Source organism: Chiloscyllium punctatum, unplaced genomic scaffold (assembly GCF_047496795.1).
Source record: "Chiloscyllium punctatum isolate Juve2018m unplaced genomic scaffold, sChiPun1.3 scaffold_101, whole genome shotgun sequence".
Lineage (NCBI taxonomy): Eukaryota > Metazoa > Chordata > Chondrichthyes > Orectolobiformes > Hemiscylliidae > Chiloscyllium > Chiloscyllium punctatum.
This window is the reverse complement of record NW_027309835.1, coordinates 930,534-1,002,622: the sequence shown is the minus strand read 5'-3', so window position 1 is coordinate 1,002,622 and position 72,089 is coordinate 930,534. Positions and strand designations below refer to the sequence as shown.

At 46.1% G+C, this 72,089-nt stretch overlaps 1 long non-coding RNA gene across 2 annotated transcripts; it reads left to right on the top strand.

Annotated features, from left to right (window-relative positions):
• The first annotated feature begins 23,967 nt into the window (after nucleotides 1-23,967).
• On the top strand, nucleotides 23,968-45,906 carry LOC140471538 (uncharacterized). Of its 2 annotated transcripts, none has more exons than XR_011957077.1 (4): nucleotides 23,968-24,023; nucleotides 27,490-28,060; nucleotides 33,104-33,210; nucleotides 45,565-45,906. It is a non-coding gene; the product is annotated as an uncharacterized lncRNA (long non-coding RNA). The 2 variants fall into 2 exon arrangements; XR_011957076.1 differs by lacking the exon at nucleotides 45,565-45,906 and adding an exon at nucleotides 39,068-39,436.
• The last annotated feature ends 26,183 nt before the right edge of the window (nucleotides 45,907-72,089 follow it).

Below are 72,089 nucleotides of genomic sequence, written 5' to 3'. Positions count from 1 at the left end.
GAGAGAGAGGGAAGGGGCGAGAGAGAGAGAGGGGGAGGGGGCAAGAGAGAGAGATGGAGGGGGCGAGAGAGAGAGATTGAGGGGGCGAGAGAGAGGGGGAGGGGGGCGAGAGAGAGAGAGGGGAGGGGGCGAGAGAGAGAGTGAAGAGGGCGAGAGAGGGAGGGAAGGAGAGGGCGAGAGAGGGAGGGAGGGAGGGAGGGGGCGAGAGAGGGAGGAAGGAGGGGGCAAGAGAGTGGGACGGGGCGAGAGAGAGAGGGAGTGAGGCGAGAGAGAGAGAGGGAGGGTGCGAGAGAGAGAGAGTGGGAGGGGTGAGAGAGAGAGAGGGAGAAGGGATGAGAGAGAGAGGGAGGTGTTGAGAGAAAGAGAAAGGGGGCGAGAGAGAGAGAGGGAGAGGGGCGAGAGAGAGGGAAGGGAGGGGTTGAAAGAGAGAGGGGAGTGGGTGAGATAGAGAGAGGGGAGGGGGCAAGAGGGAGGGGACGAGAGAGGGTAGGGGGGGGGCGAGAGAGAGGGAAATAGCTGAGAGAGGGGGAAGGAGGGGACAAGAGCGAGGGAGGGTGCGTGAAAGAGAGAGAGGGAGGGTGCGTGAGAGAGAGAGAGAGAGGGAGCGTGTGTGAGTGTGAGAGAGAAGGAGGGTGTGTGAGAGAGACAGGGGGAGGGTGCATGAGAGAGAGAGGGAGGGTGCGTTAGAGAGAGAGAGAGGGAGGGTGCATGAGAGAGAGAGGGAGGGCGCGACAAAGAGTGGGAGTGAGGCAAGAGAGAGAGAGGGATGAGGCGAGAGAAAGACGGAGGCGTTGAGAGAAAGAGGGAGGGTGCAAGTGAGAGAGGGAGGGGTGAGAGAGAGAGAGAGAGAGAGAGAGGGATGGGGGTGTGAGAGAGAGGGAGAGGGGGTCGAGAGAGAGTGGAGGTGAGAAAGAGTTCGAGGGAGGTTTGCGAGAGAGAGAGGGAGGGGTGTGTGAGAGAGAGAGAGAGGGATGCGAGAGAGAGAGAGACAGAGAGATAGAAAAAGAGAGAGAGAAAGAGAGAAAGAAAGAAAGAAAGAGAGAGCGAGAGAGAGAGAGACAGAGAGAGAGAGATAGAGAGAGCGCGAGAGAGATAGGGAGGGGTGTGAGAGGGAGAGAGTCTGGACGAGAGACAGAGAAGGGAGGGATTGAGAGAGACAGTGTAAGGGGGCGCGAGAGAGAGAGGGTGAGGGGGTGAGAGAGAGAGAGTGTGAGGGAGTGAGAGATAGAGAAGGGAGGGATTGAGAGAGATAAGGAGTGGGTGAGAGAGAGAGGGGGGAGGGGGCGAGAGAGAGAGAGTGTGAGGGAGTGAGAGATAGAGGGTGAGGGGGCTAGAGAGAGAGAGGGAGGTGGCAAGAGAGAGGGGCGGGGGGCGAGAGAGAGAGGAAGGGGGCGAGAGAGAGAGAGGGAGGGAGCGAGAGAGATAAGGGGCGAGAGAGGGGTGCAGGGGGGTCGAGAGAGAGAGGGAGGTGGCTGAGAGAGAGGAGAGAGAGAGGGAGGGGACGAGAGACCAAGAGAGGGAGGGGGGCATGAGAGAAAGGGAGGGGGTGGTGAGAAAGAGAGCGAGAGAGAGGGTGAGGGCGAGAGAGAAAGGGAGGGGTGGTGAGAAAGAGAGCGAGAGAGAGGGAGGGGGCGAGAGAGAAAGGGAGGGGTGGTGAGAAAGAGAGAGAGAGAGAGGGAGGGGGGCGAGAGAGGGAGAGGGAGGCGGGCGAGAGAGAGAGAGGGAGGTGGCTGAGAGAGAGGGAGAGAGAGAGGGGGAGGGGACGAGAGACCGAGAGAGGGAGGGGTGCAAGAGAGAAAGGGAGGGGGTGGTGAGAAAGAGAGCGAGAGAGAGAGAGAGGGCGAGAGAGAAAGGGAGGGGTGGTGAGAAAGAGAGAGAGAGAGAGGAAGGGGGCGAGAGAGAAAGGGAGGGGTGGTGAGAAAGAGAGAGAGAGAGAGGGAGGGGCGAGAGAGAAAGGGAGGGGTGGTGAGAAAGAGAGAGAGAGAGGGAGGGGGCGAGAGAGGGAGAGTGAGGGGGCTAGAGAGAGAGGGAGGTGTCAAGAGAGATGGGCGGGGGGACTAGAGAGAGAGGGAGGTGGCAAGAGAGAGGGGCAGGGGGCGAGAGAGAGAGGGACGTGGCAAGAGAGAGAGAGATGAAGGGGGCGAGAGAGAGAGAGAGAGATGGAGGGGCGAGAGAGAGGGAAGGCAGCAAGAGAGAGAGTTGGTGCAGGCGAGGGAGACGGGGAGGTCGGCCAGAGAGAGGGTGGGCGAGAGAGAGAGAGAGGGAGTGGGGCGAGAGAGAGGGAGTGGGCGAGAGAGAGGCGGCGGGGGCGAGAGAGAGAGAAGGAGGGGGCGGGAGCGCAAGAGGGAGGGGGTCAGAGATGGGGAGAGTGAGAGGAAGGGGGTGAGAGAGAGAGGGTGAGTGGTCGAGAGAGAGAGAGGGAGAGGGTGCGAGAGAGAGAAAGGGAAGCGAGACAGAGAGGAGGGGTGGGGGTGGTGAGAGATAGAGACAGAGAGAGAGGGCGAGAGACAGAGGGAGGGGGTGGAGAGGGAGGCAGGATGCGAGAGAGAGGGAGGGAGGGGCCGAGAGAGGGAGGGGGACGCCAGAGAGAGAGAGAGAGGGAAGGGGTGAGAGAGAGATGGAGGGGGCAAGAGAGAGAGATGGATGGGGCGAGAGAGAGAAGGGAGGGGGTGAGAGAGAGAGGGGGGATGGGGCGAGAGAGAGAGAGGGGGAGGGGGCGAGAGAGAGAGTGAAGAGGGCGAGAGAGGGAGGGAAGGAGAGGGCGAGAGAGGGAGGGAGGGAGGGTGCGAGAGAGAGAGAGTGGGAGGGGTGAGAGAGAGAAAGTGAGGGAGGGTACGAGAGAGAGAGAGATGTTGAGTGAAAGAGAAAGGGGGCGAGGAAGAGTGAGTGGGGGGGCGAAAGAGAGATGAGGGGAGGGGGGGCGAGAGAGAGACACAGAGAGAGGGGTGTGAGAGAGAGGTAGGGGGCGAGAGAGCGTGAGAGAGGGGGTGAGAGAGAGAGGGGGGTGAAAGACAGAGAGGGGGAGGTGTTGAGAGAAAGAGAAAGGGGGCGAGGGAGAGTGAGTGTGGGGCAAGAGAGAGATGAGGGGTGGGGGACCGAGAGACAGACAGAGAGAGAGGGGCGTGAGAGAGGGTGTGAGAGAGAGAGAGGGAGGGTACGAGAGAGAGAGAGAGAGGGAGGGTGCGTGAGAGAGAGAGAGGGAGGGTGTGTGAGTGAGAGAGAAAAGGAGGGTGTGTGAGAGAGACAGGGGGAGGGTGCATGAGAGAGAGAGGGAGGGTGCGTTAGAGAGATAGGGAGGGAGGGTGCATGAGAGAGAGGGAGGGCGCGACAAAGAGTGGGAGTGAGGCGAGAGAGAGAGAGGGATGAGGCGAGAGAAAGAGGGAGGCGGTGAGAGAAAGAGGAAGGGTGCAAGTGAGAGAGGGAGGGGTGAGAGAGAGAGAGAGAGAGAAGAGGGGGATGGGGGTGTGAGAGAGAGAGGAGATGGGGTCGAGAGAGAGTGTAGGTGAGAAGAGTTCGAGGGAGGTGTGCGAGAGAGAGAGGGAAGGGTGTGAGAGAGAGAGAGGTAGGGGATGCGAGAGAGAGAGAGACAGAGAGAGAGAGAGACAGAGAGCGCTAGAGAGAGAGGGAGGGGTGCGAGACGGAGAGAGACGGGACGAGAGACAGAGAAGGGAGGGATTGAGAGAGAGAGTGTGAGGGGGCGAGAGAGAGAGAGTGTGAGGGAGCGAGAGAGAGAGAGGGTGAGGGGGTGAGAGAGAGAGGGGGATGCAAGAGGGAGAGAGAGAGAGAGGGAAGGGGCGAGAGAGAGAGAGAGGGAGGGGGAGAGAGAGAGAGAGCGGGAGGGGGCGAGAGAGAGAGTGAAGAGGGCGAGAGAGGGAGGGAAGGAGAGGGCGAGAGAGGGAGGGCGGGAGGGAGGGAGGGGCGAGAGAGGGAGGAAGGAGGGGGCAAGAGAATGGGACGGGGTGAGAGAGAGAGGGAGTGAGGCGAGAGAGAGAGAGGGAGGGTGCGAGAGAGAGAGTGGGAGGGGTGAGAGAGAGAGAGAGGGAGAAAGGATGAGAAAGAGAGGGTGGTGTTGAGAGAGAGGGAGGCGTTGAGAGAAAGAGAAAGGGGGGCGACAGAGAGAGAGGGAGAGGGGCGAGAGAGAGAGAAGGAGGGGTTGAGAGAGAGAGGGGGAGGTGGGTGAGAGAGAGAGTGGGGAGGGGGCAAGAGGGAGGGGACGAGAGAGGGTGAGAAGGGGCGAGAGAGAGGGAAATGGCCGAGAGAGGGGGGGAAGGAGGGGACAAGAGCGAGGGAGGGTGCGTGAGACAGAGAGAGTGAGGGTGCGTGAGAGAGAGAGAGGGAGGGTGTGTGAGTGAGAGAGAGAAGGAGGGTGTGTGAGAGAGACAGGGGAGGGTGCATGAGAGAGAGAGGGCGGGTGCGTTCGAGAGAGAGGGAGGGAGGGGTGTGTGTGTGAGAGAGAGAGGTAGGGATGCGAGAGAGAGAGAGAGACTGAGAGAGAGAGAGAGAGAGAGAGCGAGAGAGAGAGGGAGGGGTGCGAGAGGGAGAGTCGGGACGAGAGACAGAGAAGGGAGGGATTGAGAGAGAGAATGTAAGGGGGCGAGAGAGAGAGGGTGAGGGGGCGAGAGAGAGAGGGTGAGGGGGCGAGAGACAGAGGGTGAAGGGGTGAGAGAGAGAGAGGGGGGGGAGAGAGAGAGAGTGTGAGGGGGCGAGAGAGAGAGGGTGGGGGGAGAGAGAGAGAGGGAGAGGGTGGGGGCGAGAGAGAGAAGCTGAGGGGGCGAGAGAGAGAGAGGGAGGGGGGGAGAGAGAGAGAGTGTGAGGGGGGCGAGAGAGAGGGTGAGGGGGCGAGAGAGAGAGGGTGAGGGGGCGAGAGAGAGAGGGTGGGGGGCGAGAGAGAGAGGCTGAGGGGGCGAGAGAGAGAGAGGGAGGGGGGAGAGAGAGAGAGGGTGAGGGGCGAGAGAGAGAGGGTGGGGGGCGAGAGAGAGAGAGGGACACGAGACAGAGAGGAGGGGTGGGGGTGGTGTGCGATAGAGACAGAGAGAGAGGGTGCGTGAGAGAGAGAGAGGGAGGGTGCGTGAGAGAGAGAGAGGTAGGGTGTGTGAGAGAGAGAGAGGTAGGGTGTGTGAGAGAGACAGGGGAGGGTGCATGAGAGAGAGAGGGAGGGTGCGTTAGTGAGAGAGAGGGAGGGAGGGTGCATGAGAGAGAGGGGGGGCGCGACAAAGAGTGGGAGTGAGGCGAGAGAGAGAGAGGGATGAGGCGAGAGAAAGAGGGAGGCGGTGAGAGAAAGAGGGAGGGTGCAAGTGAGAGAGGGAGGGGTGAGAGAGAGAGAGGGAGGGATGGGGGTGTGAGAGAGAGGCAGAGGGGGTCGAGAGAGAGTGTAGGTGAGAAAGAGTTCGAGGGAGGTGTGCGAGAGAGAGAAGGAGGGGTGCGTGTGTGAGAGAGAGGTAGGGATGCGAGAGAGACAGAGAGAGACAGAGAGAGAGAAAAAGAGAGAGAGAAAGAGAGAAAGAAAGAAAGAAAGAGAGAGAGAGAGACACAGAGAGAGAGAGAGAGAGAGAGAGAGTGCTAGAGAGGGAGGGAGGGGTGCGAGAGGGAGAGAGTCAGGACGAGAAACACAGAAGTGAGGGATTGAGAGAGAGAGGGTGAGGGGGCGAGAGAGAGAGTGAGGGGGCGAAAGAGAGAGGGAGGGAACAAGAGAGTGGACGAGAGAGAGGTGGAGGGGACGAGAGACAGAGAAGGAGGGATTGAGAGAATGAGGGTGAGGGGGCGTGAGAGAGAGAGGGTGAGGGGGCGAGAGAGAGAAAGGGAAGCGAGACAGAGAGGAGGGGTGGGGGTGGTGAGAGATAGACACAGAGAGAGAGGGGGCGAGAGACAGAGGGAGGGGGTGAGAGAGCGAGGAAAGATGCGAGAGAGAGAGAGGGAGGGGCCGAGAGAGAGAGGGGGACGCAAGAGAGATAGAGAGAGAGGGAAGGGGCGAGAGAGAGAGATGGAGGGGGCAAGAGAGAGAGATGGATGGGGCGAGAGAGAGAAGGGAGGGGGAGAGAGAGAGGGGGGATGGGGCGAGAGAGAGAGTGAAGAGGGCGAGAGAGGGAGGGAAGGAGAGGGCGGGAGAGGGAGGGAGGGAGGGAGGGGGCGAGAGAGGGAGGAAGTAGGGGGCAAGAGAGTGGGACGGGGCGAGAGAGAGAGGGAGTGAGGCGAGAGAGAGAGAGAGGGAGGGTGCGAGAGAGAGAGTGGGAGGGGTGAGAGAGAGAAAGTGAGGAGGGTACGAGAGAGAGAGAGATGTTGAGTGAAAGAGAAAGGGGGCGAGGAAGAGTGAGTGGGGGGGCGAAAGAGAAATGAGGGGAGGGGGGGCGAGAAAGAGACACAGTGAGAGGGGTGTGAGAGAGAGGTAGGGGGCGAGAGAGCGTGAGAGAGGGGGTGAGAGAGAGAGGGGGTGAAAGACAGAGAGAGGGAGGTGTTGAGAGAAAGAGAAAGGGGGGCGAGGGAGAGTGAGTGTGGGGCGAGAGAGAGATGAGGGGTGGGGGACCGAGAGACAGACAGAGAGAGAGGGGCGTGAGAGAGGGTCTGAGAGAGAGAGAGGGAGGGTACGAGAGAGAGAGAGAGGGAGGGTGCGTGAGAGAGAGAGAGGGAGGGTGTGTGAGTGAGAGAGAAAAGGAGGGTGTGTGAGAGAGACAGGGGAAGGGTGCATGAGAGAGAGAGGGAGGGTGCGTTAGAGAGATAGGGAGGGAGGGTGCATGAGAGAGAGGGAGGGCGCGACAAAGAGTGGGAGGGAGGCGAGAGAGAGAGAGGGAGGCGGTGAGAGAAAGAGGAAGGGTGCAAGTGAGAGAGGGAGGGGTGAGAGAGAGAGAGAGAGAGAAGAGGGGGATGGAGGTGTGAGAGAGAGGGAGATGGGGTCGAGAGAGAGTGGAGGTGAGAAAGAGTTCGAGGGAGGTGTGCGAGAGAGAGAGGGAGGGGTGTGAGAGAGAGAGAGAGGTAGGGATGCGAGAGAGAGAGAGACAGAGAGAGAGAGAGAGACAGAGAGACAGAGAGAGAGAGAGACAGAGAGCGCTAGAGAGAGAGGGAGGGGTGCGAGACGGAGAGAGACGGGACGAGAGACAGAGAAGGGAGGGATTGAGAGAGAGAGTGTGAGGGGGCGAGAGAGAGAGAGTGTGAGGGGGTGAGAGAGAGGGAGGGTGAGGGGGCGAGAGAGAGAGAGGCTGAGGGGGCGAGAGAGAGAGGGTGAGGGGGCGAGAGAGGGAGAGGGACACGAGACAGAGAGGAGGGGTGGGTGTGGTGTGGGATAGACAGAGAGAGAGGGGGCGAGAGAGAGAGGGAGGTGTTGAGAGAGAGGGAGGATGCGAGAGAGAGAGAGGGAGGGGGAGAGAGAGAGAAGGGAGGGGGCGAGAGAGAGAGAGGGGGAGGGGGAGAGAGAGAGGGGGGAGGGGGCGAGAGAGAGAGTGAAGAGGGCGAGAGAGGGAGGGAAGGAGAGGGCGAGAGAGGGAGGGCGGGAGGGAGGGAGGGGGCGAGAGAGGGAGGAAGGAGGGGGCAAGAGAATGGGACGGGGTGAGAGAGAGAGGGAGTGAGGCGAGAGAGAGAGAGGGAGGGTGCGAGAGAGAGAGTGGGAGGGGTGAGAGAGAGAGAGAGGGAGAAGGGATGAGAGAGAGAGGGTGGTGTTGAGAGAGAGGGAGGTGTTGAGAGAAAGAGAAAGGGGACGACAGAGAGAAAGGGAGAGGGGCGAGAGAGAGAGAAGGGAGGGGTTGAGAGAGAGAGGGGGAGTGGGTGTGAGAGAGAGAGTGGGGAGGGGGCAAGAGGGAGGGGACGAGAGAGGGTGGGAAGGGGCGAGAGAGAGGGAAATGGCCGAGAGAGGGGGGAAGGAGGGGACAAGAGCGAGGGAGGGTGCGTGAGAGAGAGAGAGAGGGAGGGTGCGTGAGGGAGAGAGAGGGAGGGTGTGTGAGTGAGAGAGAGAAGGAGGGTGTGTGAGAGAGACAGGGGGAGGGTGCATGAGAGAGAGAGGGCGGGTGCGTTCGAGAGAGAGGGAGGGAGGGTGCATGAGAGAGAGAGGGAGGGCTCGACAAAGAGTGGGAGTGAGGCGAGAGAGAGAGAGGGATGAGGCGAGAGAAAGAGGGAGGCGGTGAGAGAAAGAGGGAGGGTGCAAGTGAGAGAGGGAGGGGTGAGTGAGAGAGAGAGAGGGAGGGATGGGGGTGTGTGAGAGAGAGGGAGAGGGGGTCGAGAGAGAGTGTAGGTGAGAAAGAGTTCGAGGGAGGTGTGCGAGTGAGAGAAGGAGGGGTGTGTGAGAGAGAGAGAGGTAGGGATGAGAGAGAGAGAGACAGAGAGAGAGAAAAAGAGAGAGAGAAAGAGAGAAAGAAAGAAAGAAAGAGAGAGAGAGACAGAGAGAGAGAGAGATAGAGAGAGCGCTAGAGAGAGAGGGAGGGGGGCGAGTGAGAGACGGAGGGTCGAGAGAGAAGGAGGGGCGACAGAGAGAGGGAGGGTGTGCGAGAGAGGGGGGGCGAGAGAGAGAGGGAGGGGTGGGAGACAGAGGGAGTGCGGGGGCGAGAGAGAGAGGAATTGGGTGAGAGAGGGAGGGAGTGTGGCCAGAGAGGGAGGAATGGGGAGAGGGAGGGAGGGAGTGGGGCGACAGTGAGAGGGAGGGATTGAGAGTGAGAGAGAGGGGGCGAGAGAGAGATGCCGGGGCGAGAGAGGGGCACGAGAGAGAGAGACAGGCGGCGAGATAGAGGGGGAGGAGCATGAGAGATGGGGCTGGAGGGGCGAGAGAGGGAGGGAGGGGCCTGAGAAATTGGGATGTGGTGAGAGAGAGAGGGAGGGGAGCGAGAGAGAGGGGGGCAAGAGAGAGGGGAGGTGGTGAGAGAGAGGTGGAGGGGCGAGAGAGAGAGTGATGGGACAAGAGAGAGAGAGGGAGGGGGCGAGAGAGAGAGAGAGGGAGCATGGCGAGAGAGAGAGGGAGGGGGCAAGAGAGTTGGAGGGGAGAGAGAAAGAGGGGAGGGGGGCGAGAATGAGAGTGGATGGGGGCAAGAGAGAGAGAGAGGAATGTGACAAGAGAGAGGGTGTGGGCGAGAGAGAGAGGGTGTGGGTGAGAGAGAAAGGGAGGGGCGAGAGAGCGAGAGGGAGAGGGTGCAAGGGAGAGGGAGGAGGGCGAGAGAGAGAAGGAGGGGTCGAGAGAGAGAGAGGGAGGGGTCGAGAGAGAGGGAGTGAGGGGGCGAGAGAGAGAGGGATGGGGTGAGAGAGGGAGGGTGGGGACAAGAGTGAGAGGGAGGGGGCAAGTGAGAGAGGGAGGGGAGCGAAAGAGAGGGGGGGAAGAGAGAGGGAGGGGGGTGAGAGAGAGAGGGGACGGGTGTTGAGAGAGAGGGAGGGGTTGAGAGAGAGAGCAGGAGGTGGCGAGAGAGAGAGAGAGAGGAGTGGGGCGAGAGAGAGAGAGAGGGAGAGGTTGAGAGTGAAAGAGAGGAGGGCGAGAGAGAGGGGGCGAGAGAGAGAGGGAGGGGGCGAGAGAGAGCGGGGGGCGAGAGAGAGAGGGAGGGAGGGCGAGAGAGAGAGAGATGGAGGGGGGTGAGTGAGAGAGAGAGAGGGGGTAGAGAGAGGGAGGTGGCGAGAGAGAGAGGGAGCGAGGCGGGCGAGAGAGAGAGGAAGGGGGGTGAGAGTGAGAGAAAGTGAGGGGGTGAGAGAGAAGGAGGGGGGGCAAGAGAGAGTGGGAGGGGCCAAGAGAGACAGAGAGAGAGAGGGGCGAGAGGGAGAGGGAGGTGTTGCGAGAGAGCGAGAGGGAATGGGGCGAGAGAGAGAGGGGGAGCGAGAGAGATAGGGAGGGTCGGCGAGAGAGAGGGAGGTTCCGAGAGAGAGAGGGAGGGGGGCGAGGGAGAGGCTGTGAGAGAGGGGGGCAAGAGAGTGAGAGGGAGGGGGTGCGAGAGAGAGAGGAAGGGGGGCGTGAAAGAGAGAGTGAGTGGGCGAGAGAGAGAGAGAGAGGGTGTGGGTGAGAGAGAAAGAGAAAGTGGGCGAGAGAGAGAGGGAGGAGGCGAGACAGAGTGGGAGGGGGCGAGAGAGAGGGGGGGAGGGGGTGGCGAAAGAGAGAGGGGGTGTTGATAGAGAGGAGGGCGAGTGAGAGGAGGGCGATTGAGGGTGCCAGCGAGAGACAGCCAGAACGAGAGCAAGAGACACAGAGAGATGAAAAAAGGGGGCGAGCAAGAGAGAGAGCGAGCGCGAGAGAGACAGTGAGAGAACGAGGCGGCGAGAGAGAGAGAGACAGAGGTGCCAGAGAGACAGAGAGAGGGGGCAAGAGAGAGAGTGAGAGACAGCGAGAGTGCACGCGAGAGAGAGAGAGAGAGGATTGGTAGAGAGAGAGAGAGAGAGAGAAAGGGGCAGGATAGAGAGAGAGAGAGAGGGCTACAAAGAAAGAGAGCGGAGAGTGAGAGTGAGAGAAGAGAAGCTGCGAGAGAGAGCGGGAGCGAGAGAGAAGGGATAGTGAGATGGAGAGACGGGATGAGCGAGAGGTAGAGCAATGAGAGATGGACGAAAGAAAGAGAGAGGAGGCGAGAGACAGAGGGAAGGCCCAGAGGGGCAAAGACAGAGGGGTGAAAGAGGAAGAGAGGATGCGAGAGCAATGAGGCAAGAGCGAATGAGGGAGAGAGGTGGTGAGAGAGAGAGAGAGAGATGTGCCAAGGAAAGAGAGGGGCAAGAGAGAGAGAGGGGCGGGAGAGAGAGGGATAGAGTGGGGAGAGAGAGAAAGGAGCGAGACGGAGAGTGGGAGAGAGAGAGAGATGGGGGGGGGGGGGGGGACGTGATATAGAGAGAGGGAGAGAGTGACCGAAAGTGAGTGAGACAGAGAGAACGAGTGAGAGAGATTGAGAGAAAGAGGGAGAGTTGCAAGAAAGAGGGAAAGAGGGGGCAAATACGAGAGAGAGAGTGAGAGAGCGAGGGAAAGAGAGAAGGAGAGAGGGTGTGGGAGAGAGGGTGGGGGAGAGAGTGATAGAGAAAAAGCAAGGGAGGGGTTAGAGAGGGGCGACAGAGAGAGCGAGAGAGAGTGAAAGGAGCGAGACGGAGAGGTGATAGAGAGAAGGATAGAGAGAGAGCGAGAGAAGTGAGTGATGGTGAAGGGGGAACAAAGAGAGAGATATAGAGAGAGACAGGGGTGAAAGTGAGTGTAAGAGAGAGAGGGTGACAGTGATGGGGTGAGAGAGGAGAGAAAGGGGGTGTGGGGGGGAAGGAGAGTGAGAGAGAGAAGGAATGAGAGAGAGAGATGGGGAGAGCGAGAGGGCAAGAGAAAGAGGGGGCGATTGAGAGACAGAGGGATGAGAGACAGAGGGGTGTGAGAGAGGGAGGGAGGGAGCGAACGGTGGCCCGGGGGGGGGGGGCGAGAGGGGGGGTGAGGGTGGTTGTGGGGGTGTGCGAGAGGGGGGTGGGGGAGCAGTGGGGGCGAGAGGGGTGGGAGAGGGGTGAGGGTTAAGAGGGGTTTGCTGGGGGCGCGCGAGAGGATGCGGGAGGGGGGTGGGAGGGGAGCAGTGAGTGGTAGAGGGGGGAGAGAGGGAAGGAGAGTGCTGGCTGTGTCATTTCATCAGCTGTGAAACACATTAAGACCGGCGAAGGCCCTCATCCTGATGATTTTCTGGTCAGGACTCCAGTCACTAACTTGCTGCCAGGTTCTGATAATAACCAAAAACACAACAGGAGTTGCACTTGCAGAGAATAAAGGAGCCATAGTTACATCAACATCAGAGCACGAGGAGGCTATTTAGCTCCATGAGCCTATTCCACCATTCACCCAAATCATGATAATCTTCCTCATCATAACACATCCCTGTCTTTGTCCCATAATCCTTCAGCATTTTCATTCGAAATCGACCAATCTCAGATTTAAAATTTGCAAATGATTTCCAATCAATCGCTGTTTGTGGAACTTTATCAAACTTTATCCATTTCTGTGTATAAAAATGTTCCCCGATATCACACCTTAATGTTCTGACTCTAAGAGTTTATCTGTTTAATCTTTCTTCTTAAATTAAGCCTTGGAATCCAAGAATCACATCAGTAAATCTACACTGCCCTTCCACTCAGAGTGATCCTCTCCTTAAGCCATGGTGCCCAGCCCTGACAGATCGGTCTAACTCGGTTCGGATTTGCTGAAGCATGACTTCTAATCCGTTGGTATCTCGTCTTCTGTCGAGATCAATGTCAACATTCTACCGGTCCCTTGGTCACGTGTCTGAACCGGTTTGTGACAGATTCATGAACTATACAGCTGGATCAATCCCACCAAGATTCCTTGGAGTCCACTGTCTCTATTTTCAAAATCAAGAAATATCCTATTTTGATCCAACCTCTCATTTGCTGACACAAACTCATCTGCCATTGTTTTTATCATTTACTGAATCTATCAAGATTGCTTCCTAATGCTATGCTTCCATCTACCTACACTTGGAATCACAGTAATCTGCAGAGTGGCCGCAAATTTTGAATGTGGCTTTCATTTCATTATGAATAGTGAATAATTCGGGCTCCAACATCGATCCGTGCAGGATATCACTAAACATATCCTTCCAATGAGAATATCTCTTATTATCTGCACAAATGTCTCCTGTTCAAATCAAATTCCTCTGCAAGGACATCTTTTGCATCTTATTACCTTTAATGGAGAGTAGAAAGATCTAAATTTCAGGACATTCTTCGCAGTCAAATTTGCCTTGTGTTTATCTGATTGGGGGAGCAATGAATCCCATTAAATATTAATCTTTATCTTCACGACATGGGAACTCGATCACAAAGATTAACAATGTTAAATATTTATTCTCCTTCATGATTGATAAACTCTGGGCACATTGTTACCGAGTGGTACTCGCTTTTTTTTTCAAAATCACAGGGTCCGCCCAACTGTTGGTTCACACTCCTTACACCATATGGTCCTCGTCCTCCCCATCTGAATCTCATGGCAAGATACATCAAACATGGAGAGGAGCAAATATTCCAAGCACTGAGATCCCAGTAATTGGTACCACCACGCACCCTAATCCGTAGGAGAAGCCGATTGGTCCCACACTATGTCCTCATCTGAATCATCCTGCTGGCTGCGTTTTGTCCCCATATTAAAGTGGTGATGGCTCTCTGGTGGCAGGAGGGAATGGACGGATTTCTCTTCAATCTCATCTTTCGTCATTGACTTGTCGAACTCATGGGAGTACTCAGTGGCAACAGAAGCAGAGTCTGGAGAGACAATAAATGATTGACATTGTTCTTTGTTATTTTCCATCGCTCACTGAAAGGTTTAGAACTTGAACTTGAAGTTATGGGCTGAGCTAGAATCCTTGGATTAATTATCGGCTCAAAGAGCAGAGTTGGGTTACAATTATTGATTCAACAAAACTTTGATATTGAATCAGACATTGTTTAAGTTTCCTTATGCACAACCACAGATCCAAGGGAAACACAAGGAAGTTGGATTGAATAGCTTACGCACATGACTGAATAAAGGAATCTTGAAATAAATCAGTGCAGGACATGTGCCTATTTGACCCACATATCCTTTGGGTAGGGAAGGAGTGCTAACGTAGCAAACGATTTGATTGATTCAAATCATCTAACTGAAGAGACACATTTCCCTGCTTAAGTCATGAGATCAGTGGAAGGACAAAACATCATTGCTGGTTAAAAAATTCACCTTTCTCACCAGGTAATGAAGGCACACTGTCTCTGCGCATCGAGTCGTTGGCCACTGTTTGAACCACCTCCTCAATCGAGCTATTTCCCTTTTGTGTGGCCAGAGGTTCTGCTTTTCTCCAAGAATGGTAAGGGTGAGCTGCCTTGTTTACTGCTGCCGCTGCTGCTCCTATAGAAATGTCACAGAACAACACAGATGTGTAGTTTCAGGACACTAAAACAGGTTCTCAGTATTTGTGATTTACACAGACTTCCTTCCCAACATAAACCCATCCACATAGTTTTCTTCAATTTCTTATATTCCAAGCTCCTCCTTGAATTCATCTGTTAGTTGCTTCAATTATTCCTGATGAAGTAATTTCTACATTCAAACCCCTTTTTGGGAAAGACTTTGTCGCCCTCTGCAAATTCCCCATTAGATTTAATAGTGATTGCAATTATATCCTCAGATCCAGTGGATTCTGTCATTCACAAGCAGAAACATCTTTTCCATGTCTACTCAATCAAACATAACTGGACCATGTCACTCTTTTTCAATGAGACAACACTGCCCAATCTTACTTGATGAATTCAAACTCAGTTTGGATATAATTCCAGTAACTATTCTTTACCTTCCCCGATCCGAACTGTGTGCAGTGCTCCAAGGGTGACCTGTCCATGGTCCTACACATATCGAACACATTTCCATTCTGTCACCCCAGAAATAAACCCATGACCTACTTCTCCATCTAACCTCACAAACCGGTGCCATTTGCTGCCAGTGACTCATTCCTATCTCCAGATCCCTCTGCCCTATTTAAGGACATATTTCCAAAGAGGAAGTGGTCTCTTTAGTCTTTTTGACCACAGTGTACTACCTCACACATGGGTGGAGGTTAATCTTCCACAGCTTTGACTGCAATATTCCCTTAACCAAATCTTCCCAACAGTAAGTCTTCCTAAAAACAAAACTCCAATATATTAATGTACTTAATCTCATCAACTATTTCTTATTTGAAATGCACTAACTGTCCAGCTCAGTTTTGAACAAACATCCTCTGCCACAGTTATTAAAATTTCACAAGCTGAACTCCAACCACTATTTGCATTCATATTCATTGCAGCCCAAGAATGAGAGATGGTATCATTGAGGGACTATAAAATGGTCAAGGGATTGACCAAGTAGATGCAGAGAAGATGATTCAATCCACAATGAGTTGTCGTAAGTTTACAACACAAAAGGAAAGTTGGAGGAAATACTTCTCTCAGAGGATGGTGAATCTTGGGAATTCACTACCTCAGAACAATGTGGATTCTGGGACATGAAGTAAATTTAAATGAGAGGCACATGGGTTTTTAATTAGTAATGGGTTGAAGAGTTAAGGAGAGCTGGCAGGAAAGTGGTGTTCAGGCCAAGATGAGATTCACCATGTCTGTATCAAATGGCAGAGCAGGTACAAGGGGCTGGATTAATACTCCTGCTCCTAATTCTGATGCTCTTATGTGCTCATTCCAAAAGGAGGAAGAGGAATGGACTAATACAAGGTGTTTAATGGGCCTGGTATTGGAAAGACTATGGTGAGAGGCTGTCTGAATTGGTGAGATGAGGCACAATATCTCTATAGTAGTGTCAGCAGACCAGCTGGGCCCTGCACAGAGAAAAGACCATGATGTCTCCTTTGCAGCATCTTTTCCCACCGATCCGTTTCCAGCCTCTACCTTATTCCCCCCTCGCCAGCTTTCAGCCTGAAGCTCCTTCACCAAAAACTTTGCAGCCTCTTTCTTCAAACCCACCATCACCGAATCCCCCACCATCAACATTCTGGGGGTTTACTATTGACTAGAAATTGAAGTGGACTTTCCATATAACTACGGTGAGTAAACCACCCTCCAAATCTCTGAAGCCTGTCCACCATCTACAAGAATCAACTCAGGAGTGCCATGGGATATTCACTACTTGGCTAGGTTTGGGTGCAGCTCCAAGGACCCTCAAGAAGCTTGGCAGTGTCAGGAAAAAGCAGACTGCTTGATTGGCACCACATTCACTCCCTCCTCCACTGATGCCCAGAGTAGCACTATGTACTATCTACAAGATACATTACATCAATTCATAACACTTCAATAGCATCTTCCAAACCTATGACAAATACCAAATAAAAGGAAAAGGGAAGCAGATTCATGGGATCATCACCTCCTGCAGGTTCCCTTCCAAGCCACTACCATCTGGAGTTGAAAATCTTTCAGCAGTCCTGAATTCTGGAATTCCCTCCCAATAGCACTACCAATAGGTCTACAACCCACACGGACTGCAGTGATTCAAAAAGGGAGCTCACAACCACCTTCTCAAGGGCATTAGAATGAGGGAATAAATGTTCGCACAGCCAGTGACACCCACATTCCATAAATTCATTAATTCCTTCATGCCTTCTCCTTCCTTCCACAACACCCCACCCATAGACAGCTGCGCTGCGCAAACACAAAGCATTGAGCAGCATGTGGTTACCCACAAGGAGGCCCAAGATACATTCAAGCCGTGCTCAGACAGGGGTGGTCCTGAACGAACAATCATCCCCAGTGATTCACACACCGTAGTCAACAGTGAAACTATCAGTTGCCAACGTTTTCACAAAGAGATTGGTTGGGACATGGGATGAACGTGGTAGATGAAAGTACAGTTACAACATTTAAAAGACATTCGGAGAGGTACATGAATAGGAAAGGTTGAGGAATATGAGCCAAATGCAGGCAAACTGCACTGGCATAATTTGGGAAATTTGGTTGACATGGATGAGTTGGACCGAAGGGTTCATTTCCATGTTGGTGACTATGATTCTATTCTTTTCAGCCATAGTGGCATTTTGCAATTGTCCTAAACTATGGTGTAATTGAACAAGTTAATGGAGGCTTTTGACACCAGGGCCATATTACTCTGCAGGTAAGGTGTTGAGTCATAGCTGCAATTTCGTGGACATTTAATAAACAACATAATGAAGAAGTAGAGAAGGAAATTACTACAGATGGTGGAACCTGTACTGAAAACAGCAAATGCTGGAGCTGACAGCAGGTCAGAAAGCATCCCTGGAGACCAAGTAAGCTCACGATGTGTCTCGATGTCTCGATCAGAGATCTGATTAAGTGTCATCCGGACTCAAAATGTTAGCTTGCTCTCTCCATCGATTTTTTAAAAAAAAGAAGTTCATGGGATGAGGGGGTCATTGGCTCAGCAGCATTCATTTTTCATCCCTAATTGCCCAAGGGGCAGGTAAAAGTCAAGCTCATTGCTGTGTGTCTGGAGTCACATGTAGGACAAACTAGGAAAGGATGGTAGCTTCTTACTTCAATCATGTTAGTGAACCAGATGGGTTTTCTGTAACCTGACAAAGGATTCATGGTCATGAGATTCTTAATTCCAGATATTCACGGAATTCAAATTCCACCATTTCCTGTGACATAATTCGAACCTGGTTCTCCAGAATGCAACCTGGATCTTTGGATAAACAGTCCAGCAGTAATACCACTCAGCCATCGGCTCCCTCCTGTGATCTTCAGTATTTGTTGTTTTCAGTTCTCAAGAAATATGTTATGCATTAATTTTGAACTCTGTAAAAGCATCCACAGTGAACACAAAAAGCCCATCTCCAGTCATGATGTTTGAGTCTGGATGACTCAGTCAGACTGGCTAATGAAGCGGAGTTACGCATTTTAATATCTGGCAGTTTCTCCGCAGGTCCGTCTGGCGTTGGTCTGCTCTCATTCCTTCTGCGATGAAACAAACAAAGAAATGACACTCGATACTCCCCACTAAGTGTCGAAATCCAATTGCACCGCAACCAAAGTAATTTATTTTAATTCAAAAATGTTTCAGTGAAAGACATTCCAGCAAGCTCACCACCTCCTGTCTCAGTTTAATGGGAAATGGGATCAATTCTGTAGCGCCTACTGTCCCAGTGGAAAAGGCCACTAGTTTAAGCCCCTGAACAGGTTATCAGCTGATCTGAGTTTTCAATCTTGTTCTTTGACAGATTGCAACATGTTTTGCACAAGGGGGCATGCAGATAGGACAAACTTCAATTATATTCAACACAAGAAAAGGTAATTCCATTTAAATGAGGCAGATTAATTGAGATCAGGCCTCAGGTGAGGATACAAAACAGTCATGTTTGGAATTTCCAGAGACCATCAACATTGTCCATTCAACTACTGAAGTTTGTCTCAGTATTGCTTTCGCGATCAATCGATTTCAATGCATTATGACACCTCTGGAACAGGTGGGACAGTTCCAGGCCTTCTGGCTCAAAGTTGGAGACACTACCACAGCATCACAAGAACACTGTGTTTTAGGCTGAGTAACTGGTGGGTTAATTTGCCCAATTATCTTACGAATCCAGAAGATACTGTTACAATCCTAATGCTGGGAAATAAGCAAGGTATTAATGGGAGCAAAGATGTTACAACAGTCTCTCTGACAAGGGACAAAATATCTTCCATCTGTTGTTTTGTTCATCCTTCGATAGTTTGAAATGTTTAAACCTTCTGGTCTACCATCATCTTTGCAGTTTTATACATCTTTTCTTTCAATTTGATGTCACTCATAATTCCCTCAGCTATGCACCACTGTTCATCGTGCATTTCTTTTACAAGTTAATATATATTGTTGAGAATAATAAAATAACTGAATATATTCTTCTGCTTTAACATTCTAACTATAGTCCCATTCCAGTTTAGGGAATGACTACCTTATCCCCTTGTGACTGCCTTTAAGTTTAGATACTAGTTGAAGAACCAAATTCCTCACCCGAAAGCTAAATTCTATCATGTTGTATTGCATCTGACCAAAAAGGTCTTTTACATTGAGCTCATTAATCAATCATATTATCAGGTCTAAAATAGCTGTTCCATGATTGGTTCCAGAGCATCTGTTCTGTGAAATTGCACAGAGCAGTCTACCTCAAACTGCTTCAGAAGGTAATGTTAGCTGAGTGTAAAATACTATTTTAACTAACAGAGAACCCTCTGAATACCAGGATTCTGTTAGATCCCCAAAATCCCTACGTTGTGGAAACAGGCCCTTCCGCCGAACAAATCCACACCAACCCTCCAAAGAGTATCCCAACCAAACCTATTCCTCAATGTTTACCCCTGATTAATGCACCGAAACTGTGCATCGCTGGATACTCTGGCAATTTAGCATGACCAATTCACCTAACCTGCAGTTCTTCGGATTATGGGTTTGCAGCCCTGGTTCGCAGTTGCTTCATGAAGTCTGAATGTTGTTGCCTCTATTCGTCCAACAGCACTGTCACTGACACAGGAACTGTTCCCCCAGATCGGTTTGTAGCAGTCAGAGATCCTGCTACAACCTGCACACATGCCAACCCAGTCATCTAGATCAGAAAGAATTAGTACAGCGCAGATTAGAAGACAACTTGGATCACATTGTGCTTTTGAAATCAGAGGCCTCTATTCAACCCATCACAACTGTGCCACCTTTTTAAAATAGGTATTTGGCTAGATCCCTGCTCTCACAGTAATACAAACAATTTCTTTTTGCAAGTATTCAAATTAATTTTTGGAAATTAACAGTGAATCAGCTGCCACCTCCTTTCCAGATGATCTCAGATCTTCTTTGAAACACCAAAACCCAATGAGAACATTAAGGCATCCAATGTTTAAAAAAAATCACATGCTCAGTCACTGTAACATGATGAGTTTTGTTTTACATAATTCTTAGCAAAAGTTAATTTGAAGCAAAAAGGAGAACCCGAAGAGAAAGGTGAACCGCCCATGGGTAACAAAAGCAGTCAAAAGCAGTATCCACAAGGAAAAGAATGACATAGCTGCGGATGGCTAAAAAGGGAGAAAACTGATCATGTAATTAAATTGACATGAAACAAAAATGAATGGCAAGAGTTGTACAGGTATATAAAAATTGAGTATCTAAACTCAGAATCGAACCCTTGGATGTTCTGACTGTGGAATTGATAATGGGTACAAGGAAACAACAGATCATTTAAACCGATATTTTACATTGATCTTCATGAAGGAGGATACCGTTATCATCCTAAAGGTAGCAAATAAGCAAGTTAATCATGGGTAGAAAAATGTTATTTCAGTCTTTGTCACAGGGGACAAAGTATTGACCAACTAATAGGACTAATGGCAGACAGGACCTAGTGGTCTGGATCAAACACTTTTAGGGCAACTGACTGCAGAGATATTGAAGGTATCAATTGGAATATTCCAGAATCAGGGGATACAGGAAGCATCCAGTGGATTGATGCACCTGTTCAAGAAGGGAAGGGAGACAGAAATCAGGAAACTATAGACTAGTTAGTTTAATATCTGAATTTGTAATACGGCAGAGTCGAATATTAAAGTAATAAATAGCAGGACATTTGGAAAAGCTTATCCTTTAACATGGTAGACTGGATTTTGTGAAAGAGACACGATGACAAATTTACGACAGTTCATTGAGGAGATAACAAGCAGGGCTGATAAAGGGCAATCCAATGATGTTCTGTATTTGGATTTTAAAAATGCAAATGATAAGGTGCTACAGAAAAGTTAATTGCATAATACAGGAGCTCACTGTGTCAGGGGTAACGTATTTGCATGGAGTGAGGATTGGTTAACCACACTGGCTGTTGCCGAGGCCTCACTTGGAGTACTGTATACAATGTTAGCTGCCATATTTAATAAGGGATAAACCAGGATTGGAGACCATTCAAAAAAAGATTCAGCTAGCTGCTTTGAGAACGAAAAGGTTGACCTATCAAAATAGCTAAACAGGTTTGGTCATTATTCAATAGAATCTCGACAAACAGATTACTTACAGTGTGTAAACAGGCCCTTTGGCCCAACAAGTCCACACCGATCCGCCGAAGCACAACCCACCCAGACCCATTCCACTACATTTACCCCTTCACCTAACACTACAGGCAATTTAGCATTGCCAATTCACCTAACCTGCAGTTTGTTTTGGATTGTGGGAGGATACCAGAGCACCCAGAGGAAACCCACGCACACAATGTGCAAACTCCACACAGAGAGTCACCTGAGGCAGGAATTAAACCCAGGTCTCTGGCACTGTGAGACATCAGTGCTAACCACTGTGTCACCCACATGGTGGGCGGCACGGTGGCACAGTGGTTAGCACTGCTGCCTCACAGCGCCTGAGACCCGGGTTCAATTCCTGCCTCAGGCGACTGACTGTGTGGAGTTTGCACATTCTCCCCGTGTCTGCGTGGGTTTCCTCCGGGTGCTCCGGTTTCCTCCCACAGTCCAAAAGATGTGCAGGTCAGGTGAATTGGCCATGCTAAATTGCCCATAGTGTTAGGTAAGGGGTAAATGTAGATGTAGGGGTATGGGTGGGTTACGCTTCGGCGGGGCGGTGTGGACTTGTTGGGCCGAAGGGCCTGTTTCCACAGTGTAAGTAATCTAATCTAATATAAGAGCTGATCTTATGGAAACAAGATTCTGAAGAGCTTGACAGGGTAGATGTTGACTAGATCTTCTAGCACCAATGAAGTCTCAAACCAGTGGACATTACATAAGGTAAAAACAATGACTGCAGATGCTGAAAATCAAATACTGGATTAGTGGTGCTGGAAGAGCACAGCAGTTCAGGCAGCATCCAACGAGCAGCGAAATCAACGTTTCGGGCAAAAGCCCTTCATCAGGAAGGAACATTCATTTTGTAAAAAATGTGAAGAATTTTTTTCTGTCAGTGAATGGCTAGAATTTTCTCGCCCAAACAATTGTGAAAGTTAAATGTGGTAGGGGAATGGATATGGTTGGGTTACTCTTTAGAGGGTCAGTGTGGCTTGTTGGGCCAAAGGGCCTGTTTTCACACAGTAGGGAATTTATGATTCTATCTCAAATTATTCTAAAAGAGGGCAGATCGATTTTTGAAATATTGAGCAGTTGAGGGCTGTGCGGATCAAGCATAAAGGAGGTGTTGAGGTCTGGGTTGGCCCAGTCATGATCTCATAGAATGGGGGAACAAGCTGGAGGAGATGAATGCCCTCCTCCTGCTCCTTGAGGCTCCATTTCATGTTTTTATGTTTCCAAAGAAGAGTGTGATACAATGTGCTAACGATCTCAGATGTTGTGAAAATGGGGTGTTTATGTACTGGTTCAGATGGGATTGATTCATCAATCACCGCTATGCAGTCATGAGTAGGAAGGCAATTCCGTCCATGAATAAAGGAAATCTACTGCAGAGCTCACGCAAAAGGATCCTTCCTCTCAGTAAACTCTTCCATCATATGACCCAACATATCGGCAAAAGCAGGACGCACTACGCATGCTCTAGCCAACAAAGGGACGCCGGGTGATTGATGTCAGCTCCGGACCAATGAAAGGACAGTGGGAGGATCTGGAAGACCCGTCGGAAAGTTGGTCCTCCAACCAATCAAAGTGAACTAGGGGCAGAACTAGACTGAATCACGTGATCACCCTCGCGCGCAGCGGAGAGTCGCTGTAATGGATGCTCTGGAAGTTATGGAGTGAAAGGATACGGTAAGGAAAGAAATAAATAAACAGAGGGAAACGGGAGAAAAACTGTGTTGCTATGAGGGGAGAGGTTTTATAAACATGTTGTGCACGTCGGAAAACACAAATTTGAACGTCCCAGTCCCGTGTTTGGAGTAAACGGGGAATTGCCTCAGCGCGGCTGCAGGCCTGAGTGAGCGCCGCCATCTTTATTCGGGGCAAGATTCACTGGACACGTGCGCGGCCGCCATCTTTGTAGGGGGCAAGGTGCATCCAGGCGCATGTGCAGCCTTTCTCTGGAACAGAGTCATTGGGCAGAATTAATACAGAGCACATTCAAACTCAGAGAAGTAGATGTTTATTTCTGGATTTGTTTCGTCATTCATTTAAATGACTTGCTGTCGTAACTGACTTTGCAGGTCATTCAAAATTGGAGGTATTGTGCATAGTAAAGAAGGTTACCTCCGGTTACAGTGAGATATTGATCAGATACGGTTTAATTGAGATAAATGTGAGGTGCTGCATTTTGGAAAAGCAAATGAGTGCAGGACTCATACACTAGCGGACAGTGAAGACTGCAGATGCTGGAGATCAGAGCTGAAAAATGTGTTGCTGGAAAATCACAGCAGGTCAGGCAGCATCAGGGGCTCATGTCCAAAACGTCGAATCTCATGATCTTTGGATGCTGCCTGACCAGCTGTGCTTTTCTAGCAACACGTTTTTCAGCCCAGGACTTATACACTGAATGGCAAGGCCCTGGAGATGCTTGCGGAACAAAGAGACCTTGGACTGCAGATTCCTAGTCCTTGCAAGTCAAGTTGCAGGTAGATAGGATGATGAAGAAGGTGTTCAGTGCATTTTCCTTTTATTGGTTAGAGCATTGAGTATAGGATGTGGGAGGTCATGTTGCTGTACAGGACATTCGTTAGGCCACTTTTGGAATATTGTGTGCAATTCTGGCCTGCCTCCTTTCAGAAGGGTGAAATTTGAAAGGTTTCATAAAAGACTTACAAGGATGTTGTTAGGTTTGGAGGATTTGAGCTACAGGATGAGGCATAAAAGGCTGGGGCTGTTTTCCCTGGAGTGCCATAGGCTGAGCAGTGATGTTATGGATACAATCATGACGAGTATGAACAGAGTAAATGAACAAGATGTTTTCCCTTGAGTAGTGGTGTCCAAAAGTAGAGGACATTGCATTAGGGTGAACGGGGCAAAAATTCAAAGGGGCCTAAAGGAAAACTCTTTCATGCAGTGGGTGGAATGAGCTGCCAGAGGAAGTGGTGGAGGCTAGTACAATTAAAACTTGTTGAAGGCATCTAAATAGACACATGATATGATTAGGTAGTGTTTACAGGGACTTGGGCCAAGTGCTGGCAAATGGGAATAGAGAAGGTTCGGATACCTGGTTGGCATGGATGAGTTAAACCGAAGGTTCTGTGTCGGTGCTATACGTCTGTATGACTGTGGGATCATAATAGCTTATGCAGCTCTGCTTCATCTCTGGGCTCCCTTATGAGCACTTTGTCAATATCTAACTTGCTCAGTATCGAACTATGGGTGTACTTTTGGTCTGTTTAGTATTTTACGATTACTTTTACAGACATTTTTGTAAGTTAATTTTTCTCTGCCGCACAGCTCCTGACCATGTGCTGCTTATTAATTTTTTTTTCTGGAAAATCTTTGACAGTCAAGAATTCCTTTTTCCAATAAGCAAGAGTATTTTCCTTCCATTTCTGACGATCAAATTCTGCACTATTTTCATTCCCTGTAATCTGTTTTGCACTCCCTGAAACATCAACTGTGTTTCTCCTTCCACAGAAACCAGTGATTAATGTCAGAGCCCTGTTGTCTGTGGAGAGGATGATGTTAGACTTTCTTGTACAGCTGCAGTTTGTGTGGTGAAGGTACTCCCACAATGTGATTAGGTAAGAGATATTACAGAGTATTCATAACCACAACAGTGATGATTTGAAGGTAATGTCCAAATAAAGAACAGTTTGTAGTTTTATCATCATGCTTATAATTTCACAAAAATATTATTGGGAACTTTAGACATAAGGTCAGAGACTGATGATATTAGGTCAGGTGACCAAAAGCATTGCCAAATAAGCAGGCTTTGAGGAATGTCTTAAAAGGGGAAAGCAGACCTGTGAATTTCAGAAAATGTTGCTTTGGCAACTGTAAAAGCAACTATACAGGTGAAGTAATGAATTAACAGATCATTGGGAGTCTCGAACAGAATGGGTTGTCCAGGTCTTCAAGGATGTGTGATGCGGCGAGCTAGGGATGATCACAACCAGGAATGAAATCAAGGGTGAGAATTTTAAATTGAGGGATATGGGCCGGATGTTGGCAAGTGAGACTAGATTGGGTTGGAATATCTGGTCAGCATGGATGGGTTGGATTGAAGGGTCTGTTTCCATGCTGTACATCTCTGTGGCTCTATGTTGTTGATTATGAATAGGAGCCTTTTGATGGATCAACATGTTTTGGTACGAGGGAGCACTTGGGCGGCAGAGATTTAGTTTTTCTTAAGATTACAGGGAGATTGAATGTGGGAAGCTGACCAGGAGTGTGTTTGGATACTGAAGTCTGGAGATAACACAAGGTGGATGAGAGTATATGAGCTGAGACAAGGGTAGAATCAGCTAGAAATAGTGAACTTGGAGTGGGACTGGGCTGTCACCCTCACCTCACCTCTGGGATTCAGCTGGTGGTCAGGTTGTGAATCAGGGCGGGAACACAATCGGGAGCTGAGTGGCCCTGGTCGAGCCTAAAATGAGTGTCACTCAGCTGACTGTTGCTGAGCAGCTGCTGCTTGGTAGCCCTGTTGATGACTACTTCCATCACTTTACTGCTGATCGAGTGTGGACTGAGAGAGGGAAATTGCCTGTGTTGGATTGCCCTGTGTTTTTGTGTTGAACATCCCTGGGCAATGTTCCACATTGTCGGTAGATGCCAGTGCTGGAGCGGTACTTGGCTTGGTGGGTGGCAAGTTCTGGAGCACAAGATATCAGTATTATTGCCAGAATATTGGTAGGGCCCGTAGCCTTTGCACTACTTAACCATTTCTTGATGTTATTCAAACTGAATCAAACTGGCTTAAAACTCACATCTGTGATGTTGGAAACCACTGGTTAAGATGGATCATCCCACTTTGCACTTCTGGCTGCAGATTGCTGCAAATGCTGTCATCTTATCTGGTGCATGGATGTGTGAGGCCCCTCCATTAGTAAGGGTGGGGATATCTGTGATACACCCTTCAGTGAGTTGTTTAATTGTCCATCACCGTTCACAACTGGGTGTGGCAGAACTGCAGAGCTCCGATCTGTTCCATTGCATGTATGATCACTTAGCTCTGTTGCTTGCTGCTGATGCTGTCTGACATGAAATAGCTTCAGGAAATGGTTTAAGTAGAATCCAAAGAGATTAAACAAATATATCACAGACAAAAGATGAACTGGACCATAGAATAAGACCCCTTAAAGATTAACGAGGCTGTCTATGGAACCACCCGGGGGGTGGGAAAGAGATGCAAATAGTTCACGTCCTTTTTACTGGAGAAAGATATGGAAGCTCGAGAGGTTGGAGAAATAAACAGAGAACTTGAAAAGTATCCATGTTACAGTGGAGGTGTTACTGGATGTCTTGAATCGCATCAAGGTGGATAAAGCCCTGGGACCTGATCAGATGTATCCCGGAACTTTCTGGAAATCAAGGGAAGTGATTGTTGGCATCTCCTGAGGTATTTGTATCATTGGTAGTGACAGGTGAGGTGCCATTATTTTAAAAAGGTGGTAAGGAGAGGCCATGGAACAAGAAAACAGTGAGCCTGAAGTCAGTGGCAGGCAAGTTGTTGGAAGGGATTCTGAGGGACAGGATATCCATTTATTTGGAAAAGTAAGGAATAATCATTGACTGTTGTCAATGTGGAGCTGAAAATGTGTTGCTGGAAAAGCGCAGCAGGTCAGGCAGCATCCAAAGAACAGGAGAATCGACGTTCTCCTGTTCCTTGGATGCTGCCTGACCTGCTGCGCTTTTCCAGCAACATATTTTCAGCTCTGATCTCCAGCATCTGCAGTCCTCACTTTCTCCTGTTGTCAATGTGGCTTTGTACGTGCATAATCGTGTCTCACTAACTTGACTGAATGTTTTGAAGTGACAAAAAAAATTGATTAAGCCAGGCGGTGAACATTGTTTATATGGACATTCAACAAGTTTCCACAAAGCAGACTGGTTAGCAAGGTTACATAACATGGAATGAAGGGTGAACAAGCCATTTGGATACAAAACTGGCTTGATGGTAGGAGACAGAGGGTGATGATGGAGGTTTGCTTTGTGGACTGGAGGACTGTGAGCAGCAGTGTGCTACAAGGATCGATTATTGGGTCCTTAAATAAATGACTAGGATGTGAATATGAGGTATGGTTAGTAGCTTTACACAAGACCCCAAAATTGGAGGTGTAGTGGACAGCGAAGTAGGTTAGTTCAGAATAGAACAGGATCTTGATCAGATGGGCGAGTGGAGCAAGGAATGGCAGACGGAGTTCAATTTAGATAAATGTTAGCTGTTGGATTATGGAAAGGCAAATCAGGGCAGGACTTATACACTTACTAGTAAGGTCCTGGGGAGTGTTGCTGAGCAAAGAGACCTTGGAGTGCAGGTTCATAGTTCCTTGAAAGTAGAGTCACAGGTAGGTAAGGGAGTGAATGCAGCGTTTGTTATGCTCTCCGTCATGATGTGGCTGTACAGGACATTGATTTAATGCAACTCCCACAATCCCTGAGGCAGGAACCACAGGTGTGTGGGGAAACCCGGCACTGTACATATACAGAATGTGGGCGGGTTTTGGAGCACGTGTTTTGGGGTAATTAGGGGAAAGTACTGTGATTGGCAAGAGGAGGAACGTATCTGCTTGTAGTATTGATCAGTTGGGGGGGTCAAAGTGTCACTACACACACGTGGGACCACTATCCATCCCCAATTCATTGTAATGCTTGGAATAAACTAATGGGAAACAAGGAAGAATCTGACCCATTCTCCCAGACTGAAGGTTCCTGTTTTGTCCAGGATCTGCCATCTCCCTTTCTGTTTCCTTTTGTTTCATTCTGCTGTTACATTATTGACTTGCAGCAACTGAAGGGAAAGCAAGTGTACCCACAAAGGGTACAGAGTCTAACCAGGATGGGAAGTGGTGGCATTGATCTGTTTATCAGTAACTCCATGAGAATGAGGATGGTGTACATTAGGGGCAGCAGAGTCAGAATGGTGGGAGAGAGTAAGTGGGCTGGAGGGTTACAGTTTTGGTGGAAGAAAGGGGTAAACGATATTCCAGAGAAACTAGAATTGTCTGTTCTGAATTTCTAACCTGTACATATTCCTTTATACAGCATGCTAGATGGTGAAGATTTGCAGACTGAAATCTCAAAATCATGAGCAGATTGTGATAAAGTTAACCAGCATTTGAAGAACCAAAGATGGAGAATCACTTGGCCAAAATCCTGCAACACTCCCCCTCCCAGCATTGTCGGTCTATCTGCTGAATGGACTGTGAATGGTACAAGACAGCAGCTCACGACCATCTTCTCAATGGTACCTAGTGATGGGGTATAAATGCTGGCTGAGCCAGTGATGCCTATATCGTGGAAATGGGTTCTGTCTTTATTTGCTGAAACCCAGTTGATGTTACTGCAAGATGATGAGGGACGCTGAATGTGTCCTCAAGGAAGAGCGCCATCACATTACCCCTGCCTAAACCCACGCAATAACACAGCAACATCACTGGTACAAAAGGCAGTGAAGCGCAAGGAGGACTGAAATATAGTTCTTCAAGGTAAAGTCATCAAAGCGGATTGGAACAGAGCAGGATCAGGAGACTGAGCTGGATGGTCAGCTGTTTCCCATTGAATGGTGGAGCCAGATTCAAAGGCCGAATGGCCTTCTTCTGCTGCTATCTCCCAGGTATATATATATTATATATAGCTATGGAGCCCGGGTTGGAAGAAGTAGTCAGGGCAGGGATTCTGCAGGAGATTGCACTTCCACCTCAGTTTTCAGTGAGGGATGGTTTGATGAATTTTATTTAACATTTGTATTTAATGCAAGGTTTGTGAATTTGTTTTTTTTTGTAAAGTACAAGTTTATTCCACAATAAATAAAACTTAAAGAATCGAAACTATCTGCATATAACAGTTTTTAAAATTTCAAATGCCCTTTAAATAAAATCCTGTCTACTCCCGGACGCCATCACCTTTCAGTTACTCAAACTCCAGGGAAATTTTCCTTCCCTCTCTGAACCTTTGGTTTGATTTAACTACTTTCAGTTCTCATTCTGCGAGCTGTGAAGCATTTTTCTCCCATTTCTCCTACCCTGAAGTGTTATCTCACCCAGCTGAGCAACCTTCCCACCATCAACATCATTATTCCAGTATTTTGCTTTTTGTTAACATATAATCACCAGCAGGAGCACACCAGTGTCATCAGTTGAATATTTACAAACAAAACCCATTATGGGCAAAGCAAACTATTACAAGTGACAGAGTGGGAAGGGACTAAATCAAAGTCGAGTTGGGGGTGAGGGGGTGGCGGTGGCGGTGGAGATAATGCACTGTATCCCCTACGGTGCCCACCTCTATCTAATGGAATAGAGAGCATTGATACACACCACATGCTCCTCCTCCAAGGATACCCTGAGAACATTCTTTATCCTCAATCATAGAATATAATCCCTACAGTGTGGAAGGAGAGCATTGGTCCATCAAATCCCACCAACCATTTGAAGAACATCCCGCCCAGAGCACTCCATCCCTGTAACACTGCATTTCCCATGGCTGATCCACTTAGTCTGCAAATTCTGAACACTGTGGACAATTTATGACGATCGATCCACCTAACCTGCATATCTTTGAATTGTGGGAGAAAACCAGCGCACATGGAGGGGACCCACACTATTATGGGGAGAATGTGGATACCCCCACATAGACCGTTGACCAAGGCTGGACTGCAACCTTTTACCTGGTGCTGTGAGACAGCAGTGCTATGATCACAATTTAAATCAATACAGATGAACCCTGCCCCTTGTCACATTGCTGTTTGTGGTGACCTACTGCCCAGAGAGGCATCCTGAGGTTCAGAAAGTGGCAATATAAATTCAGTCAACTCCAGCCCAGTTAATGTGGTTAACAACAACATCAATACCCCAGCAGTGTCATCATGTCCAAGGTGACTCCTGACTCTGATGGACAGTAACTGCAGAATCAGAGTCCTGCAGTGATGTGTGAACTCTACCCCACACGGAGCAGGGGGATGACCACTTCCCTGTGTGCACTCACTGGGCGCTCAGTCGTGTTGAGTCTCAGCAAATCCCTTGTCACACAGAGAGGGAAACAGCTCCTACCCAGTGTGAACCAGCTGGTGTCTCAGGGGGTCAGGATGAATCACTGAATCCCCTCTCGCACACTGAGCATCTGAATGGCCTCTCCCCTGTGTGGGCTCACTGGGGTCTCAGGGAGTCAGGATGAATCACTGAATCCCCTCTCACACACTGACCATCTGAATGGCCTCTCCCCTGTGTGGGCTCACTGGGGTCTCAGGGGGTCAGGATGAATCACTGAATCCCCTCTCACACCCTGACCATCTGAATGGCCTCTCCCCTGTGTGGGCTCACTGGGGTCTCAGCAGGTGGTGCATTTGAGTGAATCTCTCCCCACATTGGGATCAAGTGAATGGTCATTCTCCAGAGTGAGCTCGCTGGTGTTTCAGCAGATCAGACGACTGAGTGAATCCTTTCCCACACATGGAGCAGGTGAAGGATCTAATCCATTGTGCCCCCTCTGGTGCCTCAGCAGATTGTAAGATCGAGTAAATCCCTTCCCATACGTAAGGCAGGTGAACAGCCTCTCCCCAGTGTGACTGTGTCAGTGAGTGTCCCACTGGGAGGGGTAAGTAAATTTCTTCCCACAGTCCCCACATTTACACAGCTTCACCCTGGTCCCGTTACATTGGTGTCTTCCCAGATCACATGACTGGTTAAATATTCGACCAGCTGCCTCACATGGGAATGATTTCTCTGAGCTAGGAATGCTGCTTTCCCCTTTTTATATTACTGATAAGGATCAGGCTTTGCAGAATTGGACGACTCTGCAGTTGATGTGATGTTAAAGCTGAGTTTTCCATCTGTGAACTCTCTCTGTCTGTGAAACAAGTTTTTCCCTATCATTACTACAAATGCCAACACCAGCTCTCCCTTCAGCTCTCCTGAATGTCTAAATTTAGACTAATGCAAAGACCTCAGGAATGTGTTTTGCTCTCATTTGTTTCTGAAAGTAAATTGGAGCCATTTTGAATAAATTTATACACTTTACCAGCAGAACGCATGCCTACTCTGTCATTTACGATTTGTAACCCATGGGAAATTTGTTACCATCTTCGATGACCGTTATAATGCTCTGCCCACTTCTCTGGAGCCAGGATAAGTCAATTCTAACAATTACCAATAGATTGTATCTGAACAGAATGTCCCCACAACAGTAGGCACTCTGACACTCAGTGCCCATCATTTAAGTTCTTTTTCTTAAACCCCTCATGTGTCTGGCAATCTGGCAATACAATTGGAGATATTTTATACAGTTCCAGTCCTTGAAGCAGCCAGTAACATGCCATAGTGACTTGAATTCTAACAGCAGCATTGCCTTGGCAGGAGAGATTGAGGAGAATGAAGCTGTCTTCTCTGGACGATCTAAACATGAAACACTTCAAATGAACAAAATTCTTAAAGAGATCAATATGGTAGACACAGCAAGGATGTGTGCCCTGGCTGGTGTGTCTGGAATGAAGTAAGTACTAACTGGTATCTTTACCCAGCATCCCCTTTAGCTGCATAAATGTTTAAGATTTATTTGCTGCTCTAATTCCACTGTCTTGATCACTCCCCTTTGTAACTTCTGTAATGTTGGCAGCCGTGCAAATTGATAACATTTGATTCAATCCATCCCAAAACCTCTCTGTATCTGTGTCTCACTTTTGTTCACTGAGACCCTCATTCAATCTGACCTCTTTACAAACCCTGCCCTGATATTTCCTTAGAGGGCTCAGAATAAAATGTTCACAGAATTGTTAATGCAGAAAGGAGGCTGCTTAACTCATCAGCTCTCCAAAGGTAAGAGAGCTGAGAGGTAAATAAGAGGGGTGTGTGGGGTTGGTGGGATGGGAACTCGGAAGGCCATAGGTCGATGTAGATGGGAGGTAATGATGAGAGTTTGGAGTGGATAATTGGGATGGAAGATGGAGAGGTGGGACAGTTCAAGAGGCAGTGTCGAGTTGGAGGGTTGGATCTGAGAGAAGGTGGGGGGAGGGGAGATGAGCAAATCTTAATGTCATGTGGTTGAAGGGTCCCAAGATGGAAGATAAGGTGTTATTCCTCCAGGCGTCGAGCGGCTGGGATTTGGCAATGGAGGCAGCCCAGAACCTGCATGTCCTTGGTGGAGTGGAAGAGGGCGTTGAAGTGGTCGGCCACAGGGTGGTGGAGTTGTTTGGTGCATGTGTTCCAGAAATTTCTCTGAATCAAGGTGGCGTCCTGACTCCCCAATGTAGAGGAGACAACATCGAGAGCAAAGGATAAAATAGGTGAGGTGTCTGGACGTGCAGGGATTCTCTGCTGGATGTGGGAGGATTCTTTGGTGTCATGATTGACGTGAGGGGAAGGTGTGGGCACAGGTTTTACACCTCTTGAACTGGCAAGCAAAGGTGCTGGGAGTGGAGGGTGAGTTGTCGCAGAGGAAATGGTCTTTGTGGAATGCTGAAATGGGTGGGAAGGGAAATATATCTCTGATGATGCGGTCTGATTGTAGGTGGTGGAACTGGCAGAGGATGATGTGTTGTATCTGGGTGGAAGTTGAGGACTGGGGGGTTCTAACCTTGTTGCTGTTGGAGGTGTGGGGTATAAGAGTAGAGGTGCAGGAAGTGGAGGAGATACACTGGAGGGCATTGTTGACCACATGGGAGGGGAAATTGTGAATCCTTGAAAGAGGAGGCAATTTGGTATGTTTTTGGAGGGTTCTGCCAGCTTGCATCAAGTTTCACTGGAACACTGCAGTAAGCTTGAGATAGAGATGTTGGCCAGGGAACAGGCTCGTGTGTTAAAGTGGCAGGCAACTGGAAGCTCAGGGTCTTTTTTGCAGCAGAACGTAGATCATCAGCCACCATTTCCACCACCTCCACTGAGATGCTGCCAGACACAGGTTCCTGTCCCCTCCATTAACAGCGATGTACCCTCCCAGCAAGATCATTATCCACTCTTTTGTCTTTCCAAATGTTCCTGTCTCTCTTTGCACTCCATCTTAAACTATTATTTACTCTTTATCCCCTATCTCCTGCAGTCCAAAGATATGCAGGTTCGGTAAATTGGCCCAGCTACATTTCCCGGAGTGTTCTGGGATGCATAGTTTAAGTGCATTAGTCAGGGGAAATGTAGAGTAATAGGGTCGTGGAATGGGTTTGGGTGGGAAGATCATCGGAGCCTGGGTGTGAGCTTGTTTGGCTGATGGCCCTGTTTCCACATGGGAGCTGGGAAAATTTAGAATTCCTACAATCGGATCTAAGGAAGGGTCACAGGTACCAGAATGACCCTTGGTGTGTGAAGGAGGTGGAAACGGGAAACGGGAAGTGGCAGCGGAAACCGAATGAAATGTATCAGTTTAGACTGGGAGGGGTTTAATTACACTCTGTCCAGGTCGCTAGTCCTGAATTAGAAACTCCTGCTCCCACGTTTGCAGCAAATGGGAAAATGTCTGCGAACCTCAGGCAATGATAGGACCTGGGTTATGGCCACCACCTTTATTGGGGGCAAGGTACAGCGAGGCGCATGGACATGTCCTAATCCTGGGTGGGGGCGGGGCGATTTGAAGAGGAGCATTTACACATCAAACACATACCAGGGAAATATTTGTCTTTAATCTTCATCTTGCACTGACTGTGAGCTTTGTCTTGTGAATTTTTTTTTATCAGATATTAATTGAGAATAATTGAGACCGGGATCTCAAAAGCATGTTTCTACAGTCAGCGGAGTCATCAGGATCTGAATATCATTGGCATTTAACTGTGGAACGAGAAAGGTTTGTCTGTTCTGTCTGTCGAAAAGTAGCTCATATTTTTAGGTAAAAACAATGTCCTGTGGCCCAACATTTCAACTCCCCTCCCACTCAGCAAGGACATGGAGGTCCTTCACCGCCGCTCCCTCACCACCCGACGCCTGGAGGAAGAACGCCTCATCTTCCGCCTTTGAACACTTCAACCCCAGGCCATCAACGTAGACTTCACCAGTTTCCTCATTTCCCCTTCCCCCACCTCACCCCAGTTCCAAACTTCCAGCTCAGCATTGTCCCCATGACTTGTCCTACCTGCCTATCTTCCTTTCCACCTATCCATTCCACACTCCTCTCTGACCCATCACCTTCATCATCACCCTACTCACCTATTGTACTCTTTTTACGTTCTCCCCACCCCCACCCTCCTCTCATTTATCTCTCCACGCTGCAGGCACCCTGTCTCTATTCCCGATGAAGGGCTTTTGCCCGAAACGTCGATTTTACTGCTTCTCGGATGCTGCCTGAACTGCTGTGCTTTTCCAGAACCACCCTATTCCAGACTCTCATATTTTTGTAACGCAAATAGCAGAAACATGTACAAATTCATGGTTGGTTCACCCTTGGGGTATGTGCTCTGTTCTGGGCCTTGCAGCCCAGGAAGAAGATATTGGTCTGAGAGGGAACATAGATTTATCCAAACTACACCTCGACTCTTTGCAGGAACTGTCATGTTTAGACCCAGTCAACCACTTCATGACTTTCCCCTGTGAACTCCTTACTTTCAATTCCCTGTAAATTTCCCATTAAAATTTCTTATGGACTCAAATTCCAGTAACTTTTCAGGTGGAATTTTCCAGATTTTGACAATTATCTGTTCATCCAGAAATTGCTGAAGGCCATGTTGACGCTGAGTGCTGCTTGGCTCAATGAGAGTGTTTTGCAGTTGGGTGAAAACAGAGGGAGATGAGACAGGGAGAAGGTGGCGCTGAAACTCAGTTTTAGTTCAGGCCATTCAGATTTTCGCATGGTCCCAATGGGAACAGCCAATTTGTAAGCGACACTGCGGAGTATCTGTTAACAGTTTTAAAAGTATAATATATCAGCTTAAGTAAAGATTGGGGCTATTGATTACAATGGACATGTTTGAAGTGAAGGAAGGTTGAAAGCTCTTTTAAATTCTCTTAATGGGAGTAACTAGCTGAATCTAGAGAGACATTGAGACAGGACCCCTCAGACCCGTGGCGGGCTCCTCTTGTACAATGTGGGAAATAAGGTTACTTCTAGTGTCCCTGATGGCTATGTGTGTAGGAAGTGTGTCCATCTGCGCAACTGGGAAACTGCTTTTCAGACCTGGAGCTGTGAGTGGACTCACTGTGGACCATCTATGATACTGAGAATATTATGGACAGCACGTTTAGTGAGTTTGTCACACTGCAGGTGAGGGTTACACAGGCACAAAGGGAATGGGTGACCATCACATCAAGTTAAAGGCTCAGCAAGGGAGTGCAGGAGTCCCCATTGATCATCCCATTCTCAAACAGACACTGTATACCGGTTGGAATTCTGTTGGGGGTGAATGGGTGGGGTGGCCTCTCGGGGAAATCAGCAACAGCCAGGGTCATGACACCACAGATAGCTCTGCTGCACCGAACAGGAGGAAAGACAGTTGCAGGGCTATAGTGACATGGGATCAATGGTCAGAGTAAGGGCAGGTATTTCTGTGGCCACAGGCATGAATCAAGGATGGCATGTTACCTCCCTGGTGCTCGGATCTGTAATAGCATGGAGTGGCTACATTGAGTTCTGCAGCTGGAGGGTAAATAACCCATGGTTGTGGAACACACAGAAATCAACGACATTGTGAAACAAAGGGATGAGGGCTGAAATATGTATAAAGGAAGACCAGAGATATATTAAAATGTAAAGTAATAATGTCAGATTTACACCCAGTGCCATGTGCTAGTGAGAGCAGGAATAAGAGGATAGATCAGCTGGATGTGTGGCTGGAGAAATGGCGTACCAGAGAAGGGTTTAGATTTTCCAGGCACTGCGACCGTTTCTGGGCGAGGTGAGACTTGTACCAGCCTGACTGGTTACCCCTGGGCAGGGCTGGGAGAAATCTCCTGGTGGGGTGATTGCCAGTTCCATTGGTGAGATTGTAACTAGTCTGGCAGGGGGTTGGGTCTAAAGAGTGGCTTAGATGGGTCAGATTCAGGTCAGGGAATGGGAGATAGAGTATTCGTGATGCAGGCATCAGCTCAGAAAGACAAAGGAAAGGAGAATTAAACGAGGATTGAGTCCTCTTCATCCATCAGTCCTGCCATCCCAGGGGTGAGAGTCAACAAAATATGAAGCCTTTTAAATGTCTATGACTCTAAATGCCTCAGCAAAATCGTGGAAATCTGAAATAAAAACAAAAAAAAATTGCTGGAGATCCTCAGCAGGTCTGGCAGCATCTGGAATGGTGATAGTTGCAGGAAACATTGCAGTTTTGAAGACGTTGTGTAATATCATCCCATAACGTCCACTACTCCAGGCAAAATGTCCTCTGCCTCTCCTTATAGGTCACATGTTTCAATACTGGCAGCACCCTTATAAATCTTTTCTGGACTTTTTCAGGTTTCCCAACATCTTTCCTATAGCAGGGAGAAAAGAATGTAAAGCAGTCTGGGCATTCCAAAAGTGGCTGAGCTGATAAACTGTACAACCGAAACATGATCTCCCAACTCCTATACTCAATGCAATGCCCAATAACAGCTAGCATACCAAACACCACCTTCACTGACCTGTCTACCTTCAGCCCCACTTTCAAGGCACTATCAAACTACTCTGCACAGTGTATTTGTTCAGCAACACTTCCCAGGAACTTGTTATTATGGCGCTGTTTCCTATCTTCCTGAAATCAGGGAGACTAGAATTGAATGTAGTATTCTAAAACTGGCCTCACCAATGCCCTGTACAGCCACAACGTGACCTCCTGACTCTTATACTCAATGACAGAATCCATACAGTGTGGAAGCAGCCCATTCAGCCCATGAGACCTTACCAACCATCGGAATAGCATCCCACCTGAACCATGTGACCCAGCATTACCCACAGTTAATCCACCTAACCTGCACCTCTTTGGATTGTTTGAGGAAACCAGAGCGCCCAGAGGATGCCCGTGCAAACACACAGAGGGAGAATGTGTCAACACGACAGAGTGGAATCGAACCCAGGTCCCTTTATTGATGAGTGCACAGACCAATAAAGGTCAGCGTCCCAAATGCAGTCTTCAGTACCCAGTCTCCCTGAAACTCGACTTTCCAGGAACTATGCAGTTCTGAACTCTTCAGAGGGATTGAAAGTGAGAAGTAGAAAACAGGAGCAGGGTTGAGTTGCAGATCTATAAAATAACTCTGTTCCCCCCCTCTCTGTTTCCCTCCCCCTCTGTTCCACTCCCCGTTCTCTGATTCTCCCCAACTCTGCCTGTCCTCCCCTGCCCCCATCTCTGTCCTCACCTGTGCCACCCCTCTCAATCCCCACATCTTCTCTTTCCCCCCCACCCTCAGCCCAACCTCTCTGCCTACTCTCCCCTCCCTCTCACCTAGTTCTGTATACCCCAACCACAGGGGAAGGACCTTGTCTATTTGCCCTACCCATGACCGGCTGATTTTATAAATCTCTATCGGCTCACCCCTCAGCCTCTGACGCTGCAGGGAAAACACCCTATCCAACACTGGCAACATCCTTGTAATTCTTTTCTGACCCCTTTCAAGTTTGAGAACAACCTTCCGATAAGAAGGAGACCAGAATTACTGGAATATTTCAAAAGTTGCCTAATCAATGTCCTGTACAGCCACAATATGAAATCCCAACGCCTATACTACATTCTCTGACCAATAAAGGAAAGCATACCAACTGCCTTCTTCACTATCCTATCCACCTGTGACTCTGCTTTCGAGGAACTATGAAACTGCAATCCAAGGTCTCTTTGTTTCACAACACTCCCCAGGAACTTACTATTAACTGCAAAAGTCCTGCTAAGGTTTGCTTTCCTAAAATGCAGCATCTCACATTTTTCTAAACTGAATGCCTCAGCCCATTCGCCCATCTGATCCAGATCCTGTTGTACACCGAGGTAATCTTTTTCACTGTCCACTACATTGCCAATTTTGGTGTCATCTGCAAACATGCTAATACATCTTATGTTCTCATCCAAATCATTGATATAAATGGCAAACAGTAGTGGATTCAGCACCGATCTTTGTGACATTCCATTGGTCACAGGCAGCCAGCCTGAAAAGCATCACTCCACCACCACTCTCTGTCTTCGACCTTTGAGCCAGTTCGATATTCAAATGGTTAGTTCTCCCAGTATTCCATGAGATCTAACCTTGGGAACCAATCTCCCATGAGGAACCTTGTTGAACGCCTTACTGAAATCAATGAAGATCATGTTCACCGCTCTGCCCTCATCAATCCGCTTTGTTACTTCTTCAGTAAATTCAGTCCAGTTCATGAGACATGATTTCCCATGCGCAAGGCTGTTATTGATATCCAGGACTTAACTCTGTACATTGGGGTCTGCGTCGCCCAGTTAAAGGAGTTAATATTCTGGATAACATTCACGTACACCAGCTTTGTGTTTGTGACTGCGTGTTGAGTCTTGTTAATAACACCAACACAGGTGAGTTCCTTTTGAAAGGCAGTCCCTATATCCCTAACCCCCTCCCACCTGCTCTGTCTCCTCCATCCCCACCGTAGACAGTAAGTACGAGGAGCTCATGGAGTTCCCATGTGGGCGAGGTTGAGAAAATCTTCCTTTCTTTCCACTAGCCCACCATGAAATGGTGGTAGTGTCCTTTCCTCTGGACCAAGAGGATCGGGATCAGGGTTTGGTAACAGCGGCTTTGAGGAGGATGATTAGAAAACATGCCCAAGCCACCAGGCCATACTGTCTCCCAACTGTCCCTGCCTGAGTCTCCAAACAGAACCTTCCTGTAGTTTCTCTCCTGTCAGACTCTCCCATTGCTCAGTTTATCCAGGATCCCCTCCTGCTGCTGCACTGATCCTGTCCCTCACTGACCTGTCCATCCCCCAGTGTCCTCCACATTCAGTCATTGTTTACAATCCCATTGTCCCAGTCCTCCAGCCCCGCCCCCTCCACCCTATTGGGCAGCAGCTGATATCAATCCTCCAGGCTCCTGTGTGATCGAGAGCATGTTCCGTAGGAAGGGAGATCAGTGCACGGGCGCAGTACTGGCCAGTTGTTGGCTTATGTGCAGGGCGGGTCAGTGCCAGGGAGGGAGGCTGTGGATGTGTGGGATTAATCTGTCATTAGCAGCTCCCTTCCTTCTTTCCACTGAGGACACGACCCAGGCGAATAGCCCTTTGTCTGATATCCTGACGATTGGTCAAAGTCTCAATGGGGGAGCATTTTGCAGCAAGTTGTCAGAACTCTTATGAATAGTCAGGATTGTTATGGAAAATGACAAGGATGGGCTTCTAATTAGAGTTCTAATTTGGTTAATTTTAGTTCAATCAGATATGATTTGGCCAGTGTGTGCAGAATGGTTCTCATTAGAGAATGGGTGTTCTGGGAGATGGGGGGAGGATTCACCAACACCCTGGAAGCTCCAAGTCAAACTCATTGATTTGGTTCTTAGTCTGCAGACAGCAGCTCGGAAACTGAATTCAAGGCGAGGAGAGAGATTGTGAGAACTGGGTGTGGAGGAAAGGAGGGATGAGATTGGTTTGGATTTCAGTTAACAAGAGAGAGAAATTGTGAGACTGAGATTTAAAGCTTTGGGGGAACAAGGAATCTACAATTTAATACTATCATTGTCTTATAAAGTTCCATCCTGTATTAACAATGGTGACTTGTTTTTTTTTTCTGTTGTAGGGTACGGAAAGAGTGGATTTGCAGATGAGAAATTCCAATTGAACTTCATGTTCAGATCTGATAGTTACTTGATCTGTGCCGATCTGAATATCATTGGCCTTTTCATCCGGAAGGAAAGTTGTGCATTCTGTCCGTGGGCGAATATTTCAAATCTCAGTGTGACTGCAAAAGTACTGAGACACAGCCAAATCCATGTTAGAGTGCTTTGTGGCTTTGAATGGAGGCTGGTTGTCAGGATTATCTCCGTGGCAACGGCAGTTTAAAAAGTCTAGTTCAATTCAGCACTTTGTGTTTAAACAACACACCCCTCCCCAACACCTCCGTGGCTCAGTCAAGTACTTGACAGGTGCTTCAGTTTCGGAGGGGTTGTCTGTCAGGATTCTCATGTGGAGGAGCCGGTGTTGGAATGGGGTGGACAAAGTTAAATTTCACATGACACTAGGTTATAGTCCAACAGGTATATTAGGAAGCACTAGGTTTCCAAGCACAATGTAATTTTTAACTTTATCAGGTTCATCTCTATGCTGACAGACTTCTTCAGATAAGTACTTCAACAATTAAATAGGCCATATGTTCCCCATGCAATAGGTTCCCTCGAGCAGTGTAAACTGCTATTCTTGCCCTGGAGATAGCTGCTCATTTGTAGACCCAGTCAAAATCCCATCAAGCTTTTTGTTGATCTTTAAAGCTTTTCTAATCTCCTAGTTTCTCCTTGGTCTTTGCCAATTTGTATGCCTTCTATTTCAATTTGATACACTACCTTATTTCCTTTGACACAAATGGCAGATTACTGCTTTTCCTACAGTCCTTCCTTTTCACTAATATATATAATTTTTCTGTGCACTTTGAAAAATTACTGCCTCATCCTGTTGTAGTCTACTTTGTTTAAGCACAGGATCTTGGGATTGGACTTAATCTTCCAGTTTGCCATCTGTGTTATAAATTCAACCAGACTTCTCACATATTCTTAAAGTGCCTCTTTGGATTCATCCTAATCTTCTCAGCCAAGGTTCTTTCATGTCCACTTTGTCGCCCTCCTGATTTCCTTCAAAGGTAAACTCCTATATCCCTATTGTGCGCCAGGGACTCCCTTGATCCTAGTTGCCTGTGCCTGAGCCACGCATCCCTCTTTTTTCCAGTCAATGCCTAAATATCTCTTGTCATCCTAGGTTCCCCATTCCTGCCAACCTTGCCCTTCACCGTCACAGGAACATATAGACCTTGAACTCTAGCTATCTCACGTTTAAAGGCTTCCCACTAGCCAGCGGGCCATTTACCTGCAAACAAATTACTCCAGTCGACCCCTGCAAGATCCTGTCCAATCCCATCAACATTCCCCTTGTCCCAATTTAGAACTTGAACCTGTGGACCAGCTTTGTCCCTCTCCATAGTTATTTGAAAATTAATAGGACGATGGTCACTGGTCCCAAAGTGCTCCCCCACTGTCACCTCAGTCGCCTGTCCTGCTCTGTGTCTCAAGAGTTGTTCGAGTTTTGCCCCTTCCCAAGTAGGAGCCTCTACATACTGCTGGAGGAAACTGTCCTGAATTCACTTATCGGATTCCACTCCATCAAATCCCTTCACGCTCTGACAATCTCAGTCTGTTACAAAAATTAAAATCCACTCTTATGACAACCATATTGCTCCTGCATGTCTCCCTTCTCCCTGCATATTTGTTACTCAAATTCACGTTGACTATTTGGAGGCCGGTAGTACAACTCCGGTGACATCATCATCCACTTCCTACTTCTTAGCTCCACCCGCGAAGCCTCACTGGATGATTGGTCAATTATTTTATCTCTGATTACTGCTGTGATAATCCCATTAATCAGAAATTCAACTCCTCCTCCCCTCCTTCCACCATCCCTGTCCCGCCTAAAACACCTGTATCTGATGCGTGAAGCTGCCAATCCTGACCCTCGCTTAGCCATGTTTCCACAAAGGCTATATTACCCCAATCCCATGTTCCTATCCACGCCATTAGTTTATTGGTCTTACCTGCCAACCCTCTTGCACAGAAATAAAAGTAGTTTAATCCAACAGGCATTCCTTACTCCTTATCATGTTCCAGCCTGACCTGTCTCTTCACTTTATTGTTTCTGATTACTGTATCTCCTACCAGCCTCGTTCTTGCCTCCCTGATCATGACGGCATTGCTCCTCGCCAATATAGTTTAAATCCTCCCTTGTAGCATGGACAAAATTCGCCAACAAGATACTGGTCCCCTTCCCAGTGCATGCACCACCTGTCCCTCCTGATCAGGTCAACTCTGTCACAGAAAAGACAACAATGTAAAAATCTGAATCTCTCTGCCCCCCCCACCCCCACACCAATTCTTTAGTTACTTATTTATCTGCCATATCCTCCTGTTCTTACTTTCATTAGCTCATTACAATGGAAGTAATCAGGAGATTACCACCGTCAAGGTCCTGGTTTTTAACTTTTCTCCCAGCTCTCACTAATCACTCTGTACGACCTCATTCCTACATCTACCCGTGTCATTTGTGCCAACGTGCATAATGATTTCTGGCTGCTTCCCCCTCCCCCTTGAGAATGTTCTGCAGCCGCTCGGAGACATCCTGGACCCTGGCACCTGGGCGGTAACTCAACATTCTGGATTCCCATTTGAGGCCACAGAATCTCCGATCTGTCCCTCTAACAATCGACTCTCCTATCTCTAATGTCCTGTTAACTGTTACCCTTTCCAACTGTGCCCCAGAGTCAATGGTAGTGCCACCAACCTGGCTACTGCTGCTTTCCCCTGGAATGTATTTCCCCTGAACAGTATCTAAAACGGTGTACTTGTTTTCGCGGGGAATTGCCACAGGGGATTCCTGCATTCTCTGCCTATTCCGTTCGCCATTCCAGATGGTCGCCAACTTCCTCTCTGTCTTGAACACAACAGGGAGCAAGGACTCCTGTTGGATTAAATTGCCCTTATTTAAATGCAACAGGACAGATAGGTAAGCCTGATGTACACATAGCATGGATCTTAACGCGGGACTGGGATATTATAGTCATTTCAGAAGCATGATTGGGGCGAGTCTTGGGTGTGACCACAACACGAAAGCTCTTATCTATGAAGTTCTCAATATCTCAGATGATCCTGAGTGCATCCAGCTCCAGCTCCTGAACACGGTCTCCCAGGAGTTGCAGCTGGGTGCATTTTCCACACGTGTAGTTACCAGGGACTGTGGGAATTTCTCTGAGCTCCCCACATCCCGTAGGAGGAACGTTCAACAGTCCTAACTGCCATCTCCATTGCTGCAAGACTAAAGTTGAAAGGACTTCATTTGAGCTTGCCTGTAGTTTTCGTTGAGCTGCTGCTGTCCAAAACCTCTTGAGCCAAACATTACGACTGACTCTGCTACCAACCGCATGTCTCTCTACCCCTTCACATTTAGTTTTGGTTTGGGAAGGAGGGAGACACTGCGGTGATGTAGCACTTGGGCATTAAGCACTCCTTGACACCTGGCCACTGACGACCTGCTCTCCATCCAAGATCACTGATTGGCCTTGGAATATGTGTTACGGAGATTTTCCTTCTGGTAGTGCTAACTGCGCTGATGCTAATCTTCACCCCGACAGCCAATCTGCGTTGTCACAGTTCCTTGGTCCTTTCTGTTTAAGAGTACTGCATTTATTAATTCCTTGAATCCGTCGACTGCATTCCAAACTGTGACCCACTCCACAGCGAGAGAGGTAGATGTTCCAGTCAATACAAGGCTATTGTAAAAATGATACAATTCGACATAGGGACAACAATATGTCTATTCGCTCACTGAGTCTGCTTTTCCACTCAATTAGGTGAGATCGATTTTGATAATCCCCCATTGCACTTGTCTATATTTTCCCCATAAACCTTGTATGAAAATCAGTCTGCCTCAATCCTAAAGAAATTTAATGAGCCAGCCTCAACAGCCCGAAGAATTTTCGAAAATGATTTCCCTCTCACTGATGTGAGACTTGGTGGTCTTAAAACCCATGTGGTATTTCTAGCACTCTGTTTGAAAGTTGTATCCAATATTAGATATTATCCTGTCCTATCACACCTTCTCTGTGGCCAGACGCAAAACAGAAATGAAAAATTAAGTGACTGTAATCTCCTCACGTCACCCTAAGATACAGCTCATCCAGGTCTGTGCATTTGTCTACTCTCTCTATCCTGCAAAAACTTCCAATTCTTTGTCAGCTTCTGTATCAGTTCACTCGAGGATCACACGGTCACTCTCCTTGAATCCAGGAAGTCCTTCTTCAAACTGAAGATCGGAAGAAAGTCAGTGTTTAACATATTCTCTGGCTCCGTGCACTGGCTGCCCCCTTGGTCCCTAACACTCCCCATTCTCTCCCGCGTTATGCTCTTCCCCTTAATAACACGAAAGAATGTCTTTGAATTCTTGCTACTCTCTACCCTCGAATGTTTTAACTCCCCGCCACCACTTATGTTCTTCTACTGACTTTTTAAGTTTAGCCCTACACTTTCTGTATTCTTTTCGGACCTCCGTTAACCTGCTCACTTTGTAACTGTTTTAAGCTTCTTTTTCCTTTTTAATTCTGTTCGGAAATGTGTCGACACCCAAGGTTCTCTGGGCTTGTATTCCTAAAATTCATCTTCGGTGTAACATGCTGGGCCGACACTGTCATCTATTACATTTTGCTCAAGTGACCCCCTAACTCGCGCCCCACGCTGTTCTGCTACAGTTGCACCTAGAAGCATCTGCACTTTGGCCATAAAATCAGTCTCCCAAATGCAAAAAGCTTTTATTTTTCAAACATGTTTGGGTCTTTTCCTTAGCAAACTCAAGACATAGGAGTCACGGTCACTGGTCCTTTCATGCTCACCCCAATCCTGCCTGCAACAGCTGACTGGCTTCGTTCCCCACAGTGAGGCCCAGCACAGGCTCGCCCATTGTATCTGCTGCACGTCGACATAACAAGCTCCCAGGAATAAATTTCAAGGCATCAGTCCCCTCTTAAAAATCTTATCACTGTCCGAATGAATGTTTGGAATCGAAATGCCTGAATATAATGATCCTATTGTTGTATTAGCACACCTCAGTAAATTGGTTCTATATCAGCTCCTGTACTTTCTTTTGTTTGGGAGTCTATAATATATCCCCAGCGGTGTGTCTTCATGGTTTTGATCCTGAGCTCTAACCACCAAGCCTCATTAGATCATTCTTACTGCAGTAACTAACTCCACAATTAGTAATGCAACCCCACTTCCTCTTTTACCACCTCTCCTGTCGTGCCTATAGATCTTGTATCACAGGATATTGAGTTGTCAGCCCTGACCTCCCTCAAACACATCTCTGTGTTGGCAAAAATGTCACACTTCCCCATTTCACCTCATTCCATTATCACACCTGTTTTCCCGATAATATTCCCAGCATTAAGGTAAACAACATCCAGACTGGAATATAACAACTGGAATACTCTATAACGCGGAGTTCTTTAGTCATTCATTGTTTGTTCTCAAGCTGCCCAATTCATGAACCAAAACTGTAACTCTGGGAATGAATGAATATTTGTTGAATTGTAATTTCTCTTCTAATAAATGTATCCATCAAATGCAACTTTCCAGAAGTAAACAGTCAGGTCCACTTGCAATGGGTTTCTGCTGATTAATTCCCGTTCAGTGTGCAGAAGGGAGAGCTCTAAGTAATGGAGAAAGTGAGAACTGCAGGTACTGGGGATCAGAGTCGAAACGTGTGGCGCTGGCAAAGCACAGCCATTGGGGCAGCATCTGAGGAACAGGAGAGTCAAAGCTTTGGGCATCAGCAGTTCATCAGGATCTGCAGTTCTCGCTTTCTCCATTACTTAGTTCTGGAAAGTTGCATTTGATGAATGCAAAGGAGGATGAGAGATGACTTGATAGAGGTGTATAAGATGACGAGAGGCAAATATAGAGTGGATAGCCAGATACTTTTTCCCATGGTGCAAATATCTATCATGAGGGAGAAAAACCTAAAGGTAAGTGGAGGAAGGTTGAATGGAGATGTCAGAGGTAGGTTCCTTTCACAGAGAATGGTGGATGGTTGGAATGTACTGCTGGCAACTGTACTAGAGTCAGCTGGATTGGGGATATATTAAGAGACCATTGGATAGGCAATTGAATGATTGCATAATGAAGGGTATGTAGGTTTTTCTGATGTTAGAGTAGGATAAAGAGTCGGCAGGATGTCAAGGCCAAAGAGTCTGCGCTGTACTGTTCTATGTTTCACTCAGCATGTGGGTTCTTTTCAATTGTTGAATGTGTGAGGGAGTGATGTGTGTGAGATCAGGACGCTCTCTAGGGGCGTTAGGCCAAGATGTCCACTTCTGGGGTGCATTCTTACAATCACCTGAGTACCAGTACAATATGTGTGTGATGACCTACACCAGACAGAATCCGTCAAGTTCTGTTATTAAGGTGATTCTGGACTTGTCATTTGCTGCTGTGTTCTTCAGATAGATTTTGTTGGTTGACCCATGTATTAATTTTTGTCCATCAACAGAGATGTACAATTTTATTTGTATACTGGTGAATGTGAAGGTGACATTTATTGGACACGGTTTTGGAGCTTTCTTTGAGAGACACAATGTGCTGCACAACTTGTTAACGTCTTTACCCAGTGTCTGGTCCCGATAGCAGATGCTTGGAGTCTGGGAGGCAGGCCAGATATCATCACCATAATTAACTTGTGCGATGTGATTCTGACACTCCATGTCCATTCATCTGCCCCCAGTCAAGGCTCAGACCGAAGATGGAGTCGAAATAATTTGTTGTGAAATAATGTTTGAATGACTGCCCTGACCCAAGTGGAAGCTCTCTGGATTCATTTAAGAGCAGACAAATGTCTTACCCAGTATCACTGGCAGCTATGACTGAATTCAAATCTTATAAAGTCTATTTTCAATGTAGGTTATGATTGCAATCTGATCTGAAAAAAATCAGATATTTGCTATGTTCGTGAATTGTGATTCACAAAAGTGTGAAATATCATTATTCAACCAAAAAAATCACCTCTGAAAACAATTAGGTTGATGTTATATTTATGGAACTAACATATACTTCCCTGCCAACATTTTATGATACAAAAATAAAGATTGTATATTTTATTTAATACCGAACAAAGAACATGTTATCTGACTACAGTGGTGATCACAATTACATGCTTTTGCATACATGAACATCAAGTAACCACAAAAATACATCATCCTCTCTCACTAGTATTCTCACATACGGATAAAGAAGGACACCACTTCAACCGGGACACCACTTCAACCGGGACAACACATCCATCCTAGGACAAACCAAATAAAGGCACGCACGAGAATTCCTAGAATTCCTAGCATTTCAACCTGAACTCTATCAACAAAAACACCGAGTTAGACCTCAACTATCACCCCTGAGAAAAGGAGCAGGATGTGACTTCACCACAGGAAATAACATCACCACAGGAAATGACATCACCAACCCAAAGAAACTCAAACATATAAATAGAAAGCCAGAAGTTTCAGCGTTGGTTCCCCTGATGCCGACTGAAGATGAAGATTGTAAAACATCTCGAAATGGACCTCCCAGCTCAGCGAAGAAACCTACATCCAAAACTTCAACGTGAGCTACAAATCTTCTCAAAACTCGCTACAATTACGTACTCATTGTCAGTATTCAAATGAATACATCGTTGCTCCAACATTTGGAAAGTCGTTGGCTTCTGAATGATTGTATTTTTCAAGTGAGAAAACGATTGAACAGTCATATAGAAATTGTGTTCTTACATATTTATAAATAATCGATCAGTTTAATTTCTCACTAAATGTGCGAGCTTCAGTTCTTTACCAACAATTGAAAAATGACAATAATTCAATATGAACAGAGAATATTAGATTACGTAAACGATGTGTGTTATTAAATTGAAGTGAACAACAATTTGAAACCTTGAAATTTTCAGAATGAATGGTATTTAATGTGACATATGAAAAAGAATGAAGAACATACATCCGAGTGAGTGAACAGTCAGACATTTTCAAAAGAGTTTTGTGGCAAAGCAAAGGAAATATTTGTTTTATTTGTTGGGATACAAAATTTAAAATATTCATGTGCTGAGTAATAATTATACTTCATCATCAAGCTGAACTTGAAATACTTGCATTAAAAATGGTTATGCTGCAGCAAAATGATCAGATATTTGCCAGCATTTACAACTGGAAATAATCTGATACTGGCTTTTACTTGCATCTGTACATGATAGAGTACAGAACTTTAATGTACACAAGGGGGCTATTGGGCCAATGTGTATGCATCAGCTTGTGAAGTGTCTCCCAAATCCTCCCATTTGCTACCTCTCTCACTGTTGCCCTTTAATTTCGGAACGTTCAAATATATATCCAGTTCCCTCTTGAGTCTTCATTCACAAATCTCCCAGGTAGGGCGTTCCAAATCCTAACAACTCTCTCAATAAAGAGCTTTTGCCTTATCTCACTCCAAGGTCTTGTGCCGACAATCTTGAAACTGGATGCTGTAATGCCAGCTAAGAGAAACGAAGTATTCTTATTTTACCCTTTCTTTTCATAATTTTGATTACTGCAATAAGTTCACATCTTCGTCTGTTCTGATCAATCAGGAGTAATTTCATTACTCTAATTTCTCACATCCTACCTTTAACTAATTTCTTCATTCCACTGACCATTCTGATTATTTATAAGGTTCCAGGTATTCTTCTTCAAAGTAATGAAGGGTGTGTGTGTGTGTGTGAGAGAGAGAGAGAGAGAGAGAGAGAGAGAGAAAAAAAACCAATTCTCTGTCATGTCTGAATTACACCCAGTGCCTCGTATAAAAGAGGTAAGGATTAGGTAACGATTAACGTATGGTAAAAGAGCTAGTTCAGGGGCGACGGTTTCAGATTTCTGGATCATTGGGCCCTCTTCCAGGAGAGGTGGGGGCTTTAAGAAATGGAGAGATTGCATCTTAACTGGATGAGCACCAACATCCTAGTGGGGAGGTTTTCTCGTGCAAATTGGATGGATTTACACTAATAAACGAGGAGGCTGGGAAACAAAGCAGCAGGTCAGGAACGGAGCAGAATGTAGAGGTGAGTCGGACATCAGGCTCGGCCAGTCTCATGACCATGCAGCGAGCAGGAATCAAATCAGTCCAAAATCTGAGTTGGAGATTGGAATAAATGATAGAGATGTATGTCAGCGATTAACAAATGAAGATGGAATGTATGGGGTTTGTGAAGGAGTAAGGTGTGTGAGATCAGGAAGCTCGTACTCAAGAAACTATTAACGGGGAAAAATAAATCGAAAAAACCTCTTTTAAAATCCTTAGGCCTAAAAGCACACTGTATTTGGAATAAAATTGATGAGCTGGCAGTAGGTACTGAGATAAGTGGGTATGACCTGGTAAGGATGATTGTAACATGGTTCCAGGAAGATCAGGACTGGACAGTGAACTGTCCATGGGTACTCGGTATTCCGAAAGGATAGACATGAAGGTAAAGGAGGTGGAATTGGTGTATTGGTTAAGGATGATATCAAGACTATATTAAGAAATGATATTAGCACGAGGGAACAAATTAAAATCAGTCCAGGTGCAACTAAAAAGCAACTGAAGAAACCTCTTTGGAAGAGTAATTTCCAGCCACCGTCTCCCCAAAGTACTTCTGAGGTCGGAAATAATGGGGGGGAGGGGGGGGGTGGAACAGTCAAAGGCAGGACAGATGAAGAAATCTGGCAAATACTTAAGGGGATACTAAATACGTCTCAAGTAAAGTATATTTGTGAGACAAGAGGAATTGCATGACAGAGAAAAGTTATCCATGTCTAGATAAGGAATTCAATGACAGCATGAGGGCAAAAACTAGGGCAAATCATACTGCACAAGTTAGTCACGCTCGGAGGGATTGGGTAAGGCAGTGGCCTAGTGCATTATAGCTGAACTGCTCATCGAGATACCCCGATAATGTTCTGGGGAGCTGGATTCGAATCCTTCCATGGCAGACGGTGGAATTTGAATTCAAATTTTGTATTAACAAACTGATGGTGAACATGAATGGATTGTCAGGAGAAGCTCACCTGTTTCACTAATGTCCTATGGGGAAGGAAACTGCCATCCTTCGCTGGTCTGGCCGATATGTGATTCCAGACCCACATCAATGTAGATAACTCCTAACTGCCCTCTGGGAAATCAAGGATGGTCAATAAATACCGGCCTACGCAGCAATGCCCTCGTCTTGTGAATTAATGAAAACAAACAAAAAAATCAGCAAAGGGTTAACACAACATTAAAAGAAGCTATGACAGGAAATGAACGGAAACATAAATACTGATACCATTAGCTTTCACTAGTACATAAAAAAGAATCGCAGAGTGAAACTAAGTGATGGTTCTTTGCAGGATGAAACTGACAAGCTAACAATGAAAAACTCAAAAATGGCAGAGGTACAAAAGCAATGTTTTCTGTTTTCACAGACTACACTAAAAACTGTAGTTCCTACAGAGGAACGTTTTGGGATTACTGCTGTTTGTCATTTTAATAAATTACCTAGATGAGGGCATAAAATGATGTGTTAGTAAATTTAATGATGATACTAAGGTTGGTGAAGTGTGGTTCGTGCTGAAGGATGTAGCAGGTTACAGAGGGACATAGATAAGCTACAGAGCTGGGCTGAGACGTGGCAACTTCAGTTTAATGTGCAAGAGTGTGAGGTGATTCATTTTGGAAGTAGCAAAATGAATAAAGAGCATTGGGCCAATGGTAAGATTCTTGGCAGTGTCCATGAGCAGAGAGATCTCGGTGTCAATGTACGTAGATCACTCAATGTTGCCAATCTGTTTAATAGGCTTGTTAAGAAGGCGTAGAGTATGATAGCTTTTATTGGAAGAGGGATAGAATTTTGGAGCCACATGATCATACTGCAGGTGCACAAAACTCCGATGTTGCCGCACTTGGAGTACTGTATATTTCTGCTTGCTACATTACAGGAAGGACGTGGAACGTTTGGAAATGGTTCAAAAGAGATTTACAAGAATGTTGCCTGATTTTGAGAGAAGGTCTTATAAGAAAAGTCTGAGGTTGTTTCACTGTTTTCATTCGAGAGAAGAAGGATGAGAGCTGTCTGAATTGATCTATACAAGATAATCAGAGGGTTAGATAGGGTGGACAGTGTTATGAATTTTTAAGTGGACTATACCTTCAAGAGAGTTGAAAGGCTGGCCAGAATACTGGAAAAAAAAATGTAATATTTGGTCAAACAGCTAGCAGTATCTGGGTTGCTATGAGACAAATTCAAATTCAAATTCAGCCAATCAGTTTAAATAATGTGCCAAGATGCCAAATGCTAATCAAGTTTGTATTTAGTGTTTTTAAAATATTAAAACCAATGAAACAATCCAATCTTTTGGGGTATAAATATCAAACATTTTGAACAGTTGGTCAGAGCGGCAAAGAGCAGCAAGCCGCTAACAAGTCCAGCCTGGCAGCAGAAAGATCTGCTCTCTGACAGGGACCTTTATCAACCAAAGACCTGGGAAGGAGAATCCCCAAGAATAAGAAAAGAAGACAGGAATATGGAGAAGAATCGACAGCTGCCTCGTTTTGAAATAAGAATTTTTAAAAAATCTTCATCAGGATTTTTTGATCGGACTATTATTATCGAGGTGGAGGTATCCGTGTGCATATCAGTCTATTGGTGCGTAAAAACGGCGAACTTGCAAAATTTTGGGCAATACCATGATGACCTTTGAAAAGGTAAGGTGCTTTTCGGTGATTAAACAGAAGAACAAATGTCTGTGGGTAAGCAGTTTGCAGGTGCCCAAATTGACAGAATGGATCAAACCCGTTCAGTTAGCAGGCCCAAGCAGCATTTTTATCCAGGCAACAGTTTTAATGCTGCCAATTAACTTAAAACGGCACTTCGAGATTAAGGATCCATTTTAGCGTTAACAATATGAAACCAATCATAGAACAAGAATTTCTTGTGTCAAGGAGATATATATAACAGAGAGGCAATTGGACGGAGAGGGAGAGTCCACTGCTAGTTGAAAAAATGATGACAGGGAAGTGTCATCTGTGAAAGAAATATTGGGGTCTCACAAAAAATCTCCATGCTCTGCCTAAAAAGCTCTATCCATCAATAAAGGTACACATCACGCTGAGCAAATATTCTTGAAACCAGAAAACAACTGAGAAGGCATTTCAGACAGAGAAAGACGAGGGAATAAGATACAGAAATTTCAAGGCAGTCCATTCTGGATGAACTTTGAGAAACTAAGTTTTAATTTTTCTCTTAGTAATAATGGATTTATGAGTGGAATCCGCATTAGTGAAACCGCATATCAGGAAAATCTTGTTTTTTTTTCCGGAAAACGTAATTAGTTACAGACTAATCGTTCAGTTTGTTCGTGATTTGTTCACTGTTAAAGTTAGAATCATACAATACGTAGAGTAGGGAAACGATTTTATTTGAACAGATATTTCGAAGTCGCTGTATGTCAGAGAACAGAAAGAGATAATGGATGATTGTGACCTGTGTCCTACACTGAATCAGATTGTCTCTACAGGAACCTAATATTTTTATTGTGGGTCAGAGAACCACAGAATTAATAGAGCACAGACGGAAGCCATTCAGTCCTTCGTACATCCACGAGCTCTCCAACTACGCAATCAGAAAGCAGAGAGAGTTATTGGAGATAGACAGAGAGAGAGAGAGAGTGAGAGAGAATGAAATAGAAAGAAAGAATGTGAAGGGAGATGAACAGAGAGGAGAGAAAACGGAGTGACAGAGTGAGTGAGAAGTGAAGACGTGTGAATCGGGGATGAAATTAGATAGATCAGGAGACAGCATGAGGAGAAATAGACAGAAGATGGAAGCTTTATTTAAACATTTCCCCTGAGCCAAAAGCTCTTTGTTTGGGACCCATACCCTGTGAGCACCATGCTGATACTGGTTGTGATCCCAGATCATTTATCTCCTATAATATCACAGAGTTGAGTGGCTGACAGCTAAACAGAATCAAATAGACCAATTGACTGGCTCCAGAGAGAAGGTGGATTAATTTAAATAGACTGTGCCAATGGTAGCAGGAACTGATAACCCCCCTGAGACACTGTGCGAGTGACTGAGCCAGAGAATCTCAGTGAGGGGGATCACTGTCAGAGGGGAAATTAGCATCTCAGCTGTGGGTCAAGTAATGACTGAAAAGGTTTGCACCCCACTTCCATGGTTTAGTAATCCACATTTCACTTCATACAGCTCGATATCATGAGGGTATTTGAACAATCTTATCTCTTTGTACATTTCATATTTTGGTTTGTCGAGAAAATCATTTCGTCGCTGTATTTTATGTTGAATAAACGCATTTCATTTCTGGGGAAGAAAGGACCTGTCCTGATGGGACAGCCTTTATCAGATCCATGTTGGGACCAGAGTCCGAATGAATCGCTTAACTAGGGCGATAGACAGGGATGTAAATGGAATATGAGTGGGGGAACGGGAATCAGTTATAGGGGTAATTAGAAACCTGAATTAAAAGAGGAGGTAAAAGTGCAGAATTCAGGATAGATTATTAACATCTCCATCACAGACATAAATAGGATAGAGTATCTAGAAATGATTAACAAACAAACTTCTGGCACACTGGAATACGAATGACAATGAGAGGAGAGATGGTTATACAGGACTGACAGTGTTATATCTGAATGCAGGCAGTATGAGGAATAGGGAAAATGAATTCGTGACCCAGATCGAAATTGGCAGGCTTGACGTGATGGGCATCACGGAGACATGGCTGCAAGGGGATCAGGATTGGGAGCTAAATATTCAAGGATATGCGCCCTATCCAAAAGATAAGATGGTGGGCTGATGAGGTGGGGTTGCCTTATCAGTAAGAAATGAAAATAAATCAATAGCAAGAAATGACATAGGGTCAGATGGTGTAGCATCTGCATATGTAAAATTGAGGAAGCACAATGTTAAAGCAACCACAGTTGGAGTCTTATACAGGCCTCCAAACAGTAGTGAGTTGCTGGGCCATCAGATATATCAGGACATAGAAAAGATGTGTAGGAAAAGCAAGGTTACAGTGATCATGGGCGATGTCAACATTCAGGGGGACTGGGAAAATCAGATTGGTAGTGGATTGTAAGAAAAGAAATTCATGAAATGTCTACAAGATTTTCTTTGAGTTGCTTGTGGTGCAATCCACGAGGGAACAGGCAATACTGGTTTTAGTGATGTGCAGAGAGGCAGAATAGATAAGGGATCTTAAATTGAAGCAAGCCGTCGGAAGCAGCGATCATAACATGGTTGAATTTATACTGCAATTTGAGAGGCAGAAGATAGAATCAGAGGCAACAGTACTTCAGCTGAATAAAGGCAACTGCAGAGGCATAAGGGAGAAGTTGGGTAGAATTGACTGGGAGAGTAGCCTTGCAGAAAAGACAGTAGAACAGCAATGGCAGGAGGCTCTAAGGGTAATTTAGGAGACACAGCAGAGATACATTGCAAGGACAAAGAGGTATGGTACAGGGAGGATGAGGCAACCATGGCTGACGAGGGAAGTCAGGGATAGCATCAAAGCAAAGGAGAGAAGTATATAATGTGGTGAAGGGCAGTGTGAAACCATAGTATTTGGAAGCTTATAAAGACCAACAGAGGGCAACAAAAATGTTTCAGGAGGGAGAAAATTTAATAAGGAGGGAAGCTAGCCACTTTGATATATAAAGTGCAAAAGAGAGGCAAAAGTAGATATTGGAAATGATGCCAGAGAGGTCGTGGTGGGGAACAAAGGAATGGCTGAGGAACTTTGCGTCAGTCTTCACAGTGGAAGACAGGATTACTTTCCCAAAAAAATCAACAGAGTGAGGGGAAGAACGGAGTATGGTGGTCATCACCAAAGAGAACGGGTTAGAAAACTGAATAACCAGAATTCAGATAAATTATCTGGACCAGTTGGACTCACCCAAGCCTTGTAAGGGAGATAGCTGAAGGTGTAGTGCAAGCGTTAGTTGTGATCTTTCAGGAATGACTAGAATCAGGAAAGGGCAAAGTGGACTGGAAAATCTCTAACTTGACACCCCGTTTAACAAGAGAGTAAGGCAGAAGACAGAAAATTACAGACTGATTAACCTAACCTCAGTTGTGGGTAAGATTCTAAAATCCATCATGAAGGATGGGATTTCTGAATACTTGGATGGAGATGGTAAAATAGGGCAGAGTTAGCATGGTTTCATCAAGGGGCGGTCATACCTAACAAACATACTAGAATGTTTTGAGGAAGTACTGAGCAGGTTAGGAGAGCCAATGGATATTATTACCTACACCTCAAGACGTCCTTTGACAAATTGCTACACTGGAGGTTATTGGGAAAGGGGACCCATGGTGTCAGAGCCAATGTGCTAGCATCGATTGAAGCCAGCAGAGAGTAAGCGTAAAATGTGCCATCTCACGATGGCAGTCAGTGACAAGCATTGTTCCACAAGACTCAATGTTGGGAGCACCAAATTTCACATTATACAGCTAACGATCTAGATGAAGGAACAGAGGGCACTTTGGCTAATTTTTAGTATTAGAATCACTAGAGTGTGGAAACAGGCCTTTTGGCAAAATAAGTCCTACATCAACCCTCCAAAGAGTAATCCAAGCAGACCCATTTTCTGCTGACTAATAACGTAATATCTTGGCAATTTAACATACCCATTTCACCTAATCTGCACATGTTTGGACTGCAGCAGGAAACCAGAACACCCACAGGGAACTCATGCAGATATGGAGAGAAGGTGCAAATTCCTAACTGGCAGTCACCCGAAGTGGGAATAGAACCTGGGTCCCTGGTACTGTACTAACCACTAAGCCACCGTGCCACCCTCAGCCTGATGTACAGACAAAACAAAGATATGAAGAGGGTCAGGTAGCATCGAAGAGATGGAGAGCTTGCAGAAAGGTGCTCCACCGAATCTCCTCAACTTCCCAAGCCTCTGTACTTGAAGCACACCCTTCCTACCACAACAAGGATAGACCGCCATGGTCTTCAAATTCCATCCCACCAACCTCCAGATACAAGTTATCATCCTCCACTATTTCTGTCACCTCCAGTCAGACTTCACCACCAGAGATATATTTCGCTCCCCACCCCTATCAGCATTCTGCAGAGACGATTCCCTCCACCACACCCTCATTTGGTCCACGCCCCCAACTCCAACAAGCCATCATCCACTTCTGGCACCTCCACTTCCCATCCCAAGTTGTGCAAAACGCGCATACACCTCCCCCCTCACCTCCATCCAAGGCCCAAAGGATCCTTCTACTCCCCGTAGACATTGTACTGTGTCCATTGTTTCCTGTCTCCAGTACATTGAGGAGACAGGATGTCAACTTTTGGAACGTTTCAGGGAACATCTCTGGGACACACACACACACACACACACACACACACACACACACACACATACACACTCACACACACACACAAAGACCCCACCACCCCATGGCCGAATAATTCAACTCTCCCACCCAATCCGTCAAGGACATGTCAGTTCTGGGGCTGCTCCACTGCCAAACCCAAGTCACCCAACACCTGGAGGAACGACATCTCATCTTCCACCTTGGGACCGTGCAACCACATGTTGTCAATGTCAATTTCACCAGTTTCCTCATCTCACCTTCCTCCACCTTATCTCAGGTCTAACACTCCAACTTCGCACTGCCCCTTTGAACTGTCCAATCTGTCCATCTTCTCTGACATTCACGATCACAATCCACCTTGGTCTAACTATCGCCTTCCACGCTTCCATCCCCCCAGACTCACCGTCTCGTATATATCTTTCACCCCCCCTGCCACCCACCTTCCTCAATCCTGACGAAGAGCTTATGTCTGAAGTATTTCACCTCCTGCTCCTCGGATGTTGCCTGACCGGCTGTGCTTTTCTAGAACCACTCCTTTGGACTGTGATCTCTTGCGTCTGCAGTCCTCACCCTCGCCTGCAGAAAGATATGGGCAGTTTGGTAGATTGGGTAAAGAACTGGTCGATAGAGTACAGTGTGCAAAAGTGTGTGGTCGTGCTCTTTGGCAGAAAGACAAGAGGCATGGACTATTTTCAATATTAAGAGTAAAATCAGAAGCCTGAAGTGCAAAGAGACTTTGGAGTTCGAGTCCAGGAGTCTCTCAAGGTAGACTTGCAGGTTGTCAGTAGTAAGGAAGGCAAATGCAATGATGCTATTCATTTCAAAAGGGTTTGAATGTAAAAACAGGGATATGCTTCTGAGGCTGTATAAGGCTCTGGTCAGACTACATTTGGAGTATTTTGTGCAGTTTTGGGCCACGTATCTCAGGAACGATGCACTGACACTGGAGGATGTTCAGAGAAGATTCAGAGGAACGGTTCCAGGAATGAAAAGCTTAACATATGTGGAACATTTGAGGACTCTGGGTCAATATTTGATGGAGTTTAGAATGATTTGGGGCATCGAATTGAAACTTACCAAATACTGAATGACGTGGACAAAGAGGATGCTCGAACGATGTTTCTATTGATAGGAGAGACTAGGACTCGAGAGCCCAGCATAAAGGGAAGACCTTTTAGAACAGAGATAAGGAGAAACTTCTTCAGCCAGAGAGTCGGGATCTATGGAAGCTGTAGAGACCAGGTCATTAAGTATATTTAAGACTGAGATAGGTTCTTGATTGTCAAGGGGATCAAGGATTATGGGGAGAAAGCGGGAGAATGATGTTGAGAAGCTTAACAACTATGATCAAATGGCGGAGCAGACTCAATGGGCAGAAAGGCCAAATTTCTGCTCCTATATTTTCTGGTCTTAAGGTTAATGTTGGCTGTCCTCATCCCTCACTAGAGATGCGTCCTGAATCTGACCTTATGATTTATAAAGTGGCACGTTCTAATACTGATGACTGGCAATATCATTATCTCTCCCTCAGACGCAGCAGCCATTTCCTCCAATTCTCTCTGATTTCTGTCTCCTCCCCAATGCCATAATCACACAGTAATTGAAGTCCAATAAATGATACTTCATCAGAGTTCATTGACATCAATAACATCAACAGCATGACCCTCACTTGCCACTTCTGATCCTCGAATAACAATCTGAATTGTATTTGTCACGTACAATTCTCTGTTAACATATCCATGCAGTTTACCTGTTATAATCCATGTTTTCTTAAGCACATTTTCCCATCAGATTATGGATTATTAAAGTTCACTCATCAATATAATCACTGATCAATAATTTCAGGCTGTAAGTTTCCATTTATAAATTTATCACTGGTTTATGTTCCAACAATCGTCTGTCATTATTGTCATATCCAAGGAAGATTGAATGATTTTTGTCTGCCATTTCCAACATCCCTTCCCTCAGTCACTCCCACATATCCCATGCTGAATGCATAAATTTTAAACATTATTTTGAATTTTAATAAAATTAATATTGAATTCAAAGGGGTTAACTGGAGCTATTTGTTCACCGACTGTGATTATTGTCAATCTCTGTGGTTTCTAATTATCCCAGTGGTGGGTTTCCATTGTTAAACGATAAATAGGCTCTGTCAATGCATTATCCCATAGTGTGAGAGGCAGTATCACCGACAGCACTAGCAGGGATCAGCAGCTCCAAAGGGAAGGGAGGAGAGATTAGAATCTGAGAACATTACACCCTCGCCTGCAGAAAGATAAGGGCAGTTTGGGAGATTGGGTAAAGAACTGGTCGAATGTTCCAACAATGGATCAGAATCTGTGAACACTAGACTTGAATGTTCCTACAATGAACAGGAGTTTATCCTTAGGTCTTTACTTTCTTTCTCAGCCTTGGATATCATTAGCATGGCGTATCCAGGAAATCCTTTGGATTATTCAAGGTGGTTACTATCCCATTTTTGCAAGTCATTCTCTTTGACTGTTAAACTGGGTTGAACTGAATTTCTGCTCATGATATGTAAATTTTAGGAAATGGAAATCAATGTCTTTGGTTCCAATCAAAAATTCCTTTCCTTATAAAATATATAAAGCAAATTACTATTTACAAATTACTCACTGATATGCGAGAAGTAACTGGACTGTTCTCAAACTCCATAACCCTTTCTGTCCTGCACAAATTTGCATTTCCATATCCTCCCCACCCACCACTCCTGTCTAATACCACCATTATGATATCCTAGTCGCCTCCTCAGCCTCAGTGCAATTCCTGAATGAACCATCGTTTGTGCTTTTGTTAAATCCAATACAGCTGTTTCGTCAAGTCTCTTCAAACCACGTGCCAAAGACAAAATAATTGCACTTGAGATGTTTAACTTGTTCTCTGCACAGAATCTGTCAGATGTAAGACAGTGTATAGTACTCAAGTCAATGACGCTTAACCTACTGCCATCGAATAGTAATCCATTGACATCTCATGAAAGAAATTGATATAATTAAAACGAACCCATTATCATTTGTGAGAAAAAGCCCAAATGCTTGCCTCATGTCCTTATGAGAAGACAATGGGTCGTCCTTGCCTGGACAGGTCTCTGTGTGACTGCAATCCCACAGCAATGTAGTTTACTCTTTACTGTCCTGTGGAACAGCTGAACCAGCCACTCAGTTTTAGATTGCTATAACATGCTGGTCTGACCAGGGCTGCACACATCCCGTGAGGGAAGAGCAAATGGAAAGAGAGCTCCTCCCTCTGCTTGTTTACCATATTCCGACAGCTCATTTCCATTGGGGGAGGTGACCATTCCTTGTTTTAGGTGGATTCTATATCTTTGAAGTTCTTCACAAGAGTGACGTTCATCTCCATCTCTGGTGTTGGCTTTATTGATGTTGATGTACAGACGTAAGGAACTTGTAAATTTCACGTCAGTCTCAGGGCATAGAGAAGGAATGGCTTTTTCACACCACAGGAAAGAAACAGAGACGGAAAAGTGAGGGAATGGAATTATTGTGATCATCTCTGAGAGTGTTGTTGAGGCAGTATTTAGGGTATTGTGGGCAGATTTTCTCTCCTTTATAGGGAATGATCTCCTCGTCACAGAGAGAGTGTGGTAAGAGTGTCAACAGACTAATCACAGGGATCATGGGACCATGAGTAGTGAGTGAAGATTAATCTCTAGCGCTGTGAGAGAATAAGAGGTGATTGCATTGAAACTTGAGGGGAATGGACAATTAATCATTATGTTCTAAACAGACACTATGAACGTGATAAATTCCATAGTTTTTTTTTAACTCGGATTATAATTCTCGACAGTTTAAATCCCTCTGAGAAAGTTTCCCCCACTTCAGCCCCACTCTCCATGTCGATTGACAAAGACAGGTTCAGGCTTTGGATGCAGTGTCCCCGCATTCATACAGTGCATTTGGTATGTGATTCTGCACTGAACGGCATGTTATCCACAATCCCGACAGAAGCCACAATACCTTCAGTCTAAAACAGTTAACTATTCTCAACAGCTTCTGTCCTTGATGGAGAACATGGGTCTGTCTTCTCGGAGGTGGAAGAAGCCTCCTTGAGACATCGCACAAAATATTTGGCTTCTCTTTTCACTACCAGGATACCATGTTAAAATAGCACACCTTCCACATGCAATGGGGCCATCAGGAACATCATGGAGCCATCTCTGACCAGTCTCTGACTGCAGTCTCTGCTCCATTGCTTTCTCACGTTGGATCATCAATTACACCCTCCTATTCCTAAATAAGTCCTGGAGGAGATGAATGTTCTCGCCCTGGTCGCATGGAACACGTTTAATGGTCTGATTGGACTTTGAACGTTCCTGTTCAGCAGTTAGATGCACTGACCAGACTGCTTCATTTCCTGTAAAAAGGTAGAAGGATTAAATGGTTTGTCCCTCTTCTTGTTCATTCGTTTTGATGGACTGAATGACTCCCACATACCCATGTGCAACCACCTTGAGGTGCTGAATGAGCTCCTCTTTTAACTGTGGAAATGTGCAGTGTCTGGCCGTGCTGTTACATGAATGTTACCGACACTTTAATAGCACAAGCCTGAATATTGTCTATGTCTTGCTGCATATGGACACAAACCGGTTCAGAAGTTGACAGTGGACAACATGTTCTGAAAATTGCCTGATCTTCAGTGACCATCACAACTTCTGATCTTATGGTGGAGGAAAGGATTGATGCAGCAGCTGGAGCTGTTTGTGTTAAGGAAGCACCCCTAAGGATCTCCCGAAGTGATGTCCTGGAACTGAAAGGATTGATGTCAACAAACCAAGCATACCTTCTGTTTTGCTATGGATGACCCCAACCAGAGGAGATATTGTGGCTGATGCCCACTAAATTTAATGTAGTCAGCATTCCTTGATGTCATTCTGAGCCAACTCCTGCCTTGATGTAAGGGTCTGTCACTCTTAGCTGGGCTCCTGTGTTCACCTCTTTTGAACTCATCAGTAGGTTATTGTGTCTGTGTGGGGAGTGTTTTCTTCTCCCAGAGGGTAGTGAATGTCAGGAACTATCTGAAGTAGAGAGTCCAGGGAGCTAGATCACGGAAAGTATTTACAGAGCAGGTAGATTGGTTTTTGCTTACTATCATTGAGTTGAAGGGTGTGAAGAATTGGGAATTAAATGGAGTTGATGCGGACAGTGGATCAGCCATGATGGCACACAATGGCACAACATTTTTGACTGGCCGAATTACCTCATCCTGTTCCTTATGAGCTCATCTCCTGTAACTGGATAGTTAATGGTTGTAATTTTCCTGAATGTTGCAGTCAGAGAGAGCAAGGTATTTTGAGTATCATCTCTGAGCGATGACTGTGGGCTGTATTCACAGTGAATCTGGGTCCACTACATGACCAACAAATGAAACACAAGTTGCAGAGAGGAGGCTCTCTGTAAAGAGACCACAGGCATCTTTCGAACCCAGAGTGGATTTCCAATTAACATCTTCCAACCCACACCAAGCTGTGTGTGTCAGTCTGGAGGGACTGAATGATATCCTATGTAACTGTGGACCAGGTATTTGGGGAAAGTGACCTCCATCTGCTCCTCTGCTGGGCTGAATAGAACATTGGAACATTTGAGTGAGGAGCAGGAGTGGGTTGTTATCCACTTTGCCACTGCTGTACCAGGCACGAAGTTCGTGGCTGATCTGGTTGTGGTCTTAGAAGCACTTTTCTGTATGCACCATTTTCCTTCATCAATTCTCTGATCAATGCAAACACCTAGACATCACAAACTTCTGGGAAAGGGAATTCCCACTTGTACAGTTCTTTCAGAATTTCTCATTCGTGTTCCAACCAATGTTACATGGTCACTGATTCCTTTTGCAGTCACACTTCTCCACTGGTTACAACTAATTTCAAAGTTTAGTGATAAGGCCAATAATATTAATGTCAGCCTGGCTCATCTTCTCGAAAAATGTCACAAACACACAAACGTGCAGCTGCATGCACACACGAACACACACATTTTAAGACAAAACAGAAAAAAATGTAAACTTTCCAGAGTTTCATAATGGCTGAACTCGTAACAAATGGAAAGATAACAGAATGTCCCAAATGTTATTCTGTCCTCTGAAGATCTTCCGCTCACACAAGCTGCTGGTAATGAGATATCTCCCTGCAACAGTTGGATTTGATTCAATTCGCTTTGCATCAGATAGTGGAAAAATGCCAAAGACACTTTCATCAGGAAACCTCTACGATTGGTAAAGATGATGCAGGATTTTTTTTCTCTTGTCAGGCGGAACAAAATGAGAGAGAGAGAGAAAAGGGGCCACTAGGCTGCTGCTTCTGAGGCAGGTAACACTTTTCTCCCACCCTGTGCTAAAATATGCAATAATTACAACTGAACACCAAAAAAGACCGTGTGTGATTTCCTTGAACATGCTCTGGAATGGATGATAAGGTGCTATATGCAAATGCATCATTACTGCTGTTGTACATTGTGCATTTCCTTAGCAACAACAACAAAAAAATCAAAATCCCAGCTGTATAATTTGATGGGATGTTTACATGTGTCTGCATTATTTTAAGAAATCAGTTGATGTCTTCATTACATCTGCATTAAAATCAATTTTACGACAGAGTGTGAAGCCCTTCGTTGTGGTTCTGTTCGCCGAGCTGAGAATTTGTGTTGCGAACGTTTCATCCACTGTCTAGGTGACATCCTCAGTGCTTGGGAGCCTCCTGTGAAGCGCTTCTGTGATGTTTCCTCCGGCATTTATAGTGATTTTGTAATTCCCATGCAAGGACTGCACAAAACACTACATAGGACAAGCTGGAAAACAGCATCTATGAACATCAACTAGCCACGAAACGACACGACCAGCTATCTTTAGTAGCCACACATGCAGATGACAAGCAACATGAGATCAACTGAGACAACACTACTATTATAGGACAAGCCAAACAGAGAACAGCCAGGGAATTCCTAGAGGCATGGCACTCATCCACAGATTCAATCAATAAGCACATTGACCTGGACCGGGCCACTGCAGTGGACAGCTGGAACTGGCAACTGGAAGCGGCAGAGACAAACCACGACAAATGCCGGAGGAAATATCACAGAAACGTTTCACAGGAGGCTCCCAAGCACTGAGGATATCACCTAGACAGGGGACAAAACGTCTGCAACACAAATTCCCAGCTCGGCGAACAGAACCACAACAACGAGCAACCGAGCTACAAATCCTCTCGCAAGTTTTGAAGCCCTTCTGCTAATTTAAACCAGACCCACAGAAAGAAAATCGCCTTGCCTCATCGTCTGTAAACGTGTGTGAGACAAAGAACGACCAAATTCCACTTTCTATAGAAAACAATAACAGTTTATTCTTTAACTCGAAGAAAAAAAGAGAACATCGACTTTCCTGTGAATCTTCCTCTGTCGGTTTTCCGGGGTCTTTTCTTCGGTCTTCTGCTGCACAGATTTCATAGAAACAGATACCTTTCAGAGAGCGATTCTGCAGGCAGTCTGCATTTGTTCATGCTCTTTGCTGCTTTGACTAACTGTTCGAAATGCCCGATTTTATACCACAAAACATCAAATTGTCTCATTGGTTTTATATCATTAAAATTCAAATTCAATAATACTCAGCTCAGTTATTTGTTTCAGCCAAATGTTACTTTTAAAAAACTTTTCTGCACACTCTGTGCTTGTTAAGTTCTTGCCAACTTTCACACTCTTTAAAAGGTACAGTAGCCGCTATGCATTCATAATAATCAATACATTTTATTCTTAAAATGTATTTCGTAGTTTTAAACACCCTAACAAGCGAAAACATGTATCCAGCTGATTTTTCTCAAAATCGTGTATGGTTCAAAAAATATTTCGCATCCGATGCCTAAACTGATAATTCTTCATATCCCAGGAACGTGTGTTCAGGGAATAGGAGAGGTATATATCGGGGACGTTCCTGATGAAGGGCTGATGTCTGAAACATTGACTTTCCTGCCCCTCTGATGCTGCCTGACCTGCTGTGCTTTTCCAGTGCAACACAGTTCGACTCTGACCTCCAGCATCTACAGTCTCGCTGTCCAGGTGCAGCAAAATATTGCTACGACTAAACCCGATACCCTTTCCCAGAAACAACATAATTTCAAACCACTTGCTACATCTGCAGACTAACTTAATGGATCAGAGCAGAAGTTGGCCATTTGGCTGCACCATTCAGAATGCTCATGGCTGATCCAAGCGTGTCTGACCATCCGACTCCAGTCTGTTCCGAATAAACATTGACTCTCCTGTCCAGCAAAGGTCACTCGAGCTCAGCCTTGAATATCGTCATTAATCGCGTCTTTACTGCTCTCTGAGGAAAAAGGTAGCACGGATAGCACAACACTAAAGGGAAAGGAACGTCCATATTTCATTGCAGTGCCCGCTATTTTAAAACTGTGTTAATCTAACATCAAATTGTCACTTTTTTTGAAACAGAGAGACAGAATAATTAGGAATAGACATAGACGATACAGCCGTCTAAACGTGTCCAACATTACCACTGACTTATTCTCTGCTCCTGTCCCAGGAAGACAATAACACCACACGAGCATCACAAAAAGGGAGTAGAATTAGGTCATTCGGCCCATCGAGTCTGAATATCATTTAGTAATGGCTGAGAGGTTTCTCAACATCATTCTCCTGACTTCTCTCTGTAACCCTTGGTACCCTTATTCATTAAAAACCTATCTATCTCTGTCTTATCGACTCAAGTGTCTGTGTTTCTTTGTGTCTGTCTGTGTGCCGTCTGTTTGTTCATGTGTTTGTGTGCCTGTGTATTTGTGTGTAAACATTTGTTCTTCCGTGTATTAGCCTCTGCATTTTATCGGTTTAAGTCTGTTTGTGTGTGACAGTGTATATCTCTGTATACCTCTACGTGTGTGCGGGTCCATCTCAGTGCATGTGCTGTAAGTGTTCGTATATTGGGGTGTTTACATATGTCTCTAAGTATTTCTGTGTCTGCATCTTTCTGCAATGGGATATTTATTGTTTTTGGAGGGAAAGAAATAGCAGAACAGACAGAGCGGTTAAAGTGAGCATTGCCCTCCACAGAACATTGTTTCTTATTCAGTTGGTTGGATGGGGATATCACAGAATCTCCACATGATTCACTCGGTCTGCTCCTGCTCATGCTAGAGTCCTCCCAACATGGCGGGGAGAGGGGGGGAAATGGAACAGATATCGGACACGCCACTACCCGGCTTGGCCCTTTTTGTCTTGTTCCAGGCTTTTTATCCTGGAATGGGAGAAAAGGAAGCAGGGAATGAGCTCTTCGTACTGTTGTAGGTGTTGGGGGTAGGGGGGGGGAGGGGTGGCGGGAGAGGGTTGCTGAATGGTGAGGTGTCTGGAGAGAGTCAGTCCACAGTGCAGATTCCATAAGGTGGAGGTATTGCATAGGTGACAGACAAAATGCTGGAAGGAAGGTGCTGAATTCAATTGAGAGTGGTTGTACATGAGCGTTATTTGGAAATAGAGCGTGAGCCTTGTTCAGCGGTAGGTGCTATAACAGATATACAGTGAGTGTGAGGGAGCAGAGAGAATATGGTGACGCTTATCCTGACAGAATGAGGATACAGAATGTCCTGTATTGCTGGACATTTCTTCAGACCATCTCAGCATCGAGGTGAGCCTCAATGAATATCTTCTCTAAGTCTGTCACTAATAATGTCACCGACTCTGTCCCTCAGATCCCACAGAATCGGTTTGGGAGGATCTTAGCAATGAGAAACAAGCATTGGTGTGTTCTGCCGTGTACAATTGTCGTGCAAATTTTGTATATCTTACGCTGTGGAAAATTGGTATTGTTGGTGCTGCAGTAATACTGAATTATCTCACGTTACATCTAAAATGCGTAAACTAATTGACTGCTAATGCTGTGAGAAATAAATTCCCGAAGTGTGATCAGGGAGCTTGAAGATTATGTTGTGATCCAAACTAGAGACAAGGTTAGTTTGGATTTGGTGATGTGTGCTCAGAAGGACTAATTAATAACCTTGTTCTGAGGAAAAGTGACATTAATATGTTGCATTTTACACGGCATCGGCATATAATATCGAATGTTGAACATGATTGTCAAACATCAGGGAAACCTGCAGGGTGGAGGGTCAATTCGCTCCAGTGAATTGGGAAAGTACAATATGACATTCAGTGGGAGACAAGCAATGGTTGTGAGAGTCAGAGAGTCCTAAAGCACAAAGGCAGACCCTTTGTTCCAAACTGATCTATTCCGACCAAAATGTGCATTCACACTAAGCCCATCTCCTTGCCATTGCCCCATTTCCATCTAATCCTTTTTTATCCATGTATTTGTCCAAATTCCTTTTAAATTTTTGTTGATGTAAACCCCTCAACCACTGGCTGCTCATTACATATGTGCACCAGCCTCTGTGTAAAAAAGTTGCCCCTCACGTTCCCTTTAATTCTTTCCCCTCGGACATTAAACTGATGCCCTTTAGTCTATGATTCACAACACTGGGAAAAAGATTGAGTGCATTCGCCCTATCTATGTCTCTCATGATCTTACATACTTCTGTAATATATCACCTCAGTCTTGTACACGCTAAAGAAAAAAAATATCTAGCCTGTCCAAACTCTCCCTATAACTCAACTATTGAGTACTGGCGATATCCTTGTGAATTTCTTCTGCACTCTTTCCAATTTCATCACATCCTTCATGGAGCAAATTGAACAAAACCGAGCACAGTACTCCAAGTGCAGCCTCACCAACATCCTGTATAACTGCAACTTAACTCCCCAACTTCGATGTTCAATTCCCTGACTAATGAAGGCCAGTATGCCAAAAGCATTCTTCACTGTCGTCTACCTGTGACTCTACTTTGAGAGAACCGTGCACCTGAATTCCAAGGACCCTCTGTTCCACTGCACTCCTTCTGGCCCATCCATTCACCATGAAACTCCTACCTTGATTGGATTTTCCAAAATGCAAGACCTCACATTTATCTATATTAAACTCCATTTGCCATTTCTCGACCCACTACCCAGCTGATCAAGGTCCGGCTGTAATTTCTGATACCCTTCCTCACTGTCCACGATACCACCTATTTTAGTGTCATCAGCAAAATTACGAATCATACTTTGTACATTCTCAACAAAATAATTGATAGAGATAACAGCAATGGTACCAGCACAGACCCCTGAGGCACTCCACTTGCCACAGTCCTCAGTCCGACAAGCATCCTTCCACTATTACACTCTGGTATCTCACATCAAACCAATTGTGAGTTCAGTTTTCCAGCTCCCTCTGGATTCCATCTGATCGAACATTTCAGAGCAGCCTATCATGTGGAACCTTGCGACGACGCGGTGGCTGAGTGGTTAACATTGCTGCCTCACAGCGCCAGGGACCTGGATTCAATTCCCGCCTCAGGCAACTGACTGTTTGGAGTTTGATCATTCTCCCGTGTCTGCGTGGATTTCCTGCGGGTGTTCCGGTTTCCTCCCACAGTCCAAAGATGTGCAGGTTACGTGAATTGGTCATGCGCAATTGCCCGTAATGTTAGGTGCATTAGTCAGGGTGGCTTGCACTTCGGAGGAGTCTTGTGGGTTCCCACACTGTCGGGAATCTAATCTCATCTAAAGGCCTTTCTGAAATCTATGTAGACTACGTTTGTCACCCTACCCTCGTCGACATTCCTAGTCAGTTCATCAAAGAACGCTAAAAATTAGTAAATTGTGATCTTCCATGCACAAAGCCGTGCTGACTGCTCCGTGTCTTTCCAAATGTATGTGTATCTTATCACAGAGTCTTCTCAAGTATAATACCTATCAGAGTTGTGAAGCTAATTGGTTTATAGTTCCCATGTTCTTCGTTGCAGCTCTTCTTGAATAAGGGGACAACATTCGCTCCCTACCAGCCTTCGGTGACTTCACCCGTGGTTAACGATGATGCAAAATTATCAGCCAGGGCTCCCGCAATTTCTTCTCTCCCCGATTGCTGTGTTCTTGGCTATATCTGGTCAGGGCCAGGAGATCTGTAGAAATATTGCATAGTCTGAAAAATAGTCTTTTTTAAAGGTACAATTACCAAAGAAAGGGGAAGTGACTTAATGATGGTTGACAAAACAAATTAAAAATTATATTAATTATAGGAAGTGACCTCAGAAGAATTTCAGACATTGTGAAAACGTGAGAGTAATCAGAAAGTTGTCTTTGTGGAGTTTCCAATGCTCCCCCTGTCTCCGTTGCTTTCCTCTGGGTGCTCCGGTTTCCTCCCACAATCCAAAGATCTGCAGGTTAGGTGAATTGGCCATGCTAAATTGCTCCATAGTGTTCAGGGATGTGTGCATTAGGTGCATTAGTCTGGTGTAAACGTCGAATCGTATGGAAATGGGTCCGTGTGGGTTACTCTTCGAAGGGGCAGTGTAGAACTGCTCGGCTCAAGGGCCTTTTTCAAAATGTTAGAGCACAAAATCTGCATAAATCTACAATCTGTATTTCAAAGAAAACAAAATAAAGCACGGTCAAATAGGAAATTGTGTAATCGGGAGAGGAGAATATATTGTTGGAAACAGGGAAATGGCCGAGATATCAATCAGTTACTTTGCATCTGTCTTCATGGAGGAAGAGCCAGAAAATCACCCAGAATTTCCAAGTGATCATATGGAACTTGTTACACGAAAGGCATAAAGTCAATTTACGTCAGTAACAAGGTCGTACGTGAATGTATAGATAGATTGCGCATTTCTAAGTCTGATAAACCAGATGTACTTCACATCAAAATATTAGCAATACTTCGGCAAGAGAATTATTTACTGTGCTGTCGATGACTGTGTTTTATTTTCCTGCGCTTTGTGCAGAGGCCGGAAGCCATTGTAGATAAATGGAAGGAAGTAAACATATTCCAAGAATTGTAGGTAAATAGAATGGATCCGAGCATCTGCAACGGAAGAAGAGAAAGTGTGGACAACTGCAGACCAATTAACTTGACATCTGTAAGAAAACCGTTGGAATCTACTACATACCACGTGATGTTCGATATTTAGAAAATAACAGCAGCATTTGATTGTATCAGCGTGTGTTTCCGACAGAGAAATCATACTCGACAAACTTCAGAATTATTTGAAATTGTTTCTTACAGCATAGGTAATGAGGAACCAGTAGAACTGGCATATATGGATTTTCAGACGGCTTTGGATAAGAACTCAAACAATGAGTTCGTAAAAAAAAATCATGTGAAAGGCATTTTGAGGAATATATGTAAGTGGAAAGTTAAAGTTATATTCGCCTTCATTTAAGGGAATCAGAATATAGATGGAAGGACATGTTGAAGCAGTTTCACAGCATGTTGGTGAGACTGTATTTGGAGGATTGTGTACAGTGTTTTTGACTCAATCTGAGAAAGAATATACTGACCGCAGAGGAACTGCAATGGACATTCTCCAGATTAATCCCTCAGATGGCAAGATTGAGAGGTGACCGCAGTGAAATTTAGAAAATTCACTGAACAAGTGACAAGTTGGAAATAAACAAACTATTTCTCTGGCTGTCTAATCTACGTTTAAGGCCAATAATGGCAGTATAAGGGACAGGCCATTTAAAATAGAAAGAAGAAGCAAATCTTGCTGGCAGGATAGGATTAGGGAGAATCCCCAGGTTTTCTGCAGGTATATAAAGCGGCAAAGTGGCTCAGTGGTTAGCACTGCTGCCTCACAGCACCAGGGTCCCAGGTCCAATTCACACCTTGGACAACTTTCTGTGTGGAGTTTGCCAGTTCTCCCTGTGTCTGCGTGTGTTTCCTCCCACAGTCCAAAAATGAGCAGTTCAGGTGAATTGGCAATGCTAAATTGCCCATAGCGTTAGGTGCAATCGTCAGAGGGAAATGGGTCTGGGTGGGCTACTCTTTGTTGACTGGTTGAGCCGAAGGGCCTGTTTCCACACTGTAGGGAATACAGTCTTATAAAAAAAGGGAACAATTCGCACTCATCAGTGACTTGCCAAATTGCATCCAAATCAACTTAGTGTTAGCATACAGAGCATGGTGTTAGAAGGCGGTTTGTCTGACTGTAGATTGATGTCAAAAATACACCACAGGTGCATCAATGCTGTGCCCTTGTTACTGGTAATTCGGATGTGCCAATGTTGAACTGGTGTGGACAAAGTTAAAAGTCAGATAACACTAGATTATAGTTGTTGTGTTTCTGTTCACCGAGCTAGGAATTTGTGTTGCAGACGTTTCGTCCACTGTCTAGGTGACATCCTCAGTGCTTGGGAGCCTCCTGTGAAGCGCTTCTGTGATGTTTCCTCCAGCATTTATCGTGGTATGTCACTGCCACTTCCGGTTGTCAGTTCCAGCTGTCCACTGCAGTGGCTGGTATATTGGATCCAGGTCAATGTGCGTATTGATTGAATCTGTTGATGAGTGCCATGCCTCTAGGAATTCCCTGGCTGTTCTCTGTTTGGCTTGTCCTATAATAGTAGTGTTGTGAGGCACAGGTCCAGTAGTTTGAGTATGCCATCTTTGTTGATAGGTTCCCCGTCTTGTTGTCTGTTCTGTATGTCCAGCAGATTGGCTATTGTTTCTCTGGCTAGGGTTTTGTCGATAGAGGTGAACAGTGCCGTGACATCGAATGAGACCATAGTTTCTTCCTTGTCAATGTGTATATTTCTGATAATGTCCAAGAATTCCTGTGTTGACTGTATAGAGTGTCTAGATCCGCTGATCAGGTGTTTCAGTTTCTGCTGTAGCTCTTTCGCCAGTTTTTTGTGATGGTGTCCCTGGTAGTTATACTGAGTGAGATGTCTGGTTTGTGCACTTTAGGTAGTACATAGAATCTGGGTGCGTTGTTGCTTTCAGGATTTATCTTTTGTTCTATCAACAAAGATGGCATACTCAAACTACTGGACATGTGCCTCAGAACACACTTCACATTCCACAACCAAATATATGAACAAATCAACGGCACACCCATGGGCTCACCCATCTCTGGCCTCATAGCAGAAGCAGTAATGCAAAGATTAGAACAAACAGTCTTACCGCAAACTAAACTCAAACTCTGGGTCAGATATGTGGATGACACCTTTGTAATCATGAAAAACACAGACGTAGAGAACACACACCAGATCATCAACGCCACACTCACAGGAATCCGATTCACGAGAGAGGGAAAAAAGGACAACCAACTCCCATTCCTAGACGTGATGGTACAGAGAACACCGAACGGAAAATTCACCACAAAGGTTTACAGGAAAGCCAGACATGCAGAGCAAGTCCGACACTACGAAAGCAACCACCCCAACACATGCAAACGAAGTTGCATCAAGACACTGTTCAAAAGGGCCACAACACACTGCAATACATCAGAACTGCAAAAAGAGGAAGAAGAACACCTATACAATGTATTCACCAAAAACGGAAAACAGTGCAATTTCATCAACAGATGCCTAAGGGAAAGACAATGGAACGAGGACATGCCGTACCCCAAAGGACTAGCCACACTACCATACATCAAGATCATGTCTGAACTGACAGCCAGACTACTGCGACCACGAGGCCTCATAACAGCACACAAACCAATAGCCACTCTCAGACAACAACTTACCAGAACGAAGGACCCGATACCCAGCTTGAGCTAAACCAACATAGTGTACAAAATCCCATGCAAGGACTGCACAAAACACTACATAGGACAAACAGGAAGACAGCTAACGATCTGTCACCTAGACAGGGGACGAAACGTTTGCAAGAAAAATTCCCAGCTCGGCGAACAGAACCACAACAACGAGCACCCGAGCTATAAATCTTCTCCCAAACTTTGAACAAGATTATAGTCCAACAGGTTTATTTCTCGGCAGTAGCTTTCCAAAGGCATCATCACCTGATGAAGAAGCAGCGCATCGAAAGCTTGTGTCTCTGAATAAAACTGTTGTACTATAACATGGTGTGATTTTGTAACCTTAAAAACAATTAGCCAGTTGGTTGCAAATGAGGAGGAAGGTCTAAATTTACAGGAAGATGTGAATGGAACGGTCAGATGGACAGATCAATGACAGACGGATCGTTACCCTAATAAAGGCGATGACTAAGGGTAGTACTAAATGAATGGCAGCACACTAGGAAGCTCAGCGGGTGCTTCTCCAAACATCCCTGAATGGGTATGGACAGGGTAACAGACAAGTTGATAAAGCATAGCGAATGTAAACATAGCCTTTTTTCCTCGAGGCATAGATTATAAGAGCTATGCAGAATGTTAGTTAATCCAAGATGGAATAATTTGCATAGTTCTGGGATCCATGTTACAGGAAGATTGTGATTGGACTGAAGGGGGTACAGAGGAGATTCACCAGGATGTTCCCTGGGATGGACCATATCAACAATGGAGAGAGGCTGGATAAATCCGGGTTGCTTAATTTGGATCAGAGCAGGTTGAGGGGGAGGTGATTCAGAAGGATAAGATTACGAGGGGCATGGAGAGTGTGGATAGACAGCAGTTGTTCCTTTTAGTCAAAGGGTCAAGAACAGGTCAGCGCACATTTTGAGTGGAGGATTTGAGGTTTAGTGAGAATTTGAGGATTTTTTAATCCAGCTGGTGGTGGGTCCTGGGATGTACTTCCTGAGAGGGGAGTTGTCACGGG